The sequence below is a fragment of the Manihot esculenta genome, chromosome 6, assembly GCF_001659605.2.
Source record: "Manihot esculenta cultivar AM560-2 chromosome 6, M.esculenta_v8, whole genome shotgun sequence".
Classification (NCBI taxonomy): domain Eukaryota; kingdom Viridiplantae; phylum Streptophyta; class Magnoliopsida; order Malpighiales; family Euphorbiaceae; genus Manihot; species Manihot esculenta.
In genome coordinates, this window is record NC_035166.2 from 21,553,627 (window position 1) to 21,614,574 (window position 60,948).

The window sequence follows — 60,948 nt, forward strand, 5'->3', positions numbered from 1 at the left end:
GAAGATTCTGAAAAGAATTTGCATGAGGCAGATAATGAAGTCCCTTGATTTCCTGTGACTCCATGGCCATGGAGGTGGCTTGAGCAAAGGGAGAGAGGAAGCTTTAAGGAGAGAAAATGGGTTTTTAAATATGACCCTCCACCAGTTAGCAAGAATGAGAAAGAGTTTCTTGTTATGCAAGTATGATGATCTTTTTTACATATATAGTAAGCCTATGTGGATTTTGTGTGTATGAAGAATGAATGCAAAATGTTCATATTATTTATGTATTTGAGCTACCAATTCTTTCACTTTAGATATATAAACCTAACTCTCAATGTCAGCATCAGAATCTACAAATTGATGCTTTATAAATGTAGAAAAGAAACTTACACAATCAATCTAAAGTTCCAAAAATAAATTATTTTTGGTGAAAAAGACTCAGGAATTCTGTTGAGGAAAAAAAGTCGACGAATTATTACCAATTTACTTCTAACAATTTAATAGAAAATATTAAATTATTGTGAAATTAAACAACCATATATTTAAAAAATTATTTATTGTTTTAGTATATGAAATAATTACTATTTAATTCTTATAATATAAAATTCACTATTTGATATCTTAATTTCAAAAAATACACTATTATTTTAAAAAGTATATTAATTAGTTATTTTATTAATTTTAACCTTTAAATATTTTACTCAAATTTATTAAAAAAGTCTATTAATTAATTTCTCAATAGTATTTTAAATTTTTTTTATAATATTAAATGGTTAAAATTAATAGAAAAATATAAATATTAAATATTAACTTTTTCTTACTATATTGATTGATAGACGAGAACTCTAAATTAGAAGAGAAAGAAGAAAAGCACTTATATAAATATAATTTTTTTGGATTTACAAAAATACCCCTTGGTAATTAAATTTGTAGATGTCCCTCGTAATAGTATATTCTTTAATGTCTACGTTTGATTAGATAGAAAAATATTAATAAAAGAAATTGTGAAACACACAAAAACAAAAGGCAACATCATAGTATGCGTAAAGTATCTTAGTTTATAAAAATTTGAGAGTATTAATCATGCTTTTTGACAAAATATCCATAAGACATGGTTACAACAATCAAATGAAATGCACTCATACGTAATGTAGCTAGGATTATCATGACTAGGATGCTTTTCTGTAACTTGCAATAATGCATGCATAATCTCACTTTCTTCTTCTTCTTCTTTTTTATTCTCTAATTACATTTACTTGTCTGGTAACATCCATTTCAGTCAAATTCTAAAATTTGGTTAAAAATGGTGAAAACTACAACATATTTTAAAAATTTTTATTATAATTATTGATTATGATTGTTAATGTGTAAGAGTCTTATGAATAATAAATTTTGTTAATTTTCTATGAAAATATACGGTAATAATCTCCCAAGTGGTATAAGTAGAGTGAGAAAATCTCTAATGCATGCACTTTATGAGAAGTATTTAATTATGGACTTTATGCTTATAAATAGTAACTAAGGAATTATATATATTTTTTGGAAATTAGCAGAAAAGATGTTTAGGCTAATTAATAGCATTAAAACTATTATTAAACTAATTGATAATCCCACCAAATTAAATTTGTGGTAATGAAATCTAAACAACATGAGTGTTTGACCAATAACATTCTTATTCTCAATGCAAGTTTTATCTTAGACCATATGTATATCCTTGCTTACTATTAGCTCTCAATTTGATGTTATATTAGCATTATTTTCTAACTTGTAGCTTTATGTATGGAAATTACCAAAGTGTGGAGGGAAGATTTGAAGTTCTAGCAAGTCTAAGCACTCTTATAGATTTTCTTCATTAACTACTTAATAAAAGCCAATTAAATAATAATAATAATAATAATAATAATAATAATAATAATTTTAGTATTTAAATGATAATAAAAACTTTTTCTTTTTATATGTTGTGCCTAAAAGTCTAAACCATAAATTGGAGTACTTAAATTTTGAGAGGAAGGGCATAAAAAGAGCCATAATGGCAAAAGTGAATGGCAACAAATTCTTTCTTCTGCAAAAAGAAAGACTTGCATTCCCTTATTTTATTTAAAACTAGTATTACTTTTGATATGCTCCTCTTTTGATGCCGATAGAAAGCTACCTTCAAGCTGCACTACCACACAACACATGATCTTAATCAACAAATTGCACCGTGCTTTTACAAATTCTTGCACTTCCATCCTTTTTCTAAATTGCTCATCATATGATCAAGTCTGCTTGTGATGGTGCCAATCTTTCATTCATAATTTCATGCAAAAAGGCTTAATCATATGATAATAAAAATAATATTAAAATCCCCCATATGAACCAAATATGATACAATCATCCCTTTCCCAGCAACTGTGTTTGTGAAAGTGCATAATTCTTGCTCGCTTTTAAGCGGATTACAATGGGCTCGCTTGAGCTAGAAACGAAACAAGCTTTTGCTTTTTATGGTTTTAAGCTCCTTTTAATTATTTTGAAAAGAAGCAAAAGTTTTTAAAAACATTTAAACGTTTCAGGAAAAGAATTTTATCAAACCATCCATTTAGTGGGTTGAGAAATAGATATTCAAGAAAATTTTCAAAAATTTCTAAAAGAAAAAACCAGGAATTCTCGCAAACACAAATACACAGTTTTAAAAAATAGCAAAACTTTCTATTGTTTTATAAAACCTCCTCCAAAAAAAGTGAAAAAAGAAAGAGATTCTACAGCTTTGCACTGAGTTTTTCTTTGCCTCCTTTAGTTGTTAATCTCACATGATGACTAAGATGGTGACAGTATGCCTGCCCACTGTGCTTTACTTTTCTAGTTAGCAAATGCTTCTAAGCAACTTCATTTTCATTTCAACAGTCAACAACTCTTTATCGCTACAAATTTTACTTCCAGATGAAATTTTCCCCTTTTCTTCCGGCAAAGGGGGGAAAAAGAGACTCAAAGGCTTCCGAGTTCAACCACTAAGTCAACATCCACATTCCAGGTGACAGTGGGTAGACCTGAAGAGAAACTCGAAATACATGGGCTATGAAGATTCAAAACCATTACAACACAATTGCACACATACGATTAATTTTGTTCAAAATAATTGCGGATCTATTAGAACTCTAAATCAAGTAGTCCCCTCCTGCATGTCCAAGTAAATGTGTAAAAATACCTTTAATCTACGACAACGCCACTTGCCAACTGGTGTTACTACATAACTCTTACTAAACATTCAAGTAACCATCTCTAGGGGTGAGCATTCGGTCGGTTCGGTTCAAAACCGAACCGAACCGAAATAACCGAAAACCGAATTGCAGAATTTTACACAAACCGAACCGAACCGAATAAGAGGAATAACCGAATCGAACCGAACCGATTTGGTTCGGTTCGGTTCGGTTAGATCGGTTCGATTCGATTTTTAAAATTTTTTTTTTCACATTCATTCTAAAATCCAATTAAAATATTTTAATTTTAATTTTTATAAATAAAAAATCAATACTGGGACTGGGGACGGGGAGCGGGGACTGGGGACGGGGATGGGGGCGGGGGCGGGGAGCGGGGACTGGGGACGGGGGCGGGGGCGGGGGCGGGGAGCGGGAAGAGCGGGGAAGAGCTAAAACCGACGTAGTTTAGTGATTTCGGTTCGGTTCGGTCTGATCGAAATTTTTGAATCTAAAACCGAACCGAACCGAAATCACCGATTTTTCAAAAAATTAAACCCGAACCGAACCGAATTAAAAATAAAACCAAACTAAATTTTTAGTTCGATTCGGTTCGGTCGGTTATTTCGGTTTAAACCGAATAGTGCTCAGCCCTAACCATCTCTATTATGCCCACCCTTCAAGTTAAATGACACTGATGAAAGAAATTAATAGTTTGGAAACCATGCAAGGCTTCAACAAGGATGCACTGCTCTTTTCCTTTCCTTTTTCCATTCCAAAGCATAGTTACAGAAAGGAGAAACAATGTTAGTGAACAAAATTTAGGATATTAATAGCTTCAACTTTGCTATGAAAACACATTGCTACAACCATCTTAAGTTTCTAGCCCCACTCATTTGCTGAACTTTTTTTTTCACACCAAAATATTCAAATTTTACTGTGCTTTTTGGGGCCTAACGCATGATGGATCCGCATAATCCAGCAGTTATAACACAAATCTCTTACAAGTAAAATTATCTTCTGGTACCTTATAGTGAAAAAAAAAAATAAATTTACAAGTATCTGAAAGCCTGCAGCTCCAAATTATACCTCTGCTCTCAATAAATTAGTTAAAGAATGCATGTATCATGAACATTCAAACTCCAATCACAAAATAAAATAATATAACATACAGAAAAGCAGAATCAATACAAATCATAAACATTATTCAAATAACAATTTCCCAAGCGTACAGTGCTGCCAAAACAATATTCTTATACTCTCACCCAAATAGCATAGTAACTTGTGATGAATCAGTAGCCTCACGAAGGGAAACCAATGCACTCTAACAGAAATATCTACATTCTTAAAAGACCTAATGCTTTAAAATAAAAATAAAAAAGAGGGTGAAGGGGGGGGAGAAGAGAAAAAAGTTTAAAAGCATACAGGACCAAAATGTTATACCTATCAAAGGCGACGGCTGGCACTAGCAGCTCTTTGTGCTGCTTTCCTTCGCTCATAATCTGCATCATCTGTAGGCAACTCATATCGACATACTGGGCAAGTATTCCTTATTCCTAGCCATGGCACAATGCACTCCCCATGGTATCGATGTGTGCAAGGCAATTGCTTTGCACTCTCTCCAACATTAAGCTCATCTTTACAAACAGCACAAAATGCACTATTATTAACATCCTCTTTTGTCAAAACCACGGATGGAAGCTTCTCAACAACAAATTTTGCAGCTGGAGGCCGACCCATCAATGCATTTTCACTATCTGCAAATTGCCCAAACAACATCTCATACTCTGCAGTGTAAATATAATCATCATGATCCCCAAAATAAGGCTCAGCATTGTGGTCCTGTTCACGGTCCAAATTTGAGTCCATGTTGTTTGCATTCAGCAGAACTTCCCATTCTAAACTTCCCAATCCTCCTACCCTCTCTACGCTCACCATATCCTCAGGGGCAATAATAGGTGAAATAGAGAGAGAAACAGAGGCCTCATCATCATCAACAAACATGCTTAGAACCTCTCTCTCATCAACGCGGCCATCCACTTCCTCCCACTCAAAATCCTCATTATTTTCTCTGTGGTCCTCCAACTGAAGCGAATCCCAACAAAGAGGAATAGTAACGCTTGCATCTTCCTCATCATCGTCGCCAACATTATCATAATTATCATTTTCTATATTCAAACGATCTAAACCATACTCATCACCTGAATTCAAATCTATAGCTAACATGTTATCATTATCCTCTGAATCAGAATCCGACCCAAACCCAACAACCCTCATGGCACTTGTACGAACGCTAACGGTAGATTCAGCCTCACAAGATTGAATTCCGGAAAGCCTTCTCTCCACAAAGAAATCATCGTCATCATCATCGATAATGATGTTTCTGCTGTAATCATTATTATTATCACTGTGACTATGATTATGGCCTATATTTTGAAATCCACCATTCTCGTGACCGTCTAAACCAAACCCTAACCCTAACTCAAGCTCCAAATTATCCATGCCTAATTCACAATTCTCCTCTATAACACCGAAGTCCGATTCGTTGAGCGAATCGGAAACCAAATGGGAACTGCGACCCATTACCTGAGACTGCTCAACTCGCTGTTGAAACAGATCCATAACGAAACTAACCTGGTTCTGACGGTCGAGGATATCCGGGCCTCCGAGGATAACTGACTCGGGATCCGAGACGGCGTCGTCGTCAAGGGTCCGAATATTGAAATTGGTGTGATCAGAAAGTGAGTAGGGGTCATGGAGAGTGGCGTGCGGGGAGTGAGAATCAGAGGAAGAGAAGAGAGGGAAATAAGGGTCGACAGTTAGGTTGCGAGGGTGGCGTGGCCGGCGGTGGTGGTGATGACGATGGTGAGAATCGTCGTCGGCAGGGTCGTGTTGGAGGCGAGTGTGAAGGTAAGAAATATTTGCCATAATTTGAGATTAAAAGGAGAAAGGAGAGCTTTTTCGTGACTCAGAATTGGAGGCGAATGCATTTCTTTCATTTCAGGGCAGTGGAAAATAAAACGATGCCGCTGATTTTTGGTTGTATAACTACAAAATTACGTAACTGTCCTCTGTCCTTTTTTTTTAATAGATAAACTACTATTAAATCTTTATATTATGAAATTAATTTATTTATTTTTATTGCAAAATCGCTCTATTAACATTTTTTTAAAAAATTCAATTTTTTAGTTCTTTTTTAACAAATCATTGACTAACTTGAACGATTTATATTATTTAATTCTCTATAATTTTAATTATATTATTATTATTTAATTTTTATAATTTAAAATATTCATATTATTTAATTTTTTTATTAATATTAAAATAAATTAATTAATGACTTTTCCAACCTAATGACTAAAAATTTTTATTTTATATTTAATTAAGTAAATTTAAAATAAACATAAATTAGTAAATTTTAAAAAATTTAATAATAATTCTACTTTTTAATTTTTTTTGATAAATAAGTTTAAAAAGTAGTAAATTTATGTTTCCTAATAAATATTTTTCATTTATATTGTTTTTTGTAAAATTATTATTAAAATTAATGAATTTTATGTTAATTTAATAATATTAACTAGATGTATATAAATAAATTATCATAAATAAAAAATAATTTATAATTTAAAACGGGATAACATAAAGTAATAAATTCATATTTATAAAAATACTATTATTAATTTTTTATCTCTATCTTGAAAAACATTAAAATGCTCTTATAATTTAATTTCATTTGTGAAATGTGTCTTATGTCAATATAATATAGTAATTTTAAAAAGTTAATATTGCATTTAAATTTACATTCACAAATTTACGTATCTGAATAAATTTAAAAGGTTTATTCTATTTTTTTAATTTTTATTTTAAAAAAAATAATATTAAATTTTAATTTTAATATAAAAAAAATATTGTATTATTTAAAATTTTTTTATGTTTATATTTATTTTGAGCATTTTAAACAAGAATTTTAATCAAAATAAAATTTCATAAATTGAAATTCATAAAACCAACAAAGAATACATTATTAAATATTATTTTATTTCTATTAATAAATATTTGTATGAGAGTAATTCAATACTCTTTTTTTGTAGGCTGAAACTTTGTTTTGGTAGGTTATAGTTTCTTCCAAGCAAAGCAACTTCGACACATTGGTGGTTCCCAAGTGCTTCAATCCCTACTTCACTGTAAAAGCCATGGAATCTTCAGCCGCCCACGATTTGCTTTGTTTTAGCCAAAAAATATATAATTTAATATAGTTGCAAGAAAAGTTTTTAATTTTAATCATTTATTTTATTATTTAATTTAATTTTAGAGTTTAAATAAATTTAAAATTAATAATACTATTTATATTTAAGTTTTTTTTATTAATCAAAATTTATACAACTTTGGCCTCCCCTTTTCATAATTATTTCCTTCTCAAGAAATTGACAAAATTTATTAATATTTTGACATGTAAACCTCTTTAATTATGATTTTTTTATTTTTTATTCTTAATTTATTAATTTTAACTAATAATAATTTATTTTCATTTAATATTTTTAAAATTACTCGCTTTGTACTAGATTTATAAAATTAAAGAATGTATAAAAATTATAAAATAAAGGAGTAGTTATTATTAGATAAATTATAAAATACAAATAGATATTTATAAAATATTAAATTTAATTAATTATTTAAATTACGAAATAATTAAGAAAAATAATTTTAAAAATTATATATAAAAAAAAGGAGAAACAACCAAGCTTTAAATAATTATTATTATAATTAAAAGTTGATTATTAGATTTAAATGATAATAATGGGGCTTAAATCTGTTCTGATGGCTGCAACCATTACGCAACTAATATTATATGAATAAAATCTATTGCTTATTATATGCACTTAAGATTTAGTATGATGATAAATTGTATCTAAAAATATTTGAGAGATTTCGGTTTTATTCTGTAATTTTTAATTTTTATTTAAAAAAACAGATAAATTATATTTTTATAATTATAAATTATAATGTTATTCACTATTTTCACCCACTTTTAATAAAAAATAATATTTATATGATTAATTTTTTTAAAATTATATTTTTTGTGCATTGCACGAGCATCACCGTAGTATATATAATTAGAAAAGGAAAAGAAATAATAAAAAGATAATGAGGTATACGAGTGAATTTAATAGTTATACGTTGCTCTTTATTTTGATTGGATAAGAAAAACAAAATCTTATTTATTTAAAAGATAAATAAATTATTCATATATTATTAATCAATTAAATTTAACCATTTAATGCTTCTCCACTTAAATTATTTTTATAACTAATAAATGTTTTGTTGTAATCAAACCTCTATTATTTAGAATGAAATTTTTATCTAAATTGAGTTTATGTAAATTTATAATATAAAATTACAGTGAATTCTATATAAAATTTTATCTATTTACATAGTTCATATAAATTGGATTTAATCGTGTTATATGTGTGCAGTGTTAGATCATATTAATATTCATAATGATATCAACGTTTGGTTTGCATATGTTTTCTTTTGTGCCTAAGCTATAGGTATGTCGATCTAAGTGTAGTGGTTGGCATCAAACTCATTTTAGTTGAACCAAACATGACTTGCGTGTTCTTCAGCAACAATCGAAAGATATTTATGCTTGACCTTCTAATCCTCATAATGCAGCTACTGAGGCTCATTTGCATGCTAAGATTCATGAATTATGGCATTGTGATGAGTTGCTTTGGAAATAATACTCTAGAATACAGTGTTTGCAGGAAGTGGATAGAAATACCTGGTTCTTCCACTTATCTACCATTCAATGCCTTCAAACATCATCAGGTGATTAGATAGAGCAAACTGCTACTCTTTACTCTTTTATTAGAAATTACTTTCACCAACTCTACACTACTAGATCTCTTCAGGGTTGTGATAAGGTTTTAAATCATATTCCTTCCCTGGTTATTCCGGAGCTTAATGCAATCTTGTTATCTGTTGTCTCTGATGAGGAAGTACGTATGACTGTCTTCTAACTGGGAGGTAATAAAGCACCAGGTCCTGATGGTTTCTCTGACTGCAGCATAATTGGCATGTTGTTGGGCCGTCTCTTTGTCATGTTGTACATAGCTTTTATGATATGGGTTTTTTGCTTAAGGAGTTTAACAAAACTAATATATTTCTTATTTCAAATTGCCATAATCCTACTGGAATTCACCATTTTTGCCCTATTAGCCTGTGCAACTTTATTTATAAGGTTATTTCGAAGACCATTGTTAATAAGTTAAAACCATGGATGCATTCTCTCATCCCTGCAGATCAGACTACTTTTGTTCCTAGTAGGGCTATTCAGGATAATCTTGTATTGCTCATGAAGTGTTTCATTATCTAAAGACATTTAAAAGTCGATTGCATTCAATGGCTTTGAAACTTGACATGTATAAGGTTTATGACCAAGTGGACTGGCACTTTTTGCATATGGTACTTATCAAAATGGGTTTTGCTAAGCGATGGGTACATATGATTTTACCGTGCATATTTTTTCTATTTTAATTAATGGTGTTCCTTCTGCTCCTTTTGAACCTTTTCGAGGTATCAGGTAAGGAGATCCTCTGTCACCATTTTTATTTTTATTTGTTTTCTAGGTTCTTTTATACTTATTATCTTCATCATATGCTCGAGGTCTCCTTCATGGCATTCTGGTATCTCGATATGCTCCAGTAATCACTAATATACTGTTTTCAAATGATACTTTATTGTTTGCACGAGCATCTCGAGATGAGGCGAATACTTTATTACACATATTATAGTCTTGTACTGTTATTACTGGTTAGTGTATTAATTTTTAGAAGTCACATATCTTATTCAATAATCGTACACCATTGAATCTGCTGCAGGATATTTTATCGTGGTTTTCTATTCATGAGGTTGCTTCTTTTGATAGATATTTAGGCTTTCCATTGTTGTTGGGACGGTCGCGTCAACAAGCTTTGGCAGCAGTGGAGGATTGAATATGCACAAAGACTCAGTCATGGAAGCATAAGCTACTATCACATACTGGACATGTTGTGATGCTTCAATCGGTATTGGCTGCTATCCCTACTTATTCAATACCCACCTTTTTATATCCTAAGCAATTTTCTGCTAAACTTATCAGTTTGTTGTCCCAATTTTGGTGGGGTGATGGTCAGAACTATTCAAAAATTAGATGGATAAGTTGGCAACGCTCTTGTAGTCCGAAGTCTGTGGTGTTTTGGGCCTTAAGGATTTTAAAAACTTTAATTTGGCTTATTTGGCAAAACAGTATTGGAGACTCATTCAGAATCCATTTAGTTTATAGGCTATAGTTTTCAAAGGTTTGTATTTCCCACGTTCTTCATTTTGAGAGATTAGAGGTAAGCATAATAGCTCTTGGATTTGGCAAAGTCTTTTAGCCAATAGGGAAGTGTTGCGTCAGGGTGTATATATAAACATTGGTGATGGCAGAGCTACTCGCATTTGGTCTGACCCTTGGTTGCCCCCGTCTAACAGTTCTTTATTGCAGCGATTTCCTCAATGTCCATATGATGTTTGCGTAGTATCAGATTTAATTGATCATAATATCCTTGATTGGAACCATAAGTTTGTATTTTGCCTCTTTCTGGGGCAACAAGCTATATCAGTTTTATCAGTTCTAGTTGCACCTCTTGACACTTTGGATTTATTAGTTTGGTGTTACATGAGGGATGGTCAATATAGTGTTCATTTTGGATATAAACTTTTGATGCATAGTAGTCATATTTTAGGTTTGGGCAATCATGCGTCTTCTTCTGTGATTCCTCAGTCTTGGAAGAGTATTTGGTCTCTTCAGGTTATTCTGAAATTAAAATATTTTCTTTGGTACTCTTTTCATAATACTTTATCAATATTGACTAATTTAGTCAAAATAGATTATTCAGAGGACTCTCAGTATCTTATCTATCAGTCTGAACTTAAGACCTTAGAGCATATATTTTTTCATTGTTTCTATACTCGATTAATATGGTTTATTAGTCCCTGTGTCTATTGATTTTCCTAATTTTATCTTGTGGCGGGAGGCGTTGTTGGCACAATCTAATATAGAGTCTGAGAATTCCTTGTTGTTATCTCTTGTAACGCTTACACTATGATATATATGAAAAGAGTAGATTCGGTGTAATTTTTATAGAGTGACTTCTGATCCCATACTTGTTTTGTTCCGTATATTTCTTTATTATTTTTCACAGTTATAACATAATGGTGTTTTTGTTGTTCTTTTTCCTTATGTGCATGATCATTCAATTACTTGTGATATATAATTCTTCCTTCCTCATGAGATTTTTAAATTTACTTGCGATGTATTTTGGAAGAATCAATTTTTTCCTGCAGCAATAGTTGTAATAATTACTAATAGTACATGACATAGGATGCATGATATAGCGAGACGAGTTTGGTATTTGTCGGCTTTAGTAGAAGAAGTACGAGCAATATTGGAAGGTATCAAATTGGCTTTTATTTTTTATTTATTCGCTATTATCTGTAAAATAGATTCACAAATTTTATATAATGCTGTTACAGTATCTTTTAGATTTCTTACCATGGAAAATTAGAGCATTAGTGTTATCTATATTTCATATTAACTCATGTTTGCAGCAAATTATTTTATAAATATATTTGGTGACATCATAATATTTTGGTGGATATTGTTGCTAAATTTTGTTTAAATAGATCATTACTACATAATTGACTTTATCATCCTGTAATTCTTATCGTAATATTTTGTTGCATTTACAATTTTATGCTGATTAAAATAAAAAATATAAAAGCTTGTGAAAAATTAACAGTCTTGAAATTGGTGTTCTCAAATTTTATTTTCCAATTATTCAAACTCTCTACTTTGTCTTTACCCATTTTATTTTAATTTATTTTCACTAAACTAACATTAAGTATTTATTTTTTTCCTATAACAAGGACAAATAATGCCTCTTTTTTTATGCTTAAAATCTAGCAAATCTTATTCTCGACTCTTCTCCTTTTCTACCTAAGACAATAACAGATAGCACTTCCAAGTTTCAACATGATGTGTGGTTATTTTAAATTAGCACAGAACTACAATAATATTACAATTTCATAATTCCTTGATATTAAAATTACGTCATTATTATTGATTTTTTAATTGGAGACTTATTTTAATATATTTTTTAAGATTGCCGTACTAAATGCAACTATGATTTACCATGAATTTCTCTTTTAATTTTAATGATTTTATATAGAGAGAGCTCCTTGTTAGGTTTGACTAAGAGTGAAGTAAGCCTTGTGAATAATTTGAGACAACAATTGTGAGTTGTCAAAGACTTAGAACGAGGACGAGTTTTACGATGTTTAAGATTAAAAAATTTCGAGTTTAAATTTTAATAGTAATTAATTATAAAAAATAAAATAAAACAAAGCCTTACCTTGATGTTTTATGACTATTCAATTGGATCGGTTGAGATATGGCAGCGGAATTATTCCATTCATTAGGAAAACTTTACATTTAATCCATACTTTTTTCTTCAATTTTGTTCAAAAACTACTTTTATTTTTTTTATTGTGAGTTAATAATCAGGGAATATTTTTATTACTTTTTAGTTTTAATAATTAATTAGCACGAAAAATTTTCAAAAATTACATTAAAAAAATCACAAATATATACAAGTGTAAGGAACATTTTTAAAAAATGACAATAAAAAAACATACTAAACTAAAAGGGGAAAAAAAAAAAAAAATCTTTTTCTGGTATATAAAACAGAAACTATGGCTTGCTTTCTGTGTCCCTGAGTGATGTGCAACATGTTACTCAGCCAACGAAAATGAGGCATTTTAGTAGTCAGCTTGGACGAGTAATCCCAGCATTCCTTGGGCTATGGCATTCATTGTTGTTCCCTTCAAACCCCAGAGGACTGAGGACTCAGTTTTGCGGCTTTTTAAATGGATTAGCAGGGCGCTGACTGTTTACCTGATTTACATTTTCTTTCTTCTCAGTTTTTTGATTGTTTGCTGACTTTACAAATGGATTATAGGGGCGTTGAGATTGTACTTTTGAAACTTCTGCAATCTTCACCTGTCCCAAGCTGTTCATATTTCCACCATTCTTTAACTTCTCAGTATTCCCTACATCCAACTCCGTTTCCTGGTGTGCAGTTTGTTTCGGATCAGATTTTTCCGTTTCATCACGTTTATTCACTTTCTTGGTAAACAGAGGAGCTGACAGTTGTGGTGACGACGACGGAATACCAGGTTCCAGAGTTTCGCTTTTTCCTGATGAATAAAAGGTCTTGCTTCCATTAACATCAGCCCTCGTAGCCACAACACTGCTTGAGTTTAGCTGGGAGCGATTTAGGGTCTCCTTAGACTCATTCAGCAATCTTTCCTGCAATGGAGCAAACAAGTGTAAATTACCAAATAGAGAACAGGAAAATTTTCCAATCAGGTTGACTAACCTTATTCACATATCAGAAAGGCTTACCTCCAATATGCTGTTGAAACGCTCTGCCAAATTAGGAAGCTTCAATGCAGTAACAAGCTTTATTGCTCCTTTCACTGATTTTTCCAGGGATAAAAGCTTCACGAGTTCAGTAGCTCTTACAAGCTTGTCGCCTGAAACAACCAACAAAGAAGCATACTGCTAAGGCCTAGGAGTATATTTCATTTCATTTCATTTGGAATTATGCTATAAAGAAAAAAAAAAAACTAGCATTAAATCAGTTTGATTGTGCAAACTCACCATTACAGCAGGATGCAATCAGCCTGAGGATACATCTATCCTGAGCTGCTTCCATATTGAAAGACTCATCATCAAGTGCATTAGTATCCAAACCAGATCCTGCCATTTCTTCCATTCTTCTCTGTATCTGCAAGGCACATACATCCAACATGCTCAGCAACACAAGAGCATTAAAGAAGGAAAAATCATTATAACCTTCCAAAAGGAGGGAAGAAGCAAAATTAATCACCATAGAAATTTATAAGTTCTTTTATCAAATAATATAATGAAATGGAAATGAAATGATATCGATAACAAAAGTTTATAGAGAGAGAAGAAAGGAGTTCAGTTTTAGTGGAAGGAGAGAAGAACAGACCTGAGAGAGATGCATGTTATTGAGGATGAACTCATTTTCAAGGACATCAGCTCCCAGATCAGAAGAAGCAAGAGGAAATGAAAAATTCAGCAGTGTAAGCACTGGTTTGGGCATCACCTGTGCAGAGGAGCAAATCAGTAACAAAATTGTTGTCAGAAGATACAGCGGAAGAAAAGGTATCTATCTTACCTGTGGAAACAAGTCAGGACTATTACAAACAACACAAAACAATTTGCTGGCATTCAGTCCAACCATCCAGTAGTTTTCATTAGACTTCTTTTCTTTAGCAGCACTGCAGGACAGAGACTTTGTTATGGATGAGTGATAGAGAGTAAATCAATATTAGGAAAGGGTCAACTCAGAATCATTTAGTATCCTTAAAAAGAATAATCTTGTACCTGAAGAGTGGGAGCCAACTGCCACCATATTGACTTGTGAAAACCCTCAAGACACCCTACAAATTTTGCTCAGACTCAGGTGCACCATCAGGAAGATGTTTATGATTCAATTGTTGAAAAATTGATGAGACATACCTTAGAATCATATGAACTTAATTGGCCTTCTTCACTAAACCCAAACCATGTTAGATGCGAACCTGGACTTAATGGCAGACGTCCTCTAAATGGTTGGGTCCCATTGGATATGTCAAATACTCTGAATTCTAGCATCTGCATATTTGGGAATAAGACCTATTTTAGCCTTTTTCGGTGAAAGCAAATATTACAACAGATCAATTTACCAACAAAATGATCTCTATTTCATATCAGAGTGAACAAGTTGATTGAATAACCAAGACTTAGACTCTGATTATGAATCAAGAAAATTAGGCCCCCTGGCAATTTGTGTTCAGCCCCTTCTCTCCCTCTCCCTCTCCCTGAAAGTAGGAAGGCTAATAATAATTGAAGTTAGACCTGATCACTTGAGGGAAGACAATCAGAAACATGAGTGACAACTGCAAGTTGATTTTTGAAGCCTGATGCAGTCACTACTGGGCCATCAAGGGACAGAATATGCCTCTGCAATAATATGCAGATGAAAGTATAAGCACAAATGGGAAAACAAATCAGTAAGAACTATGAAAATTAAGCACAAAATTATTTATTAAAGCATGTGCATAATCATGTTTTCAAGCTCTACAAATCATTCAATGCATTCTTAGTTGTCACTTGCCTGCTCATGAATAGCTCCAAGAATCAACAAAATAAGACAAGCCGACTTTTTACTAGCATAAACAAGATAAAAACACATCACCAGACTGGAAAGAATTCCATTTTTCAAGGTTGACTGCTTTGGTTGTAGTTTCAGATTTGAAAAAAAATATTTTGCATGTCTTTATCCATATGTAGTTACAACCTTCCCATTTCTCTTTACACATTAAATGTGACGAACACTTCAACACCTGATAATTTCTACTTCCATCACCAATTTTGCATTTCATTCAACATTACACCTTCAGATGGATGCCATTTGAGAGCAGTTTCATCACAAAATAATTCTGTTCTTTAAGCTAGAAAATGAAATGACATAAATTCAGGAGTCTGCACTGCACAAAGATTAATTTGACTCTTGGTTAAATAGTTTTTAGTGAAGAAAGAAAAGAAAATCAGAACTTTTGCAGGAATCTTGTTTAGGAAACTATCATGGCCTGTCCAAGAACACAAATAAAGCAGAAACTGATTATGAGATTAATTGAACATGCAAGCTGTAAAAACTCAATCATAACATGATATGAAAGTAAAACCTGCAAACCACCCTCTGTGTAGATACGCAGAAAATTAAGGCTAGTAACTGCAGCAACCCAAGCAGTGCCAAGTGCCACAACCTTCACTTCTTCCCCTTCAAATCGCATAGACCACTGAGTTTGCATATTAAAACAGTGTCAGCAGGAAATAAAACATGTACAAAGGTAAGTCCATTCAATACTGAGCTAACACATAAAATCACAACATGAAGAACATAGTTTGGAAATTCATATCCTGACCTCACTGTTGTTTGCCCAGCTACCAAATGGGCGATACATGAGAGTACTCATGTTTTTCTCACCCTTGCAAGGATTTGCAAAAACACTTCCATTCTCATTAAGTGAAGCCATTGTGAAACCAAAGTAGTCAGTCATTGAAGGAACTCGCGGACCTCTGCTAGTATCATGGAAATCGATCTGTATGCAATGAATGACAAAACTATCAGTAAACTTTTGCAAGAAAACCATGTTGACCTCTTTAGATTGATGGAACGATTCCAGCTAACCATAGAATTTCTTATGCAATCGCACTCTCACAACCCCCTTGCCAGAGGGGGGGAACTTAGCATTAGATGCAAGCAATAGTGTATGTTACCTCTATATGGGAGTATCCATCATGTTCTATTGTAGTTATAGTTCCAAGCATATTGTAGCACAAAAAGCGCCTCTTCCCAGGCTGCACAGGAGTCCCCCCAGGCTGAAAAGCGTCCTGCATTTTTGGCCTAGCAGATGTCACTGTGATTCTTTGCCCCTCTTTTCCCTTATCCTTATTTTCCTTCCCAGCACAATGCACCTTTTTTCTGGGTTCAGCCTTTGGATACCAGTTAAACTCATCATTGATGTCTTCCTCTTGTTCCTCATTAACTTCAGATTGTTTCCGCAATCTTTTCCTGCTTGGCAGTTCAGATTCTCCAAGACTGTCTTCCCCAATATCACTTAAACTACCAGATACACTGGGTTCCTCCTCATCCTCCTCTTCAAACAAAAGGAGCCCGTTATTGTTCTTTGACAGCAAACTTGGAATATCTTCAGTTGGTGATTTCATTGAAGGAGGAACAACTGATTCCCACACACCATACTTTCCCATAACATCAATAACAGCCAATGCATTACCAATTGGCTTCCATGCCATACAACATATTCTATCATCAAACTTCTGCCTGTCAATGTCCTGCTTCTTATCAACATCCCATATCAGAACTTGCCTATCTAAACCTGAAGTAGCCATGTACTTGCCATTAGGTGACCAAGACAAGAAACATATAGGTTGCACATGATCACCCCTCAATGAGAATAGCTTTTCAGCTGTATCTCTATCATACATCACCACATCATTTCTCAAACCAGGGACTGCTAAAGTCTCCCCATCAGGGCTCCAGCTAACTATATTCATGAAGGAAGTATCTGAAACAGTATTAGGAGCAATGCCTTTAAGGGTATGCAACATTCCCCCAGACTGTAGTTCCCAGAATATGACTGTCCCAGTTGAATCAGCAGATGCCAAGTATTCACCATTAGGGTCAAAACCCAAGCCAGTAACAGGTCCTTTATGTCCTTTCAGAACCCTTGCAATTGAACCATCAATTGTATTAATGAGTTTAATGCCTTCATCATCACCAGCAGCAGCTAGCATGCTCCCTGACTTATTAAATGCAAGTGCACGTATTGGCAGTGTGAATCTGGTAATATTAGTCTCAAACTCCCCACCTGTAAAAGGAATAACAGAATTTATCAAACTAGAATTGATAAAGATAGTTAAACATATTAAAATACTAACTATACAGTAAAATGATCCTCCTACTTGTTTGGGACAACACAACGGAGTGTGCAGTATGACCCCATTGAGAACACATAGTCAACCAGATCAATTTCATAAAAAAGAAATTCTGCATTTGTGTTGTGATTTTACAAATGCTAATCTGGTTTAACTAATTTTCGAAGATACTCCAATTTGAAGTACATGCCAAAAATGCTTACATATTCATCAAGAATGTGGATGTACAGAGAGACAATCACAAAATGGCAGACATGAGAAGAAGAGCACTCAGAATCCCCTTTTTCCCTTCATACCAGATGCAACGAAAGCCTTAGATTTGTATAGCTATACCATAAGCCTAAATGTAACAGCAAAGCATACATCGGCAAATTATACATAATTTTTAAAATTTCACCAAAAAAACCATATACATCCAACCCAAATAATTCATTAAAAATGTAAATTGAATAATGACATTTCAAATGTCAACAGATGACATCATTCGGAAACCATTCGAAGATCCCAACATCTCATATATCGTATGAAACCATTCAAACCAATCTCAACTTTAGAAGGAACGATAAGCCCACTACTCCACACCTCAAATCCAACTTCAAAACAACAACACATTATTTCTACTGCACAAAAAAAGTTGTGAAAAAAAAATACCGGGAAACTTGTAGAGCTTGACGGAATGATCAATAGATCCGGAAGCGAGGCAGGTGGAGTTGGGGCTGAGGGCGAGAGCAGTAACGCCGTCACGGTGATGTCGGAGAATCCTGGGTACATCTGAAAGGAGGAGAGAATCGTGGATACAGATGGCTGGGTCAGAGGAGGAGGCGGTGACCAGGTGGGTGGCCTTTTGGTCCCACAAGATGGAGCAGAAGGAAGGCTGGGTGGCATTACTGGTGGAAGACTTGTGAGCTTCACGTAGCTTCAGCGTACGAATTTTCATAGTAAGAAATTTGCAAGAGAGGATCTGACTAGAATTGATCTGATTTGGGGGGTTAGGGATTTTGGATTTCTGTTGTGGGTTTTTCCTTTTTAAAATCATCTTGCCGGGAATTTGGGATTTTGGCGGGAGAGCAGTGCAAAAGATTTTTGAGCAGCGCGTAAAATAATGGAGTGGCCCAGTCCCAGTTGGTTAGCTGTGAAATGAACTAAGGCTTAAGGTATAGAGCCCATCTATACACTCGATGACTCGAAGCCCTTCTCTGGATTCGGACAGCCCATGTTCGAGCCTATGATTATGGTTTTGGACCCAAACTTCTTGCTTTGATTTGTATCTTAGGCTTGAGCCTTATTTCCTTTGCAATTGAGCTTCTTAGGGTTGAGCGTTATTTACTTTGTAATTTAGCTTTTTAGACCTTATCCTGCAATGAAATTTTACCTTATAAAAAAAAAACTCAAAGCATAATACTTATGATGAACAATCCATATAAATAAAAACAAAGTGTTATATCAACTATATATGTTATTTAGTGCCTAAACATCTTTTTTAATTATTAATATGCTGCACTGTTTTCCTAGCTATGACCGCTTGATGGCGATAAAAATCAAAGAATGAAGCTGCAAAGTGAAGTGGTCATTCTATAATATACATGATACGTTGATATAGTATGTTAATCGAATTCGAGTTAATAAATATATATATGTTTTTTTTTTAACATAATAAGGAGGGTATTAAACCCTTAAGCAAAGTCACGAGGTCATATAACTCCAACAGCATCAGCTTGTAAGTAGTAACGAGACTCCATATAAGGCATTTTTAAAATTTGCATCCCAAAAGGGCCTCCAACTGACGATTTCGCTAAGCAATCCGCCACAGAGTTAGCCTCGCGAAAGATATGCTTGCAATAAACTTTCCATGCATAACCCACCAAAGTCGTAATCTCAAAAACTAGATTCTTAATCCGGCCTGCTCCATCTAAGCTTTTCTCAATTAATTGCATGGCCACCTGTGAATCAGTTTGAACCTGCACAAATTTCCATCCTCTATCCCACGCTGTCTGAAGGCCCAAAAGAATGCCCCAAAGCTCAGTTTCAATTGCTGTACAAGTACCCAAGGTAGATTGATAGCCAAGAATTCAATCACCATTACTATCTCTAAAAACCCCAGCACAACCCGCAGGTCCTGGACAACCCTTAGCTGCACCATCTGTATTTATAGCAATCAATCCCATAGCAGGAGGGGACCAAGAAATAAAGGTGGTGGACGATCTAGAAATAGTATGGCCCATTCCTGAAGCACGTTTCCAAGTTTCAGTATTCTCAAGAGTCTGCTGTAAAATAAAATGTTTGGACATAGGCGGGTTCTGCGCAGGACTCTCAAAGATCACCTTATTTCTTCTTTTCCATAAGTACTAGATTCCCAAAGGAAAAATAATGTTTCATTGTTGTCCATCCATTTGGGTATAGTTAGACTTTAAATTAGCAAAAATCCATTCAGTAGAGTCGACAACGGTAAAAATTGAACTTAGAATCGAGAATTAGGATAATAAAAATTGAGATATTTTAGATTTACTTAAATATATTTACCACAGACTAAATCTTAATTTAATGTGCATATATATATGTTAATCAAACCAAACAAATTTAATCTATCAATAACTGTATTTAATTAAATTTTATAAAAACATAAATTCAACTCTCGTCCTTTATAAATGTAAATATACTAATATTAATCAAGGTTTTGTGTTATTTTAACTTATTAACAGTGTAATTATTATTTATTTATATTACTTTAGAAAATTTTGATATATTTATATAATATTTTTATTACCCTTAATTTTTAATTTTTAATGTTAATTTTATTTTATTGATCTTGGAATTATATATTAATTATTATTTTTAATAAAATATTTTTTATTAAATTAATTTGTTAAGAGTAATATTTTTTATATTTTTAAATAATAAATAAATTTAAAAATAACTATATTGTTACATATTATTTTGCTTTGTTGGAAAACTTTATTTATTAATGAAACAATTTATTGATTATAAAATTTAATATACTGGTTACCATTTATTATAGGAGAATATGTTATTATATGATTCTTTTTTAAAAAATAAATATTTTATTATAAAATTGTAAAAATAATTTTTGAACTTTTTAGTAAAATCTTCATTTTACATCATTAAAATTTTGAGTGATTTGAATAAAAAGTTAATATAAAAATAATTAAATATGATTATAATTTTAAATAGAACATAAAAGTGAGTTTAAGCTCAGCGGAAGTGAGTTTGGATCAATATAAAAAATTTCATAAACAGCTTGCATACTCATCCCATTAATTTTTATTTTCAATTAAAAGAATTATAACTTATTTAATAAATAAAAAATAAAAACAAATTTATAATTTTATTTTCTCTATATTATATTTTAAATTATCAATTTTTTTAAAATATTTAAAAAATTACAATAATATACTATTTAATAAGAGCAAATTTTTTATGAATATGAAAATAAACTGTATTAATTTCTTTAACTTTACCTTTAGTTATGATATAAATATTTTTTTTATCAAATGAATCTTAAAATATTTTAATAACATTATTAAATATGATGAATTTTTAATTTATTTTTAAAAAAATTATATGAACCATGATTTGAAAATTAAATATACAATGTTAAAAAAATTATTATAAAATGATGCAAATATTAATTATATTTTAATTTAGAATAAATTAGAATTAAACATTAGAAATAAAAATTTTTATATAAAAAATTCACAAAAAATCTTTTTAATATTTACTTTAAACAATAAATATTTAAAATGTGGTTTAGCATTATTTAGAAAATTTTCGCCATATCTAGACAATTTTCAATTGAATAGAAAATTTTTTTAATATTTATTTTTTGTTCTTTCTATATTAAATTAAATAAGGTATTAAATAAATTTAATTTTTATTTTTTTATATTAAATTAAATAAAAATAATAAATAATATAAAAAGAAAATAGCAATATAAGAAAATTTATTATTTCCCCTCCCCTTCCTACATTTATATATATTATAAATAAGTAAAATATACCTATTATCTTAGAGCCGTGTTGATCCTTGGTTTGGTTTCGTCAAATTGCAATAATTTACATTAAATAAGTTTATTTACTGCGATTTACTAGTGAAACTATAGACTTTCAGATTGTCACCACTATATCCAGCGAGACATGCAACATCCCAAAGCAAAGCAGTCACAATCTCTATTTTCTCCTCTTGATGTAGTGGGAAGGGTTGGCTGTTCTTTAACGGTTTGTTGTTCTATTTGAATGGTTTTCTGGTTGCTGATAGATTTGATTTATTGGATTTTGATTTGCTTTTAATTTGATTTTATGAGTTGTTTTCTAAAGAGAGTTTGATTTGTATGGTTGGACTTGCTCTTTAAAATCCAAATCTTTACCCATTATAGACTTCATTGCAATGATGCATGTTAAAAATCCGATAATCAATTGTTTTCCTCGGAGATGATTAATCAATTAGTGAAAGTCATCAGATCAGGTGGCCTGAGTGCTGAAATTGCATTCACATTAGATCAGAATTCGGATGAACTAGTTAATTAGCTATGATCACAATGCATTGCGAGGTTAACTTTTCCTCAAAGGCCATGTGACCATTTTCCTCAAAGGCCACGCCCGAGGTGAACTTTCTTCAAACCCAGTTTAACTTTTCAACAACTAATTACCTTTGTTTTCTTCATCTTTGAATTTTACACCTTAGCCTCTACAGATCCACGTTGCTTTAGAATCTCCATCCCTACCCAACAAACAAGGTTTCTAAAATGATTTTGTTGAGATTCTTAAAATCGAAAAGCTTTTATTTCCATTCATTATTAACTTTATTTTGTTAATTTCTCACACAACATAACCTAAATGTTGATGAAGGTAGAGAAGTAAGCATAAGATTTGGTTGCTTAATTAATTAATGGCCATCTGATTAAGCTGTGCGTGGCTTTGACTGAAGTTCTTTTTACAGAAGCCAATATATATCTAGGGTTTTGTAAATTAATTAATTATAATTTGCAGGCTAACATGCATGCTGCTATATTCAAACTATAACATCTCTTTGCTTTCATTTTCTTGGTCAAAGTAGCATTTTAAAATTAAGTTTTCCTAGGCTCCCTTTTTCTAATTCCAAAATAATTTATATTAATTTGAATAAATTAAGAGATCCAGTGATTTAAATTAATACCAATTGTCATCATATGATAATCATTAATCATTATGTTAATCATATTTAAATGATAATATTTCATCTTAGAAGGATAATATAATAAAAGTATATCTAGAAATTTCTTAAATATTATTAGCTATCACTCTTGGCCAAGCCCAAGAAAACTTTTGGTATTGGGAACAGAAAACCTTCCTCGTTGAATGAATGGCGGCAGACAAGCGCTGAACACTCGTATCTTCTATGTCACGCTATCATGAACCTTTTTCCAAACACTTGGAAGCAAGCCACAAAGACAACAATCTCAACCCAAAGCTTTGAAAAATCATTTGTGTTTTGAGTTTCCCTCAAATGTATGTATGCTTTATGGAATCACATGTCAAGTACTTTATCAAGAAAAATAGTACAAGCTGTTAGAATTTAGAACCCTACCTTTGACCTTTCTTTAGACTCTATAAAGACCCTCTTCTATCTTTCACATGATTCCGCTCTTTTGCTGTCTGATAACAAACATACCTAAAGAAGAAAGGGAACATAAAAATGGCGTTCACAAGGTTTAGTAGCTTTCTACTCATGTCCATTCTTCTGCTACATGTAGGAAACTCGAGTACTGTTGTTGTTCTTGCCCACCAAGGTACGTAGTTAACCTTTGTTTGCTAATTAGATTTTGTCATGAAATCTTGATTAACGAATGTTTTTAACTTTTTTTGCAGCGAAGAAGATACCGGTAGTTGCCGAAGGCGGTGAGCTTCCAGTTGCAGAAAGCACGCGCAGTTTGGTAAATATTTAAATCAAACACTTATTGAGCTGCACAATAATGAAGTTGTAATCCTGAAAGAATTGAACTTTTCTATTATCAGGAAATTTCTGATGGTGTACCTGCTCCCATGGATGAATTAATTAGCAACACAAGGCTTGGAGGAAGAAAAATGATGCCGATGAAAAGGGTTTTGACGAAAAAGATGAAAGAAGAACCATTAAATAAAGAAGACTCGGAGATTTCAGGTGCAGCTCATTTTGTAGGAAACTGTAAGAATAGAGCAGGGAAGGGAATTTGGGTTGAAAAGCGTAAATTGATGAGGGATAGGAGGTCTAAACCTTCGAAGGACAAAAGAGTTAGTTTTAAAGCTTTCAGCGCCGATTATCATGTGCCAAAATCCCACCCTCCCAAGAATAACTGAGAGCTAGCAAGGACAGTAGAGAAGAGAAGCACCCCCTAAAAGATAGCCATGTGTTATCTTTTTCAATTTTGGTTTCATATATGTTTCTTCCCTTTAATCTTTTTTTCTTGATAGGTGTTCTAGCGAATACAAGCTCATATTTGTATGTCTGAAAATACAGATCTAACATTGAATAGAATTCCATTATCCAAGATCATTTTCTTCTGTTTTTATTTACTGAATTGCTTTGGTTAAAGCCGCAAAAATCTGTCTATTGTTATTTTCTTTTTATTTGGATGTTAATTGATGCAGGAAAGAGTACATTTGCTTCAAAGAACCCCCGAAGCAGACTGTTGCATGCAAACTCAGAAAATCCCAGAAGCCAGCAAGCTCCTGCCAAGGGTCCATGCTTCCAATATTTGAAGCCTGTTTCAGCTACTACAGGCAGCAGCTTGGAATGTTCATCAAAGTCAATAAATCCAATTCCCCAAGAACTTGACGGTTCATCTCAGAATCTTGAATTCCAAAAGCTTCTTGACAAGGCTGCAATGGAAATTGTTAACTTGATGAATAAGGACTACACAGGAGGAGGAGGTCCTCGTCACAAGCCTCCAGTCAACAATGAACAACCTATGAGTATGAGTGATCAACAACATGATCTGATACCCTAAATAAATTGTTAGTTCAAAAAATTTTGACCCCATATGAAAGAAAATCCTCAACAGTACTAATTTTTGTCCTTTTCCTTTTTGCTAGCTTATTTTGCTTTCCCTCTTTCTTGTGGCTATTGTCGCAAATGCAGCAATATGTCCTGTGGAAATTGCCAACGCATTCTGAATCTTCTTAGTGAGATGAAATTTACTGGATATGATTATCTTAGCTATATATTAATTACTGGATATTTTTCTAAAAGAAATAATTGCTTAAATTTATCAAAATTTAAGCAATTATACGATTTAAACTTGATTTGATACACAGTTTTTGTGTCTAAACTTTAGAAATATGTATTTAATTTTAGCTCAATACATATTTACACACCATACGAGTTAAAGATTGAAGATGGCACTAGGGTTAATCGGAGTGGGCTGGGCTTGTTTTTGTTTGGTTGCATCTTTCAATGCTTTGCGCTTTGCTGGGCTTCATATGTAGGCCCTTAGTTTAGCTACGCTTGTACCTTAATAATTCTCCAATGAAGTTCTACTTCCTCAGAAAAATTATTATTTAATTTTTATAATATAAAAAAATTTATTGATTAATTTTTTAATTTTAAAATTAATTATTTTATTTTTATAATTTTAAAAATTTATTAATTTATTTTTTAAATTTTTAATAATTAAAATTAATCAATAAATTACTTTATAGACCTTTTAAAATGTTAAAAATATTTTAATATATTTTTTAAAAAATCAAATTAATAAATTTTTTAATAATATAAAAATTAAATAAAAAATTTTCAATTATATAATAAAATATTTATATTAAAATATTAAATAATATAATAAATAAATAGAACCGACACATTTATGTAAAAATAGTTATATTTTTCGTTAAAAAAATTTAATAGTTAATTATTATATTTTTTATGATTCATTTATCCTGTTTTATTTATCTATTTATTTTTATTTTTATTTTTATTGGTTTACGCATAGAGGGAAAACAATAAAGAAAAGACAGACAGCAGATTTGCAAAGCATTTCTGTAATAAAAATTTACACTTATCACCACCATCTGCAAAGCTCATTCGTTCACAAATATCTTTCAGGAAAGGCATCGGGCCAGGCGGAGGAAACCCCAAGCTCCGTAAAAGCTTCTTCTTGTTTTGCTTAGACAAATTTAATTCCGGCGAATGAAGTTTCGCTGGGAATTGAGGCATCACTCGCGGGTTCCGGTAGTAATAGGCTTTAATTTCAGGAACACGCTTGCTCGGAATTCCGCTACGACTCATCACCGCCAATTTCAATGGCGAGCCACTCACCGCCCAATCCACATAAGCGCCTCAAGTCCGTTCTTTCCAATTCCCGGTGCACAGTTAAAGAAGAAAACCACCCGTACGAATCCTCACCAGAGCAGGAGGGAGAAGAAAATCAATCACAGCGGAACCCATCAGTTTCAGTCTCAATGAACGGTGAGGATTCCTTGAGCTGTGGAATCTGTTTGTCTGATCATGGGAGCGCAATCAGGGGCCAAATCGACAGCTGCGAACACTTTTTCTGCTTCATTTGCATTATGGAGTGGGCAAAGGTCGAGTCTCGTTGCCCCATGTGCAAACGCCGGTTCACCACCATTCGCAGACCTCCAAAGGACGGTGTATTTCCCTCTGAACGCATCGTTAATATCCCCAAACGCGACCAAGTAAGAGTTCTTCTCAATTCTGTTCAAAAATTATATGCTTTTGTTTTCTCCATTTATTTTTCTTGAAGATGGTGATCACGTTTATTTGTGATAGTAATTAAGTGTCTGTGGACTGAAAATTGCTTCAAGGTTGCTACTCAGGCTCTGTTTAGAAATGGGGATAAACATTCTTTCTTTTTTAATGATTTTTTTTTTCATAGCAGCTAACCAATAAGATTCATATTCATATTAGTTCACATGAAAAGTCTAAGAGTAGTATGACACTAGTGTGTGTTTCAGTGTTCGGTAAGATGTAATAGAACGTAATAGAATGTGTTAAAATTCAACAGAAAAGTGAAATAAAAATTCATTTAATTTCATTACATTACATTATACTCGATTACTTTATAAGAAAAATTAAGTTTTAAGTGTACCATGTCGAGATATCTTATGGCCTTGTGTTGCAGGTAATGTGGATCAGGTATCATACTGTGATTTGTTTATCAATCAATTGTTAGTGTGGATATATGGGTTACTCCAGATGACTGTGTCATATACTAACATGTATTACTTTCTAGGTTTGCCATTTCTCAAGAAACACCACAATTGAGCCTTTTGATCCCTATGAACAAGTTCAATGTAGTATCTGCCGTCTAGTAGGAGATGAAAATCTTCTGCTACTTTGTGATCTTTGTGATTCTGCTTCCCATACTTATTGCGTTGGCCTGGGAGCCACTGTTCCTGAAGGTGATTGGTTTTGCCATGACTGTGCTGTTTCCAGGACTGAACATGACAATATTCAAAAAGATGATGACAATATGAATCAGGAATTATATGCAAAGTCCCTGGTAATGCTGACAGCTGAATCACATGTTTCCATGTACAATGATGTTGTTGACAATCAGAACACCTCAGGAAACTCCAATGTCTTGGCAGTGGATGAGATTGATGTTTCCATTTTTGATATTGTTCGTGAATCAGATGACCAATTGTTTCGCAGGCCACAAACAAGACGCTCACCTGTTTTTTTGGGCTGTGAGAGGCAATCTAGTCTTGCAAATGAATTGACTCAGCCAGATGAAATAGCTCCTCAATTTAGGTCAGTTGAAGGAGGGCCTCATAGTGATGCAGATAATGTAGCTCAAACTGGTGCCAGAACATTGAGTCGATGTCGCAATGTGCAAGGTTACATAAGAGCACTGCGTGAAAATTGGAATTACTTGCGAAGTGGGTCCTTGAGATTCTCTTCCAGTCCAAGCAAATCTAGTACTGGAAAACATAATGCTTGTGCAGTATCACATGACAATTCAGCTGTACCACAAAGTAAACATTCTCGTGATATTGACAAGGCCTGGAAAATGATGGACAAGGCAAAGTCAATACAACAAGTTTGTAGAAGAACTAAAAGTGTTCATGGGGTGTCACAAAATCCTCGCAATGAAGGCAATGCTTCTAGAAAAGCAATCGATGGAAGGTCAAGTCTGTATTTGCCAAGAATCCAACAATCTAGAACTACAGAGTTGGGGAATACTGGAACTAAGAAGCAGTATAATCTTTATTCTCCTGAAAAGAAAACCGACATGCATACATCCACTAATTTGGAAATGCAAAAGCACTCTAAGGTGGTGATGAAGGAAATTGTAGAATGTAATGACATTCTACCAACTATTTCTTTCCCACAATTTTCTGTATCTGAATCATCTTGGAAGGTGCAGACTAACAGTCCAAGCAATGTCTCTGATGAAAGTCGAGAAACAATCCAGCAGAAAAATCCTTGCAGACCCTTGTTAAATTTTTCTAGTCAGCAAAATATATCAGGTCATTTGATAACTTCAGTTAGCTCTGAGCCAGGAGCTTCTGAATCATTAAAAGCCAAAGAGGAGTATAGTGGATTGTCCCGCTGTAAAGTTGATATTCCCAAGGGAGATGTTAGAATGGAAAAAGCTTATGCTGAAAGCAAGCACAGAGAAGATGATGATGCTAAGAGTGAGATCCAATCTCTTGTCAAGCTCAACTTAAAGCTTCTAAGTAGGGATAAACAATTAGGTAAGCTAATATGCGTGCACCAGTTATTTTATGGGGTAAGAGGGGAGTCAATATATGTGGAGATTAGATTACAAGATTCATTTTTCTTTTCCTTCTCAATTTTTTTTTTCTTTTAGATTTTTGTTCTTGCCATGATTGATGAAGTGTAGATAAGTGAGCATTACCTTCTGTGTTAAAGAAAGTAGTTCTCTCCTTAATTTTTATTCTGCAGAAATTAAGGCATTCAAGGAAGTTGCAAGGCTTGCAACACATACCATTTTGGCTGCATGTGGCTTTGGGCACTCAAGGCATGTTATCCACTCTTTCCCAGGTTCTGTGTGCAAACATTCAGAACAGAGTCAGCAACTTCGTAAATCCACTCTAATGCGGAATTCATGCCGAGAATGCTTTTATGTCTTTGTGAAGGACGTTGTTAGCTCAATTCTGTCTGAGAAAGTATGTCCTGGCAACTCATGAGAAATTCTCTGATAAAGGATTGGCACTGCTATTTTACAGAGTGCTTTTCATTTCCTGTACTTTTCATTATGCTGAAAGCAGCTAAGTACCTTCTGTTGCCTTCTTTCTGTCTCAAGCTAGAGACATACTTGGCCGCAACCAATCTGTATTTTCCACTTTTCTTTTTTGTGTAGCATTGAATGTCTTCTGTAAAAAATAATGCTTTGTATAATACTTGTAACTTAACATTCTGCAGCAGCAATTTGCAAAATGAAAATCAGCTTATATCTAATAATGCACTCAGGAACTGAACTGCTGAACTACTATGAGTTGCTAATAGTTGGACTAACGTGCTTGAATCGCATGCACTAGTGTGTATAATAAAGGCAAGTTTAAATTTAAATATTTATAATATATTCTTATACGACCTTAATTTTCTTTTCCCCATAGGTTTGCTCTTTATTTTATTTAACAAAAAGGAGTTTATTTTCATAGGTTATAAAGTTCATTCTCATATGATTTTAATTTTTTTTTTTAAATGAAATATTTTTAAGTTAAAATAATTAAAATTTTCATTTTAATAAAAAAATTATTATAAAAGGAATCAATTGAATTAAAATTTTTAATTTTTTTTTAAATTAAGTGAAAATTAAGATAATTTTCATCCAAAATCACTCAACTTTTAGTATATTTTCAATTTAGTTACTCAATTTTATTTTTTTTTATAAAACTACTCAAACTTTAGTTTACTTTCATTAAATCTCTTTTTACTTATTACTATAGATTTTCATATCAACATAAATAAAAAATAATATTTTTCTCTCTTTCTTATTATCTATTTTTCCATTTTTATTCTCTTTCCAATTTCATTTTACTTTTCTTTTTTATTAGTCACATAATTTATTGATTATTTATTATTTAATTTTAATAATTTAATTAATATTTTTATATTTTATTTTTAATCACACTAAAAAATTTATTAATAATAAAAATATTAATTAGATACACTTTTCTTTTAAATATTAATGAATAATTTTTAAATATTAATTTAGATAATTTTATAGATGAATTTTAGTATTTAAGCAATTGTGTTGTGCATATTATTTATTAATTTATTTTAAATATATAATATTTTTGTATTTAAAATAATAACATAAAACTTTATTAAAAATAAATTATTTATTAATTATCATTTTATTTCAAAGGTTAATGAATAAGGTTTTTAAATAGTTATTAACATAATTTTATACTTATTTATAACAAAAATTAATCTTAGATAATTTTTATTTTATTTTTGTGAAATAAGATTTTAATATTTAAAATTTACAAATATTTTAAAATAATAATTTATAGAAAAAAAAAGAATAAAACAAAATTATATATTATATATATTCTTTTGACTTTATTAAAAAAAATAACTGATGATTATTAAAAATGTGATGTTACTTTTATTTTTTTTAATTAAAATATAAGGAATATTAGTTTAAGAAAAAAAAAAGAAATTATTTTATTTTTAATTTTGCTACTCTTTTGTTATGGTACTTACCTATAATAATTTTAACTAACTCTAAATTTTTGTATATATTCTAAAATAAAATTGTATATTTTTTTTTAAGAAAAGAAGAGAAAAGAGAAAATATTTAATTTTTTTCTTATAGATAGAGAATAAAAGTATAAAAATAAACAATAGAAGAAGGAGTTTCTTTTTTAATTTATGTTAACATTAAAACCTATAATTATATGGAAGAAGAAGTTTAATGAAAGTTTAATTGAAATTTAAGGAATTTTAAAAAATAAATTGAAGTGGAGTGATCAAAGTGGAAATAATTTTTAATGATTTTAGATGAAAATTACCCATAAAAATAGAAAGAAATAAAAGTGAAAATAAATAACACAAAAATTTTAACAAAGTACAAGTAAAATAAAAATGTAATATTCTTGGTGAGTAATTGAATTTACATATGCATTCAATCCATCTAAGATTGGATTTCATCCAAAATTATGATAAAACTTCCTTAAAATTTGAATTTCTATTAATTTTTTTACATATGCATATGAAAATCTTTAGCCGATGAAATCTAAATTCATCTCATGATCATACTTACTAGACTCTTAATGGGTACCCTAAATAAATTAGATAATTCTTTCTAAAGAATAAGTAGACTTGCTCTTGAAGGGAGGAAGAACATTTCTTCAGTTCATAAAGATATAATACGCAAACTTATAGATCTGTTGTGTTTCGAATCTATATAAACCAAATTTGGAAAAAAAATTTTTCCTGAATTTATAATCTTCTTATGTAATGATTAACTTTGGATTTTTGGTTTGAATGGACATGAGAGACCAGACATAGTGGATTGAAGATTTGGGGATTATTTTAAAGCATTTAGAAAGTGGGTGAGTGAGTGGTGAAATTTAGGGCGTGACCAGAAGTGAACATGCAGGAGGCTGCAACTTTTGAAACTAATTACTGTGCTTGTGCAATTCTCAAACCAAATCCAATTATCTAAAAGCATTCTTTGCTTAACTTCAACTCTAATCATTTACAACACTACTTGAGTATGGAATATACTTATTAATCCAACTTAATTATCTCTGCCCAATATAGCAATAATTTCCGGAATGAAATTCTTACTATATAGAAGGAAAAAAGAGAAGGGGAGCTATTTACAAGTGAGATGGGCCTTAGATGAAACCTAACATACCTTTATCCTTAAAGCCAGTAAGCTTCAACTTTATTTCCAACATGAAAGGCTCAAAGCAAATTCAAAAGCATGTGTCCTCAATTGGACGACACCTAACATACCTTTTATCAAGTAATGTCCTCAATGTGCTCTTGAAAATTGGAATCGAAGACTTAATCTAACAAAGAATTGGGAAGAAACAAAATAAAAAAGAGTTCGATTAACACACTTGTTGTACTAAGAGTAGGCCACGTTTGAGATGTCCTAACCAGGCAAAGCTAAAAGGGTGGAGGCACGCGAGGGGAGCACGTGAGAAAGGCCACGTCATCTTTCTCAAAATTGGAGAGACCCATGAATTGAAGAACAGGTGAGTCGGGTTCCCCACTCAGCGATATTTTTTTTTGCTTTGAGTGGTAACTCGTGGGTCCCCCTTCACCCCCACGTGACACCGTCACGAGAAAGAGAAATTAAAAGACGCACCGCCTCCTCCAATGTCTTCAAGCATGTGCTCTCTCTCACGTGCCACTTGGTTTGTCCAAAATCCCCATGCCCCTATTTTTTCTACCCAAACTACCCCTCTCGACACTAAACTTCACAGCCCCCGTCACTTTTTTTAAAAAGAAATTAAAGGAAAAACAAATGTATGGATTCTCAAATAGGAATGCGACATGACAAAGATTATATTTTAAAGATTTTATACGACACTAATTTATATAAAACATGTTCATTTGTGTCTTAATTTTATAATTATTTTAAATACTCTATTGAATTTTAATGCTTTATGTAATAGTAATTATTACTAAAAATATATAATAATTTCCTCTTATTTGATAATAACATTTTGATTTTTTTATTATAAAATAATGGAAACTTGAGATTTTCTCAAGCTTCTTATTTGTTGATGTGATATGAGAGGCCACGTGATATGGGAGGCGACGATGCGGTAGGCGGACAGGCATTTTTAATCACGTGATGCTTTGCGGATTCCACGGACAAACTGACACCTGCCCAATTAACTAAGTAGAGAAACACAAGTATTATCCAGGAAAGCGAGTGGGAGGAAAAAAAAATTTGCGAAAAATTATATGCACTCACTCTAATTTTATCTTCAATAATTTATATATATTCGTTGTATGATAATTTGCCATACCTTAATATATATTAACATATAAATAAAATTCATTATATAATTAATCTCCTGTTATAGTATTCAATTACAGGAAAAATTCTCCGTTATCATTATATAAAATTTTATGTGAATAATAATATTATGAGTGTATGTAATTTCCATTTAAATAAAATTTTCCGGTTAAACAGTGAGCGGCTGGTGTTGGGGTTGCGCTTTTTTCGCGATTGTATTGTGGTTTTTCCGGTTAAAATCAGCGTGATTGGGACCCAAAGCAGTGGGCATTTGGTCGGTAAGGCCTTCTCTCTGGGGGGAGGGAGAGCCAGAGGGGTGGAGATTGCATATGTCCTTTAGTAATTTTGCACGTGAGTTGCGGGGTCAACTCACGTGGCCCACCATTTTGTATCTGTGACGACAAGTCATGAAAATGACCACACATGACTTTTTCACGTTACAAATACAATACCCTATCTTGAATGCTCCACCACACGTACCTTTGTCACGTGCTTCCTCCCAAATTAAACCTTCCCGTTCATTTTTCTCCATTAAAATTTACCTTTCCCAATTAAAAATAAATAAAATTAATTTTCATAAATGTCGAAATCTCAAAAGAGAACCATATGTTGAGAATATTTACTATTATGATATAAAGATGCATTGGATAGCAAATTAGCATGAGGCCAAGATTCCAACAATTTTAGAAAATTACAACAACACATTCATGCCTCCTCCCTCTATCAAAACTATTAATACAATGGGCTATCCAACCCTAGGCATGTCTCTATAACGTGTACCACATCCAAACCATAAATAAATAGGGAAAAAGATGCCACTTCCCACTATTCCATATATACATGTTATTAATTAGGGATAACATTGGAAGGTGCATGAATCTTTGTACTAAAATTTTGTTTAATTACTCTTTGCTAAATAAGACTTAAAGAAAAAAAAAGAAAGCTCTGCAATTCGCGGCAGTACAAAGGGGAGGACAAGGCACGTGACATAAGCTCCTTCACCACCAACATCCCATTGGCGACAAAAAAAGAGTTAATTAAAAAGGTAAGTAATCAGATAATAGGGATCTGTGCACTAATCATAGGCTGTAATTAGCGGTTGTATTGTTAATCTTAGGGGGTCAACGGGTAACTGTGGTTAAGTCAACTAGTACTAGTAGTAATATTTAAGGGTCACGTGAGGCACGTGTCCTTAGAAACACAATAGTACATACATTGGTACTCGTTGATTCCAGTTTGAGTAGGATAAGGTACCCTACGTTTTCTCACCAATACATGTTACCTTTCTTTCCCCTTTAGAAATATATATATATTTTTTGCATTTTTGCTAAAGGTTACGTTACTGCAAGTTTAATTTTTTGTTATGTGAAATCTGATTACAAATTTAGTGCAATCTTTGATTCGTGGATATATTTATTTGGAATAAAACAATTAAAATTAAGGTCGATTATATTTATTTTAATAGGAAAATAATTATATAATATATATTTTTATTAATTATTTTACACATCGATAAAAGCTTTTATTTAAAATTTTATCACAAGTCAATATTATGATCCGGTTATCAAACTATTTTGTCGTTTTAACTGCACAATGTGAGCCTGCCTGAGAAGCCATAAAAGTCCACAAGTAAACAAATCTTATTTTTATAAGGAGTAAATACATAATTTTAAAAAACCTTATCGGGATTGCCAGAAACATTAAAATCAAACAAAGTAAATTATTGAGTTCCGTGCGTTAACCATTCCGTCACACACCTTGAAAAAAAAACCCCTAATATCTCACGTGCCGCTACCCAACCATTCTCAACCTCCGTGACACTAACGCCGTCAACCCGCCGCAACGACGTTAACTGAAACGCCGTTTTCGCGTGACGGAAAAACAGTGAAGCAAAGCGAGCAAGAAAACTGTATATAAATTAAACATGTGAGAGCGAGCAAACACCACAGATAGAGAGAGACTCTCCTACCTGTTGCCCTTTCTTTGACACTACTGTATGGTTAGAGGAAAATAATATTTATTTGGGAAGAAAAAAGGAAAAAAAGGAGAAATAATTTTAGTCGAAATTCGAAAAAGATTCTTTGAGCATTTTGTTTTCTGCCAATTTCATTGGATTTTCTCCAGAATTTGCCATCTGGTTTAGATCAATTTTCTCTGTATGTATTTGTGTTGAATTCTCTTTCGGTTATTGGAGCATATCCCAGCTGAAACTGCACGTAGATTTCCAAAATTCAGATCAAAGGTAAGCAGCCGTGTTCTTAGCTCTATTCCACCTTGTTTATTTGCTTAATTCAGATTGTTCTTCCAAGGTATTCCAGAATTGCTTATGTTCTTTGCAAGTTTTGACTTTAATTCGTGAGTGATTTTATTATAGCGCTCTATGATGCGTTAATGTTTTATAATTACCATTGTCTAATCCATAATTTTGTGGCAGATTTATATATCTGAGATTTGGAGTTGTGTTGGCGCTGAAGTCAATTCTGGAGTTGAACAGCGTTTTCAAACACAGCTGCTGGGAATCGGAAAGTTAACGTTCAAATCCAGACCTCAATTTGCGTAGAGAAGTAAATGCACCTCCGATCTCAGTCAATATTATGCTTTCTCTCGAGAAACGGATCTGACAAGAAGGAGAAGCATTTACATGAAACAGAAGAATCTCTTGAGTTTTCAAAATATGGAATTCAACCCAGCTTCTCCAAACAGTTTGCTAAAATAGATCATAATTGATCTCCGGAATTGTTCAGTGATTTTTTTTTTTTAAAGAAAAGCAACAAAGTTGGTGAATTTATCAAAACTATCTCAGTCGCGGATGGAGCTTCCTCAACAACAGCGTCTCTTCGAAGCCGAAGGTATTTTCACAAACAGATTTTGTTTCCTTTTTTGTTTTTTTTTTTTTTTTTGAAACAAAAGCTAAGTAAATATTTGGAAAAATCGTTGGTTAACTGTGGTTTAGAAGCCTATTTTCTACAGGAAGGAAACCAACACACGACTTTCTCTCACTGTACGGTCATTCAGCTGGCCAACAAGATCCAAGGCCACCTTCTCAAGGTAATCCCCTTTTTTTTTCCTTTTTTAAATTCGTTCGAGTTAAGATCCCAAAAAACTCTTGTAAGAAAGAGTCCCAAAAACCACTGATTTGTTCTTTAGTGTTTTCTTATTATTACTAATATTATTCTTCTTAAAAAAAAATTTAAGCTGATAAATGATAATAGTTTTGATTTAATGAGAGAAGAAATATGTAGTTTTATAGATTAATAGATTATATCTTCTGTTTGCGGATCACGATTTGTCTATGCACGTGATAAGTATTGAATATGGATATGGGCCATGAATTGAGGGTGGGCCAGCTCAGGAATAGCTTTGCCAAATCCGAAAAGAAAAGTGTTAGCATTTAGCAATTAACCCCATCAGATTGGGGTCACCCGGGTTTGATAATTTGTTGATGGGACCCATTCTGGACTTCGCCATGATCTTGATGTGTCACATGATTCATATCAGGCCCTCTTCCGCAGCTGCATGCCATTCATATTCATATGCTCTTCTCCACATGTGTTTTCCTTGGCCCAGACAACGTCCTAGGCGTAGGGGGGATCTGATGAAAATTGCATATGATTAGTTTACAAATTGTAGATTCAGTCTAAAGTAAATTAAATGATAACCCTCCATTAGAAATCTATTTATCCTCATAAATATGATATTGTAACAGCAATCCAAAAGTCATAAAGTACTTTTATTTTTTTTAATCTAAAGTATATTTAGATGTGTATATACTCTAGCATTTGCAATTACTGGTTTTCTTAATTATTTGAAACCAAATGTTGATCTGTGGTTGGTAATTAGCCACACGAATATTGCAGTCCCTTATTGCGCATTAAATTGTAGCAAGTATTATTTATATTTGGATGTATATTTACACTATGGATATAGACTCAATATAAATAAGAATTCACCAATACCAATTAATATTTTTGCTAAATTCATGGTAAGTCTCGCGAAAAATAGGTGTTGGGCGTTTTAAGTCATCGTTTCTAGTACTAAAAAAAAGTCATCGTTCCTATTGGATCCCGTTTTACACAAGCACTAGAATCTGCTCCGATTTCTTGTATGTATTTTCTTTTCTTTCTTTTTCTTGGAAGCCTGTTGTATGTATTTTTCGCGATTTCTGTACATTATTTTCTCTACTTTTTGATTTTATTTTCTGTAAAATATTAGCATATAGATTTCCTTAACAAGCATGAGATCAGCTTGTGTAAAACGGGCTCCAATAGTTTTATGTGCCATTACGGTTGTAAATTCTTCAAACTTCTTATTTTTATTCCTCGGAATAGCACCATTTACTGAGGTCTAGCTAATACAGTCTTCATGCATGGACAGGTGACCTCAAGACTCATGATTTTCTACAACCACTGGAACGGGTCGGGAAGATCACTGCTAAAGAAGAAACAACCCGTGAGATTTCATCCCTTGAAAGGGCGCCGCCTCATGCACCACCACCCTCAGTGGAGCACATCCTCCCTGGTGGCATTGGAACTTACAGTATTAGCCACATTTCTAACTATTTCTATCAAAGAATCCCAAAGCCAGAGGATAGCACAGTTTTCACCGTACCTCAAGCAAGTAGTACAGATAAAAATGAGGAGCATTCCAACTGCAGTTCTTATACCGGAAGTGGATTCACTCTGCAGGAAGAATCTGCATCGAAGAAGGGAAAGCTAGAGAAGGAGAATGACGGAGAAAGATCCGACTACGCAAGAGGTAACGTTTTTTTTTTCCTTAAAAAAAAATCTTACTCGTTCTATCTGTTTTGTTTTTTTTTTTGAGAAAGTTCTGTCTGCTTATTAAGTACCATGATAGCGTTTGCTTGGACATGCAAGTCCACTACCATGTAATCACACACACATATATATACGAGGCGTTTTTTATCATGAGTTAATGGATCGTGACATGCATATATGCTAGGAAGAAAAGTACAAAAGAAAATCATGACAGCATGACAGCATGACAGCATATATACCCAAGTAACAAATAAGGAAGAAAAACAGTACATTCATTTCTAGTTGATATGGATTTCGTTTAATTGATGGAAACACGTCCAATTCCTTAAACTGACATTGCCACTATTTTGAATTTTCAACACTTTAACCCCTGGTTTCGGACTTTTGAGAGTGCTGCAAAATTAATTTTTGAGGGACACAGGGACCCTGTCAAATTGTCAAATAAGACCAAGATATTGTCTTTTAGCTTCCTGGTGGATTGCTGAGCGAAAGAATAGGGTCCAAAATAGATTATCCAATTGGTTGGTTGCCTCTGTACATTGAAAAGAAAAATTATTGAAACGCAAGGTCGAAACGTGAGTTTAGATCAGAAAGAATGATTGCACAGTATTACGCACGGCACAAAAAATAAATTAAATAAAGAAGGTTATGAATAATTCAACCTGGGAAACAAAAAGCAAAAGCTGAAGTGAAAGCAGCAATTAATAGTTATACTGCGTCTCTCTCTCTTTTTTTTTTTTTTTTTTTTTTTTTCTGACTATTGAACCCGGGCATTGTCTTGGTAAGAGTTTTAGATTTGAGAACCAAAAATACTTGTTAACAATCTATCTTTATTTGTAATAATTGTCAACCCCTTCAGCACTGGGAAGTTGATTGCTCCTTTTGCAACTCCTCGCATTTGATGCACTAGACCGTTAGATCTTCCATAGAAGCAGCTCCAGGCCTCTAGCCTGCTTCTATTGAGTGAAAAGTGGGTCGGTCATCTTCCCCTTCAATTTTAAGACCTTCCTTAGAACTTGGAATATTAACCGAGTTTTGCTGACACTGTAGCTTTCTACTCTATTGGCAATGTTTCCAATAAGTGAATTAAAAATTTTCAACAGTAAACCAATTTAATCTGCATGGGAAAAAGAATGATAAATAAAGAAGGCAAAATAGAAGAGGAGTTGAAACGAGTTATTAGAACGGGAAAACGCGAACGCTTATAAAACATATTACCGTGATGTTTTTGTTTTTCTAGTGGTACTATAGTACTGATTTTCGACCTTTTTTTGGGCGGGCACACAGAGGCGGCGGCGATACGGGGGCATTGGACGTCGTCCGAGAGGCCATCAAGGTCATCAACGAACACCAATCACAATAGTTTCTGCTCTATCTCTTCCACTGAGTCGGTCCCTTGGTCCTTGCACTTCTTTGTTTTATCTTCATCATTTTTGCCTCCTGTTTGTTTTCTATTAACAGCTATGATAACGGAAAGTATAGCTTTTTAAACAGGCCATCCAGGCAGAAGGGCCAGAGCTTTATAGATATTATAAAATCAGGCAAAGGAAGTAATCAAGATGATAATTCAGATGACGAGGAGGAGTTCGATCCTAAGAAAGAAAGCTCTTCACCAATCCATAAAGGTCTGTTTCATATACTTGCTTCTATCGTTATAAAATAAACCCGCATAAACTTTTTTATTTGAGCTATGGTTTTTTACTGGCTAACCACCCATTTCATATTTTAGTGAGGTTAATTTTGGTTTGTTAGAGATGCTAAGACCGGCCTTCCCATGAAATTGATTCACTCTCCTTTTTAATTTACAGGGGAGTTGAGGGTAAAAGTGGATGCAAAGCATACCGACCAGAAAGCTAATACGCCGCGATCAAAACATTCTGCCACTGAGCAACGGAGGAGGAGCAAAATAAATGATAGGCATGTATCAACTGCTGCTCACTGCAAAATCTAATGATCTGTTTCTTTAATGAGCTCTCTATTGTTTCTGCTTTCTATTTGTTGGATGAGAATCTGGGATTCTGCTATTTAACCAATTGAATAATGGATAAAATGATAATGATACTGGTCTAAATAATCATTTACAACTCTCGTCTCAACGAACATATGATTATTTTCATATGGATTACGAAAAATATAATTAATGTTATTAAAACAATAAATTTCACATCGTCTTCTTTAATATGCCCAACTCATATTTGCCGTTTACTATATTATTCTTGAAATTAATAAAGTTTATTGTTTCACTTTAAATTAAATAAAATTATAATTGAAAGCTAATAAAATTACAATCTCAAAAAAGAAAGTGATCAATAATATGATCCATCTCTTCTTGTTGAATTAAATTCCTAACAATATATGTAAAGTAAGCAATATATGTGAAGTACTTGAGCTGTGGTGGCTTCTTGATTTTTCTTTGAGCTGGTTGTTTTGAAAGTTTTAGTTTGCTTGGTTTGTGGTGAGGTTATTGGTTGCTGCTCTTTATTTTTGAACTCTTCTTCTCTTGTATTTTGCTGATGGTTTCACCTAGGTTGGATTATGCTTGTTTGGGGGAATAGTTGTGTGTGCATGCTAAGTTTTTTCTTATTTTTATAGATCTTCCTTCTAAAATATATATATATATATATATAGTACTTACTTTTTCTTAGGAGTGCATAAGAGTTGATAGATATGGGCTAGTGCTGCTGTACTTGGCATTGTGGCCCCTCTTGAAATTGGTTCCAATTAAAGCAGTCTTTCAATGTAAATCTTTTGCCAACAGTGTGGCGTACTTAACCTGTGATGTTACTCGCGCAGATTTCAGATGTTGAGAGAACTCATTCCACACGTCGACCAAAAGAGAGACAAGGCGTCATTCCTTCTAGAGGTACAACAAGTGATAATAATTATTATTTCTTTCTTTACATTGTACAGTATAATGTATTTTTGAATGATGTGTGGTCTGAATACTTTTGTAGGTTATCGAGTATATTCAGTTTTTACAGGAGAAAGTACAAAAATATGAAGGGTCATACCAAGGATGGAAGAATGAACCTGCCAAATTGCTGCCATGGGTAAACTTCTAAATTTGCCTTTGTTTTTCTGTATGGTATGGGAACAAGCATCTACTGAACTACTGCTGGTTATCAGTCTAACTTAATCGTTGATCTGTCCTTTATTTAAACAGGGAAACGGCATCAGGCCTATAGAAAGTTATGTCGATCAATCTCGAGGCACTAGTAGTGGTGCTGGTCCTGCAGTACTTGTTGCTGCAAAGTTGGGCGAGGAAAACATCACCGTCTCTCCAACCATTCTGGCAAGTACACAGAACCCAGTACCAGTAGAATATGATATGAACTCGGCTACTACCTTAAAACCATTGGATCGCCGTCCTGAAATTAAAAATAAAGCCATGCCTTTTCCTTTGTCGCTGCAGCCAAACTTCTTCAATTCTGGTGCAAGTGGTAGAAATGGTGGTGCAATGGCTCAAATTCCACCTAGGCTGGTATCAGATGCCGAGAACAAGGCAAATCAACCTAAAACCCAATCACTTCATATTAGATCCTGTACTGGTGAAGAAGTTGTTGCCGGTGATAAGTTGAAAGAACAAGAGCTGAGCATCGAAGGTGGTACAATTAACATCTCAAGTGTGTACTCTCAAGGGTGAGTTTATGCTTACAGTTCACACTCATTTAGTTTGTGGATCCTCTTGCTGGGACTTTGACCCTCTCTGGGGCTTTTGCTTTATCGTGGCTTCTGAAAGCTGTGCTGTATGTGCAATAATTAGCACTGAAAGCTAGTATTGAGATCTCCTTAGGAAATCAACAAACTAAATTGCATCTTGTGGCTACTGTCTGTTAGGGGTCAGAAATATCTAGTCTTGGTTCAAATGCATGCCTGCTTATTGATCTGTTCTTTTGGTAGTTTATATCTGCCCGCATGCCTACAGAAATTAGACAATCCTAGTAAGGGCTAGAGATGACAAATGCTACTACCACATTCTATGATATTGATTCTTCATCTGTACAACTTACAATGCTGTTGCATTATCCTGCTAAGAAGGTTAGAAGACACTATACTTCTGGATTTTGGCAAGGCTACTTGTAGGACTTGTTTTTCATGTATCTTAAAGTTTTATTTGGTGGACAGCCTACTCCTTTGCCATAAGAATATGACATAATTCCAAATCTTTTAAAAAATGTTGTGCTAATTCTTACATTAGTTTTTTAAAAATCTTTATAGTTTACCAAAAAATTTTGATTGCTTTGCTTCTTTGTAATTTCACAATCCATCTGGATATAGGTTTGGCTGTCAACTCTAGACCGAGAGGTGTCTCGCACTCGTTTTTCCCATTATGCAAGCCTTTCTCTCTACCAAGGTTTTAGTTTGCATACTGAATTAAATAACAGACGTTATATGGTATTATGCAGGTTGCTAAACACTCTGACACAGGCACTGCAGAGTTCTGGAGTGGATTTGTCGCAGGCCAGTGTTTCAGTGCAAATTGAGCTGGGAAAGCAAGCAAATAGAAGACCAATCCTTCCTGAATCCATTGTTAAGGTTAGAAGACCATGCTGGGAAAGCCTTTGCGTTGCTTTCACATACCCTTTGTATTACTTCCAAATACACTTGGCATCCATAATAGTTCATGAACTTTAATATATAACAGAATTTCACTTCATATAACCATGAGCAGCGCCAGGAGAGCTAATTTTTTATATCCATGTTGCCACAGGATGTTGAAGTTCCCTCGAGCAACCAAGGGACAATACGGCGAAGAGTCTCAAGCGGTGAGGGATCGCACCAAGCCCCAAAGAAACTCAAGGCAAGTAAAAGTTAGCAGTTAGCACAAAGTAAAGTATCATAATATTCTTTTTTGTCTTTTCATCTTAATTTATTCATTACTTTTTGATACCAACGTGTCATCATGGGAGTTTATTCAAGTGTTTTCCTGGTTTATAAACTACCCAGTTTTACAACAAAGACTGTACATGTAGCTGTTTTCCGTTTGTTAGGATGCACAGAATTCCTAACAAACAAATTTGTATCATTCATTTTCTTTTTTGTGTATCCTCCATATAAGCTTTCCGTATTCTAACGCTGAGAAGCTGTTTTTCCACTAAACTTGCGTTCATGTGAAGTTTCTAAGCCATTAATTATTAATTTTCTTTTTTTACGTCATTTTGTGGAAGTTTTTCTCCGGAAGATACAATGCATTGCCAAACTGCAAAACTTGTGCATACAAGTGTTCAGGAAATAATAACAATGCTTTTAATTCCTGGATATTTTAGCAAAATGGGGAATCATGACACCATGTTTTGTCTGCAGAATTGCAATGCACATATAAATTGTAATCAAAAGCCATTTAAAAATAACAAAAAAAATCAGCAGACTTGAGTTTTAAGGGACTGGATTTACATAGAGAAGATAGAACAAAAAGGCATATATGTATCATGGTGATTCACAGCAAATGAGCAAGTGTTCGTGAAGGTATTTGTTGTCAACTTCATTGTGGTAGATAAAAAAAATAAATTAAGTGGAAAAGATTAAGCTTCTCCTTGTTTGTCTAATTAGAAAAGACATTTATGAATTCCCCACGTACAACTCATATCTCATAGGGACAACTCATATCTCATAGAGGCCAAACCAGGTATAAAGCATGTGTTTGTTTTAGCTGTGAGGGTAAGACTTAAGCGCCTGAAGTCTATATATTTTATATATTAAAATTATTGTAAATCTCGCTTGAAAAAATATATTAGTAATTTTTTAGTAAGAATTTTCCTAATTAAAGGGCCTCTCATTGGCAGTCTTTTAGTAAGAAGAAACATGAACACCAAATTCAAAATAAATATCTGCATCTCCATGAAATAAAATTGTCTTTTAATAAAAAAATAAGCAGAAGAAAAATAATAAAAATAAGGAAATAATATGAATTAAAAAAAAAAAAACTTTCGTGTATGCAAACTTTTTGCTTTTTGTTGCTTAGGCTTCACAAAAACGTAAAGACAAAACCAGCTGTAGAAACTAGAAAACAGCGTATAATCAACAAAGCAATAAATAAATAATCAGTAAATATTATAATGAAACCATGAGTCCATGACAACCATGTTAAAATTATTTTAGAATTTTCCAGTTGGCATCCGGAATCAATATTTGTATTCTTCTAAAAATTCTTCAAAATCTAATTCAATTGCGCTTACAAATAATGATTAAATGGTAAACATAATAAATTTCTAATAATAATGGTGGCAATAATTAATATAGTAATTAAGAAAAATGGATTAGAACTATGAATATTAGATCGGATGATCAATAATTTACTGTATTCACTTATCCACAGGTTTTAGCCATATTTGACACAAGAGAATATCCTTAATTATATATACTTCTGTTTTATTATGGCAAAAAACCCTGTAGTGAAAGCAACTTGTCAATTATTTGATTAGCGACTCACATTTCATATTAATTTATTTTTTGGGTTACGGGGGAATTATGAATTCTTTGAGCTGTATTAATTTAAAAAATATAAATCATAAGGAAGTCTTAAGTTTAGCTACTACAGACAAAAGATCTAGGTCCTCCACTCTAATCCTTGGTAGTCGGTATCACTAACTACCAATGGATCAACCAGGAACAAGTGTTGCGGCCCCCTCCCATGCAGTCGACTCTTTCTCTAACTTACACTTTATTCTTAAAAAACATCTCATTCTCCTTGGCAAACCACTTCAATCAAATTAACTTTAGGCCTTTGGCTTTTGCAAAAGCATCGAATATTTAATCAAATAATGAAGGCCTTTGGACCCATCGAAAGCAACCCTAACCTCTCCCTCTCACACAATTATAATGGCAAATTTAAGAAATGCAAGAAAGAAAAGTATATATCCTCTACGCAAGTAGAAGATTAGAAATTCAAAGCATTATTAAATGCAGACAAATTGCCAACTAGATGTGAGAGCGAGGGATCATTTGTAATCACATCCCATGTACTTGCAAAGATTAAATTAAATGAATCAAGCATAACACTTAAAAAAAACAATTTCTTGTGATTCCAAGGATCTTGTTTCACGAGGCATTTCAGAGCCTGCCATTTACGCAAGCAGTCAAAAAGAATACAAATTCAATGTTAAGAGACAGAGTTGAGGAGGCGGCAGAGGCAACCATCACAGTAATAAGGGGATAGAAACTTTTATAAAATATGATATTTGCTAGAAACTCAGAATATCATGAACGAACCAACCAAAAAACAACAAAAAAAAAAAAAGTAAAATGGCAGGATGAAGGAGTAACCTTCCTTTAGGCCACACTTCTGGTAGACCACGCCTATATTTGCAAACCTGTGTGTACAACCCCACTTTTGTTGTTGATTTGACATCACCCTGTAAATGGCAGGGTAGCTTCTATACATGAATTGGATTATTGGCACATACTAAAGATGATAATGTCCCACTACCGCTCCCATAGATCATCTCAGGCTTTCTTCAAGCTCACCAACTCATATTAACTTCTTGATCTCCTCTTCCATTCTCACTATACCTCGTGTTGAGAGCTGTCCCTTTGATCTGTGGTAAAATTACTAGGACTGTGGTGAACGATTTGACAAAACATCACAATCACCTAAATAATTGTCGCATGCTACTTGAAGGATCCAAGGGATTCTCTGAAGGCTGTAAACACTCTTCTGGATTGGAATAGAAGTAATCCTCCTCTTTCGGCCTGTCTGCAATCACCAACCTCTTTACTGGGTTCCCCATCCGGTTTGCATGTGATTCTTTCACAGCAGAAGAAAACTCATCCCAACTAAGCGATCCATTGTTCAACCTGTCTATCAGATCAACCAAAAGCCTTCTGTCCAGTAAAATTGTCTTCTTGTATCCCAGGAATCTGAAGAAGCATCACATGTAACAGAAAGGTAAGAGAAAGTTAAGAACAAGGATTACACACTAGTTTGGCAAAGTGCTAGCGACCGTCAGTTGGCATAACACTTGTTCAAAAAACAAACAAAAAAAAACTGATCAATTTAATTCTAATTTTAATATAGTTTCACAGCCAGAACAACTTGTCTGGATTTAGGGGCATACACAAATTTTAGTCCTCTGATCGAGACAGAAAATTGGGATCTTAAAACTGGAATGGATATGAATTCCAAAAAATTTATCTGAAGCCAAAGAAAACCACTAAATTAGTTTTAAAATCACAGAATAACCTATAATAAATAATATATGAGAAGATACAAGTGCCAACACGACCATACCGCCTATGACCTTCAACAACTTTAGCCATGTTTCCATCATATGTGGGGATAAAAATATCACTTTCCAGGGAAACAAGATAATCCAATGCTGCCATCTGGGATGAATGATTCTGAAAAAACCTAAGGTCTGATGACTCTAGCAGCGTTTCCTTTCTGACCTGCACAATTCAAAACCAAAAGCAACCCATTAATGAAGGAGAAAAACCAGTAGGACTAAAGATAGAGCAGTTCACACCATTTTCAATCTACCCACCAGCTTGGGATAAGCTGCTGCAAGACTTGCCATTCTCCTTGCTCCACCATATATCTCACCTGCTGCAATATAGATCTGTATGTTTGGATCAATGTCCAATGCCCTCAATATAAGGGCTGTTTCCTCTGGTGTCAAAGGGCACAACCCATCTTTCCTTTTCAAGTCAGAATTTATTATTTTCTCTTTCCACCAAGGATAAGCATATCTGTTTAGATAAGAAAATTACGTAACAGAGTGAGGATCAGAATAATAATCCAAGCTGCTAGTGCCATAGTTAAAATAAAGCACATTCAAGGTTCACCTCATTCTTGTTAATTCTTCTACCTCCTCATTGTTGCAACCTTGAGTACAACCAGAGAAGGCCAACATGTCCATTTCATATCTGAGGTGAAGTACTAAAAATGGACCATTTTGCCTGAGAAGATTTATAACTCTTTTACCCAACTCCTCTATCTGAGAAGTAAATCTCAAAGCACTAAAATTTACACGGCATCGCAACTTCTGAATCTCCAGAGGTTGATGATTATTTGCAAGTCGAGCATCAGTTCTATTAAGATGTAAAACTTTGTACTTCTGTATCAAAGGAAGAATCTGCAACAAAAAAGATTGCATAAAAATAATAACAAATAAAAATATAAATTGCCACATATTTCACCACAGCTTAGAGGTTTAAATGAAGCCAATTAACAGATTGGCTATAAGTATTTTCAAGAGTAATGAACTGCAAGAACCCTAGAAAAGGTAAAGGTCCAACCTGGTTATGATAATAAGATATATCAGACCAACTAACTGGGGCCATGGTATAAGTCATCCCTAGCTCCATCCTCCTCTTCAGCCTAGGAGGCAATTCTTTCAATATCCGAACCTCAGCTCTCAATGATGTAATAAAATGTTCTACATCAAATATATCTTGAAACTCACTGCAATAACGTAAATACCATCAGAAAGACAACGACAAATAAATGTTCTCGTTTGCTGGCACAAGTTGTAAACATTCTGATGAAATTAACATTCAGTAGCTTCAAGTTTGCAAGAAATGAGAATAGACTCACCTTGGATCTGCCCAAAAGGAAGTTTTATCAAGCTCGGGAACGATAAGCGTTACATTCAAATATCTTGCAATAGCAACCATATCACATATCTGATAAAGATTTTTTTTTTTTTTTCAAAAAAAAGATTAGTAACCAAACGCATGCAGATAAAGCATATTTAACACTAAAACAACTTATATGCACATGTCAAGTGCAATTTGTTATCCACTCACCGCTGCTCTCATTTGATTTAGACCTCCATTGCACGAAACCATGAGGTAGCCATTGTTCTTGTAAGCCCCTATGGGCAACGCAAAAATATTAAAATTTTCGAAGTTACTTTGCAACTTGTGAGTCACCAATAATTGTTTAGAAACAGGCTAGAAAAAGCACTCAATTGGGAATTCTATCAAATATTCAGAACATAAAAAAGCGCAACAACCAAAAACGAGTCATGCTCTTGCAGTTAGAAAGGCATCAGAAGCAAAGAAAACAAGGTCTTTTCACGAGGATGCAGAAGAAGAAGTAAGCAATAAATATAATCAGCCAAAATGCATTTCTATCTGCCCAAAGGAAATTATGAAACTTGTATGAGAAATCACTTTCATGAAGGTATTATAATGACGCAAAATCATACAATTAAACAATCACAACAGTATTGTAGACTCACTCTTCGGTGGAAGCACTCGAGCAGGAACAGCGAGAACCTTCTCCTCCAGGGCGGCGGCAGGTTCATGCGAGAAACAAGAGGGCCATCCTTTCAAAACCCTAGGTCCCCACATCTCGCCGATCGTCGTCAATTGAACGACACAAGTCCACAACAAGACCGACGTGGTGGCGCGTATCATCCACATCTTCATTTTTGACCTCGATATACTCTTCACCTTCTCCACTCCTTTTACTATTCCCATTTCCTTCTCTCTTTCTCTTCTCTCCCCACTTTCACCGCTCTTTCTCTCACTCCTTCCTATCATGCACATTTCTCTCCATACACTATCCTTTCAAACGACAAGTCGTTTACACTTCTTATCTCAAATTCTGAACAATGTAGGATCCGTAACGGCAACAGACACCCCTGATTTTGCGATGAATGAAATCGAATCAACCAGGAAAATTTAAAGCTTTGTTTATTCAGCTAATTTCCCTATCGGAATCTTCAAGATCCAAAATTGCCCAAGTAGAAACAAACCAGATCAAGAAAAATAAAAACCAAGAAAAAGATAAAACCTTATTTAATACACCAAATGACAACTCAATTTCCTCGTCCAATTCTCAAATTGCATCCTCAATTATCTCATGAAGTTTTGTTTACGCTCCCATTACACAAAAAGCCACCAGCTCCAAACTCCACTAAACCAAAACCTCGAAAATGAAGGGGGAGTGGAACAAATCTCAATCAAATCGACCTCAAACTCCTTCAGGATCTCATCAATATCCCGGCGAACTATGTTGTGAAAACTCGCCGGAAAATGCTGCCGGTGCGGAAAGCATACAGACAGAAAAAGAGAGCACGAGAGAAACAGAGTTATTACAAGAGCAACGAGTACGCGTGGGCGAGATAAAAGCGATGGGTGTGAACCGAACCGTACACCGCTTGATCACACACTTCTTCCCTCGTCTCGGTTCTTTTCATTCTCTTAATAAACCTTGGTTAGGGTTGACTGTGGGTTACGTGTTGACTATAGTTGAGTTGCTAGAATACCCAACCAATAAATGCTCGCCAGCTGAATTCGGATACGGAGGGACCCAATGGAATTATTTGTCTTCGACATGGCTGCTGATCTAGCCGTCAATATTTACCACGTGGCTGCTTGAGATACCGGGCTCATGAATCTCCGTACGATGGTTGGTTTGGGGTTCTTACTCGCCGTCCGATTGGGATCATTTTCTTTTTTTTCGATACGCCGACAATATATCGCGAGAATTTGCGAGAGTTCCGCCGTGGATTGGATATATAGTTAAAGTTATTGATATAGGAAAGTCCCATTCAATGTGTTTACTTGGATTTATTTTGGGATCTCACGAAGCAGTAAAACTTAGACACCTAATATTAATCTTTAGGGAGAAAATAAAATTAAATAGTGAAAAATAAAAATACTTTTTTTATTTATCTTTATTTTTATTTGAATCACATTAAAATAAAATAAAATAAATTTCTAGCATAAGCCAACCCTGCTGCTGTTTTTGTGGTTCACTTTTTAACACCCTTCTGTCATCTTTACTTTTTTTTATTATCTTCTTTAATTTTATTTTTTTTTAAATATCTCTCAATATTAAAATTTAATATTTTTAAAATTAATAATAATTTTTATTATTGTTGATAGCTATTTTTTTCAATGTAACTATATTTTTGTTTTTATAACAGTATTGTTTCAATAAATTTATTACAGCAAAATTTATACTTTTGGTAACAAGAAATTTGTTTTTAATTTTAACATTTATTATAGTATTATTTTAAGTTTAAATTTTAATTAAAATTAAAAAAAAAAAAAAAAAAAAAAAACAATATCGCTCTCAGTGTTCACCAAGCATAAGTAACGGGCTCACTCAACAATGATTCTTAACAACAATTCAACAAATTAACAAGATTCACAACTGATACATGACATTTTCAAATGACAAATCTTAAAATCAGTAAATCAAATTACGTGAAGAAATTAACCAGATTTGCAAATCAGCAAGAATTTGAAATTTACAAATTTTAAACTCATGAATCAATTTACATGCATGCCCCTACCAACAACGAAGTAATAAGATGACGAATTTCATACACCTTATAACAATTAACAAAATCTAACAAATCCGATTATAATCACATTAAAACTGAACCAGAAGATTATAAGTTTAATTTTTTCAATTTCTTATCCTTAATTCTAAAACAAAAAAAAAGATAATAGCAAATGAAATTATAAATTTAGATTAGAATAAAGTGATTTAATTATTTTAATTTTAAAAATATGTATCAAAAGAAATTAAATTGGTTTGAATTTTTTTAATGAATAGTGAGAACATGTGTTATAATTGTGTAAATATAGGTATTAATATTTTATTTGAAATTTTTACCATTCTTCGATTTTTCCGTTGGAATAGAACAGCTAGTGATTTGGCGCCATAGCAACAATGCCAACTGCCGACTGTTTTTTTTCGGCTTACGTACACACTTCCCTGACCTGGCCGTCAGTTTCCATCTTAGTGTTGATTTCTCCGTGAAGACGGATCACAACGGTCGAACAATACGAAGCGTTAGATCTTCTTGTAGGCCCATATGTCAGAATCTTGGCCCTTTCAATCACCTGGGTCCCAGGTTAAGTACATTAGGAGCGGAAGTGAAGGTATTTGTCACGCGCCAATCAGGCTATGGGAATGTGTGCTTCTTTGGGAGATAGAAGTGCACGCGCGGTAAAGGGAGGTGGGTTTGGAGGGCCAGCGGATCCAACTCCGGTGAGGTACGCTGCGCTGTTAGTTCCTCTGTACAACATCAAAATGTTCCTTTCAATGCTTTTTCTTGTTCTTATTTTTCCTGAAAAAGAAGATGGTTTTTTGTTTTTTACTAGCATGTGACAAAAAAATTCAGAATAATTAAATAAATTGCTGAAAAAAAATATATATATATATATATGTTTGATTCCACCAATGCACCTTGCGAAAATTTAATTTAACTTATTTTTAATTTTATAAATTAATTTAGAAATTTAGTTGAAAGTCAATTTAGTCTAAAAATAAAAAATTTATTGACTTTAATAAAAACTTATGAAAGTTCAATTTCATGATATTTTGACTATTTTTTAATTCTTTTATTTAGTTTAAAAATTGTGAAGTTTTTTTTTTTAATTTTCTTGATTGGGCTAAATTGAAATTAAATTTATATTTAGACTAGTTTTAATAAAATATTAAAATTGACTAAATTAAACTTTCTCGGTAAATAAAGAGATAAAATTGAAATATTTTTTAATTAAATTGCAATTACATTGTATATATTATTATTTTAATTAATTAAATTAGAAACTTGGTGCAATGAAAAGATTAATATAATAGTAATTATGTACATAAATATATGTAAATATAATTATTTATTTTGATTTATTTTTTTATATGCTTATTTTTGCAAAAGAGATATTCTACCTATTCTTGAAATACACACTTTATATTATAATTTTAATTAACAAATACACGTGTGAACAAGTTCATTCTTATTTATTAATTCTATATATTTAATTCTTTTGAAATACATATTTAATTATTGACATGCACATTATATAAATATAATAATAATAATAATAATAATAATAGTCCATTTAATTTCTGGTATAATTTGTATTTGTTTTCTTTGTCCTCCAAAAAATATTTAATAATAATAATCCTGTATGATTTGTGCAGCCAGCTGTCATTCCTCGTCAAGAAACACTCCGCAGAAGAAGCATTACTACTTAATTTTGAGATTTATATTTATATTTTTGGGAGGGCTGATGTGGTGAGTGATCATGTTTACGTTGGGGGTCTAATACTCTATAACTTATATTTAGAATATATTTTTTTTATAAAAAATTTGAAAATATTTTTTTAAATAAATTTATTTTTATTATTTAATTTTAATATAAATAATAAAATAGATTTGTTAAAGATTTTCCTTACAGAATAGAGGAATGATTTTATGGCAAGGGTTTGAAGACTCAGCCTCCTCTTGTAATCGATTGGCTCGTGGGTCCTTATGGGATTTTCTCTTTACATACCATCATAAAAAAATATTATTTGTGGGTAATGTGACTCGTTTTCTTTATTTCCCAATTTTATAGATGAAAGTGGTTGAAGTAATTTTGGTAAGTTTATAGTATTTTGAGAATAACAACTATAGAGGGAAAATTTTTAATTTGGATAAAATTAGTGCTAAAACTTGAAATTTGACGGCAACATTTCATCTTTTTCAAGAAGAAGTAAGATAATCACAAAAGATTTTTTTACATTTTAAAGCAATTTGTGTGCCAATTTTGGGCTTTAGCCTTGAAAGTCAACCTGTTATCAGGTTTGTGAAAGCAACTTCACCTTCAATTCATTGCTGAAAAAAGAAAATTTTCAATTGGGTCAGTTGTTTGCTGTGTACTTATCATAGGTCAGGAGGACTCTGTGAGAAATTATTATTATTATTAGGGAAAATTATTTTTTAGTTCATGAGATTTAAAATAATTAACACTTTTGTCCCTCTATTTTGGCGACCCAATACTTAAGTCCCTCACTTTCTCTTCCGTCCAAATTCGTAGTACTTCTGTCCATTTAAACCGTTTGGTCAAAGAGTCAAAAGTGAGATGTGATGATTTTTTCCAAAAATACCATTCTTTCAATGTGAAATTCCAGAAGAAGAAGAAGAAGAAGTTACAGAAATTATAGGAAGAAGAAGAAGAAGAAGAAAGAAGAAAGAAGAAGAAGAAGAAGAGGGTTAATTTTGTCAATTCACGTATCCCAAACGGCTATTTTGGGCGGAAGGATTATGAATTTGGACAGAAAAGAAAGTGAGGGACAGAAGTGTTAATTATGTTAAACCTCAGGGACTACAAAGTAATTTTCCCTTATTATTATTATTATTATTATTTAACAAAAACATCCCTCATATCTTTTGGTAGAAGAAAAGAAGAATTCAAATTACTGAAACAAGTTAAGAAAGAGATGAAACAACACGAAACTAAATTCATTAATTAATTGTCTGAAATAAACTATCCCATTTATGTTAAAAGTATAATAGATTATATTATGTGATTATTAATACATTACAATATGTATATTTTTATTATTATTATCAAATAAATTATCTAGTAAGCATTTGCAAGGGAATACAAGTAAATATAAAATTTGAAAATTGGAATATATGTCAAAGAATTTATAACAGAATAGAAAATTTTAAAATGGGAATGTCAAATTATGCTTTTTGACCTTATTATTGCAATTGAATTCAATTGGAAGAGCCAGATTAGAGACGTCCTTATTCTGATTATTTGAAATAATTTCAAATAAAGTTTATTAGCTAATTATTTTATTAATTAAAAAAATTGATGAAGAACATAATTGAAAGCTTTTATTATTATTATTATTATTATTATTAAAGATAAAGCTTATTAGTTAAGAGCTTAATTATTAGAATGGTTGGAGAATGGAAGGTTATGGGTGGCATAGGTCACGTAGCAGCTTAACTGTCTCCTGTCATCAACAGTGATAATAAGCTTATTTATAAAAATTGAATTTGAATTTTTTTTTTTAAATTTTAAAGACTAAAGTGTTAAATTTAAAAATTAGAGAGATAAATTTATTAATTATATAATATTTTAGGAATGAAAATAAAATTTTTTTCTTCAATTCTTTAAAAATAATATCTATAAATTTATAAAAATTAAATTTTAAAAATTAAAATATTAAATTTAAAAAAAAATAGTTGGATCATTTCTTCGGTTACTAACAATATTTTTTAAAAGAATAATTTTAATTTTAATAAATTTAATTTTAAATATTATATTTTGAAAATAGAGAACGTCATATTTTAAAAATAAAAAAATAATTTTCTCTATTTAAAAAGTACAGTCTAATTAATTAATTTAATCTACAAATTAAGTGTCGGTGAGTATGAAAATAAGATTTGTAAAATATCTTTATGGATATTGGTGCTACTGCTACCACCACGTGTGCATTTATAACAAATTTTAAATATTACATCTATATGCCTATGCATAATTTAAAAAAAAAAATTTCTTGCTTGATTTTCTCATCAATAAAATTATTTTTTATATTTTAAATTATTTATTAAATTATTATACATAAATTCATTTTTTTTTATTTTTAAATTAAAAATAAAAATAAAAATAAAAATCAATTATTTGTTAAAAGCATTTTCAAATTTTCTAAAAAAATGAGTATATTTTTTACTTCTTCCTAAATTGAATGTGGTCTTAAATCATCGTTTGCTAAGAGAATGCTAACAAGCCATGTTTGGCAATAATTAAATTAGATTAGATAAAGAAGGAATCAAGCAAAAGCAGAAAAAGTAACAAATCAAAGAAAAATAGATTGACAAAGTGATCAAGTAAAAGGCAAAGTTCACTCTTCCTTTAACCAACGCTCTATATTTAAGCTTTTGCGTACACAAATTTTATTATTTATTAATAAAAAAATCACAATAATATAAAATTGAAATTTGTAGTAGCAAGCAATTGTGAAATCGAATGAAAAAAACAGATTAATATATAATATAATATAATATAATATAGAGATTTAATAAAATACGCAATTTAATTTCTATTATTTTATTAAAAAATAATTTAATTTATAAAATTTTATTTCATTAATAAAATAGGTTTTATATTAATTATAGTACAATGACTAGACATTTGATATTTCTCTCTCTATTATCCCATCACATTATTCTCTATTTGATTTTAACTTTTTTAATGTCGGTAAAAAAATTTTATTAAACAAATTATAAAATTATTATTATTTATTTAAAAAATTTCATAATTATTATTTTATTTTTTTAATGTAACCTTATTGTTTCTTATTTTCAAGTTAATTAATATTATGGAAATATATATTATTTAATTATTTTTTTGTAATATTGAGTCATTTGTTGAAGTTTGTAAGAAAAAAAAATATATATCAAAAAATAAAAATAAAAATAAATACAAAGCAATAATATTTTGCAAAGGAAAAGTAAGGATGAGATTTTGCAAAGCGAAGGTTAAAGTGATTAAAGAACAAACACAAACCAGAAATGAGTGTCAAAATTGAAATCACATTTAAATTAATCATTTTGCTTAAAGTGTGTAATGGAGATGATGCTACGTAATTTATTTAACCTTAATATAATAGTCTTATTATATTTTATTATTTAAACAATCTGTTTATTTTAATTTTATTTGAATTTGTATTTGGCCATAATTTATCTTATAATTTTTAAAGTGTTGAGTTATGTTTTGAACTTATATTTTATCACTTGTGAGTTTGATATGTTATTTTAGTATGTAATTAGACTTTGATTTTGGGTGTAATTCAGGCAAATCTAAGAAGAGCATTTAAAAATTTTTTTTTTTCTGACTATATAAGGAAAATGAACACTTAAAAGAGAAAAATTTTAAATTAAAATTTTTAAAATTATTCTTCATACTTTTTGTATGTATTACTTAAAATGAGAGTGATGATTTATTTTTATTAATTGTATTAAGAATTTTGGCTAATTTATTAACTATTTATTGTGATGTTTGTTGAATTTTCATATAAATTCTTCTATTATTTGTGTTTCATTTTCTTTATTTGAGAAGTATTATTAACGTCAATTTATTAAATTTTTTATCTGCATCTGAGTTTAAAATTTGTGCCATAAAATTTCACATAAAAAATTTTCAAACAAATAAGCTTTAATATGTATGGCGTTTGTTGTTAAAACAGAATTAGTATCAGACATGAGCTGCTACAAGAAAAAATAAATAAATAAATTCAAGAGATGTCTGCTTGTATATAGTACGAAACACATTTCATTTAATCTGAATATGATTGGGTGTACATACAAAATAACTAATAAGATACTAATTAATTAATATTATAAAATATTATGTGAAAACAAAGAAATATTGTTTGATTCTCATGAGTCATTATTATGCATAATGCATCTAAATTTGTTTTTTTCAAGAAGCAAGTTTCCTATAGAGAATTTTCAACTTTATTTTATAAAGTACATGGAGAGATTTAGGGCATGAAGCTGAGAACTTAAATTTATAGAGAGGAGCAATGGCCAATAGAATTAGATAGACATTAGAAAGGTTTTCTATCTTTTTCACTAAGTTAGATTGGAGTAATCATCACAACCCTTACCTTAACTATATATGCAGTTGTGTTTAAGGTTAGAGACCCTCACACTCTGCCATCAAAATTTTGATGTAACATTGCATTCAATACCTGAAAGACTTAGCCATTAAAAGCAGTGTTCTCATCTTCTAGCTAACTTTCTTATGCAATTTATTTCTTTCTAACAACCCATTTAAATGAAAAGATCTTGCATACTCTGACTCCACATGAAGGCTCACCATTACCATTTACCAATGCTTATTGCTCCCCTTGTTTTGGTTCCTGAGCACAGAGGAAAGGTATCTATATTGAAAACCAGGACCACCCCAAAGTGACAATTCAATAATTATTTTCAAAAAAAACAAGAAAAAGAAAAGGAAAGTTTAAGTCAAATCAGACTAAAGTTTATTCGCGTAAATCTAAAATCGACATTAAGACTATTTCAATTTAGTTTGAGTTTATAAATTATCGACCAATTCAACTCTTAAATTTGATCAGTTTAATTATATAATTTGATTTAATCAACGATAATATAAAAATTATAAAAAATTTAATCAACGATAAATAAAAATCTACGCACTATTCAAATTTTTGCACGTCATGATCACATAAATATCAAAATAGAATACCAACATAGCCATTGTAGCCTGTTAAAAAGATTGCCACTATAACAACCCAAACAACCCCACCCCCTGTTTTTTTTTTGGCTTTTCCTCTTGCCATATTTATAATTGCCACTTGTGGTCACATTCCCTTATCTTGTATGACCAAAATTCACTCATGATAAGGATTTAAAGTTTACCTTATTACGAGTCTAGTATTGTAATAAAGAGATTCGAACTAGAGAGTTCTAAGTTCAACACTCAATTCTACCATTCTTATACCTTTGACGAAAATTAAAATCATTATTACTTGAGAAGAAATTTCACCCAGTGAATGTGTAATTTTGAGGCTATTATTAGAATTGTGGTAATCAAACCACATTTTAGAAATGCAATTGGCCCTCATAAAGGAGTTGGCCCAAAAGATCCATCCAATAGATAATTAAAACATATAAATTTTTCCAATAATTTTCACTTCAACTCTAAATTTGTTATATTTTCTTTGTTTGAAATAAAAAAAAATTCATTTTTTTTATATTTTTTAAAAAATAAAAATTTTAAATATTTTGTAAAAAATTATTATTATTATTTTTTTTTTACAATATGAACCATATCGTCCATATATCAAATGTAAACTTATGGGAGATTGGAAACGCCATGAGTTTGCAAGTCCAGTAAACAAGGACTGCAAAATATAGACAATTTAATTATACTTTAGACTTACATATATTTAGATTGTTAAGATTTAAGAATTCATTTTTATAAGTTTACGAGCTAATTTATAGATATATTTATTTAATTAAAATTATTTTAATTTTAAATTTATTAATTTTAAATAAAATATGTAAATAAATTAAATTATTTGTAAATTATTCGACATTGATCTCGATAAAAATTTAATTTATTTAAACTCGTTTACTAAATGAATCAAATTTAAACTTTTTAATACAAGTTCGAAATTGAAATTTTCCTCAATTTTTTAACGAATCAAAATTGAATTTTTCAAAACTCTAACTCCGTCTGTTCGTTTAGACCCAAAGAATCATATATATTACTTTATACTTTTCTGTTGGAAGAAAATATATGTGGTCGAGATATTTATGGGCCTAGGGCTAAACTATAAGCAAATTAAACACAAACACCAAAGCGTCTTAAAGGCCTAACAATGAAGCCCAAGCACTAGCTAGTGTAAGAAGCTCAATCCTGCTGGTGGAAAGGAGAATCTCATAAGATTCTACTATCTGCTGGTATTCGGGCAGTGTTTGTTTGAATTGGTCTGTTTGCTTTGGATTCAAACAAAGTCGGGTTTTTTAGAGTTACAGACTCTGAATTTTGGCTTTAATTGAGCCTGTAAGGCCGGTTTCTCTGAAAGTTTGTATTTAAGGCCTTGGGCTTTATATTTTCAATGTATGAAATTCTTTACTTTTAATAAAAAAATACTATTAAATCTATATATATTAGAATTAACTATTTAAATTTTATTTTTTATTGAATAATTAAAATATTTTTATATTTTATAAAATTAAATTATTTAGACATTTAATTTTTTTAAAAAAAGGCATTTGGAGTGATAAAAGATCAACTGAACTTATCCAGACATAATTCAACGGGTAGTTCTTTTCCTATTTTAATCAACCCAATACACTAGCATTTTAGGCCGGTGGTCGCCCACCATTTTTTAAAATTTACGGCGGCCACTCCCAACAGAGTTCCAGAACCTGTTGGCAATAATCATCATGACTTGCTTCTTACAATCTTCAACGTAACTAATTTTGTACAAACCAATCGTTCAAGTATCTCTTACGGCACTAATTTTTCTGCAGTGTCAAATTCCCATCAAACTCCCACAGGACTCAGAAAAGGGAGAAAACTGCTTAAAAATTGAGCCCATTGTCTCCAAGAAAGCATCTTTAATCCACTAGAGAATATATATATATATATTTTTTAAATCTCCAGTTCTCATTTATCTCATTACGCGTGGACTGAGTCTCTCTTTGGCCACATGTCGAACGTGTGGCGTGATAAGAAGTACACTCTGGAGTAATTTAAGTGTATCCAATATTTTCTCTGGTGGATTGCTCTGGAGGAGGATAACTTTCCAATTTGACTATTTTTTCTTTTCTTTTTTCAAAATCTGTCTCTGTCCATGTCCGGTGTCTAATCTAATTCTATGTTGCACACAGACAAGAAACAAAGCCTTCCTGTAGTTTTGCAACCAGAATGAAGCCAACCACACTTCGAGATAGTCAGACTCTGTAATTTTTACTAAAAAGCCTAATTCAACAAGGCTCTCCTCTTTGGGAAATAAGGAACAATTTTAGCTGTATTGGAGCTCCTTCTCTCTTACAAGGTTCCTAACTTGTCTATTCTGTTTTTTTCCCCTGTTTCTGGGTAGTGTTGATTTTTATTTTTATTTTCCCGTTTGTAATATATTTATGCTAAATATAGCTCTGGTTTGAATTTGTGATCATTCTTTGTCTATGCATTGGTGAAGTTTTTACGGGTAGCTTTTGATATATTCTATCTGAGTATCTGGGCTTTGTTGCTTTTTTTTTTTTCCTTTCTTTTTTTTCTGAAGTAATTAAGATTCGTATTTAATTGCATGGTTTTGTGTTTTGGGATTTCCTTCAGGTATTTGTGGGAAATGTTAGTTCTAAGTATGAATTCAAAAAGGCAGAGGCGCCCAAATGTTAGGCTAGGGGAAATAGGGGATGTTCCTGCAGCTTTTGCGTGTGGGTTCTATCAGAAAACCGAGGAAAATTTAGGGCACAAGAGTTATGAAATTGATGTGCTGAACCCTAATGATTCTGCACACAGTCACTTGTATGGGTTTGCGATGCAGAATTCTCCTGAATGTGTAGTTTTGGGACCTGGTGTTTCTCCAAGGATTCCAGTTGATTCGCCGCAGAACAGAGAGAATAAGAATCCGAACTCCTCAAAATCAGCTTTTGAATTAGTGAAGTCGGATGAAATTGATATGACCAACAATTTGAATTTTGGTACCATAACAAGGAAATGTAGGGTCATGAAGCGGCGAGGCCGTAGCATCAAAGGAACTAGTAATGTTTTTGGCAGTACTTGGAGTTCTAAACTTAACCCCCAACTTCGTAATGAAGATAGTAAGGAATGCAGTGTAAAGGAGTTTGTGACGTTCACTTCAGATGAATGCAGTAAGGAATGCAGTGTAAAGGAGTTTGTGAGGTTCACTTCAGATGAATGCAATGACTATTACCCTGATAATGGCTTTAAGGACTTGTCAGATCATGAAATACCAGCTACAAGCAAAGAGGTTTGTGAGTTCAATATGGATGAACCTGCTCACGATACGAGACAACATAGGAACTCCAATGAGTCCTGGCAGGGGGATACTTGTAATGAAGGGAATAATGTATCTCCTATATCTAATCATATGTGGGATGAGATGAAATTAGGTGGTGGTGATGTAAATACTGTTACAAGATGGTTGGAGGACCAAGGATTTGGTAAATATGCTGGTATATTTGAAGTGCATGAAGTGGATGAGGAAGTTTTGCCACTGCTTACACTTGAAGATCTCAAGGAGATTGGTGTATTTGCTGTTGGACCTCGAAGGAAGCTGTACACTGCAATACAGCAACTGAGAAAAGGAGGCATTTCTGCTTGTCAACATATTCAAATGAAGATGTAGGTAATCGTTCTTGGTATTACCAGCTCTTTTGTGCAGGAAAACATCACAAGTATATATGCAAGTGGTTTTTGGGATTCCTAACACGTTTCTGCTTTTGCTTTCCTTTGCTCTTTCTGTTGATAAGTTGATATTGCCTGGTTCATATTTATTTTTTGTCCTATGGTTGGTTGTTACTGAAACTTTTTGCTCCTAACGTGTCACCAACTCCTATGATATACTGACTTGTTATTATAAACTAAGCATGCAATTATCAGTGGTTTGCCGCGGCAGAGTTTTTCTTCTGGTAATAGCAAAAGCCTTTGTAAGAGTTAGGCTATGTATTTAGTTGCTGGTTATCAATAAAGAACACCGGAAGTTCTTCCATTTGTTAATTTTGTTGGTTTGAAATGATAAAAGAGCCTGCTAACGAGTCTCCTATAATTAAGTAATGGCTATATGTAGACATGTATTTCCTGGAGGCATATAGCATTGGACCGTGATCTGCAAGCTCTCATCCGATTTCTAGGTTGATACACATTATTAATGTTGTGGACTTAAACATATGTGATAGAAATTCTCCTCTTTATTGTGGTGACTTCTAACTTCAACTTTTAGTTGAAAAAGATTTGTCAGGATGTATACTTCAGAAAGTGTTATTTGTTTGTGTAACATAGGGGAGAAAAAGAATTCATTGTGTTCACCTAATGTTTAGAATTGAGATTTAGTAAAAATTCACATGAAGAGAACTGTGCTCGTCAATCTGGTTTAAATACCATTTCTGGTACTTGAATGCTAGTGATTTTTCAAATGAATGCACATTTCTACAGGAAAATGAGAGTTTTTTCTGGATTTATTTATTTGTTTTTTTGGGGGGGTGGGGG

General features: G+C 32.3%; 8 protein-coding genes across 14 annotated transcripts in view; 4 read left to right on the forward strand and 4 right to left on the reverse strand.

The window, feature by feature from the left end:
• LOC110616812 (bZIP transcription factor 11) overlaps nt 1-195 on the reverse strand; it is an 843-nt gene extending 648 nt beyond the window's left edge. Inside the window, exon 1 of the mRNA XM_021759307.2 lies at nt 1-195. This exon is cut by the window's left edge and continues 648 nt beyond it. Within this exon, the coding sequence (XP_021614999.1) occupies nt 1-70 (70 nt within the window). The 5' untranslated portion in view covers nt 71-195.
• A 4,144-nt stretch (nt 196-4,339) lies between these two features.
• Nucleotides 4,340-6,169, reverse strand: LOC110617706. Its single transcript, XM_021760669.2, has one exon. The coding sequence runs from the start codon at nt 6,081-6,083 to the stop codon at nt 4,602-4,604; it is 1,482 nt and encodes a 493-aa protein (XP_021616361.1). The 5' UTR covers nt 6,084-6,169; the 3' UTR covers nt 4,340-4,601.
• Nucleotides 6,170-12,803: 6,634 nt separating this feature from the next.
• Nucleotides 12,804-18,808, reverse strand: LOC110616855 (WD repeat and HMG-box DNA-binding protein 1). Of its 2 annotated transcripts, XM_021759357.2 has the most exons (12): nt 18,424-18,808; nt 16,594-17,705; nt 16,239-16,415; nt 15,999-16,112; nt 15,169-15,273; nt 14,791-14,925; nt 14,656-14,711; nt 14,447-14,549; nt 14,258-14,374; nt 13,903-14,029; nt 13,645-13,775; nt 12,804-13,548 (listed from the first exon to the last, which is right to left on the reverse strand). In XM_021759357.2, exons 1-12 carry the CDS (start codon nt 18,806-18,808, stop codon nt 13,087-13,089), a joined length of 3,024 nt encoding a protein of 1,007 aa, XP_021615049.2. In that variant the 3' UTR covers nt 12,804-13,086. The 2 variants fall into 2 exon arrangements, with proteins under 2 accessions (XP_021615049.2, XP_043813121.1); XM_043957186.1 differs by lacking the exon at nt 14,258-14,374.
• Nucleotides 18,809-23,199: 4,391 nt separating this feature from the next.
• LOC110618299 lies at nt 23,200-24,885 on the forward strand. Its single transcript, XM_021761458.2, has 3 exons — nt 23,200-23,698; nt 23,781-23,925; nt 24,393-24,885. The coding sequence occupies exons 1-3, from the start codon at nt 23,612-23,614 to the stop codon at nt 24,749-24,751; spliced, it is 591 nt and encodes a 196-aa protein (XP_021617150.2). The 5' UTR covers nt 23,200-23,611; the 3' UTR covers nt 24,752-24,885.
• Nucleotides 24,886-25,762: 877 nt separating this feature from the next.
• LOC110617761 lies at nt 25,763-29,184 on the forward strand. Its single transcript, XM_021760747.2, has 3 exons — nt 25,763-26,432; nt 26,990-28,457; nt 28,669-29,184. Exons 1-3 carry the CDS (start codon nt 26,040-26,042, stop codon nt 28,911-28,913), a joined length of 2,106 nt encoding a protein of 701 aa, XP_021616439.1. The 5' UTR covers nt 25,763-26,039; the 3' UTR covers nt 28,914-29,184.
• A 5,469-nt stretch (nt 29,185-34,653) lies between these two features.
• LOC110618014 (transcription factor BIM1) lies at nt 34,654-42,648 on the forward strand. Of its 5 annotated transcripts, none has more exons than XM_021761011.2 (13): nt 34,654-34,958; nt 35,151-35,565; nt 35,687-35,764; nt 37,091-37,471; nt 38,779-38,878; nt 38,974-39,116; nt 39,300-39,408; nt 40,285-40,354; nt 40,446-40,541; nt 40,655-40,783; nt 40,904-41,130; nt 41,898-42,027; nt 42,203-42,648. In XM_021761011.2, exons 2-13 carry the CDS (start codon nt 35,526-35,528, stop codon nt 42,305-42,307), a joined length of 1,608 nt encoding a protein of 535 aa, XP_021616703.1. In that variant the 5' UTR covers nt 34,654-34,958; nt 35,151-35,525; the 3' UTR covers nt 42,308-42,648. The 5 variants fall into 5 exon arrangements, with proteins under 5 accessions (XP_021616703.1, XP_021616704.1, XP_021616700.1 ...); XM_021761012.2 differs by having other exon boundaries at nt 38,986-39,116; XM_021761008.2 differs by having other exon boundaries at nt 40,655-41,130.
• Nucleotides 42,649-44,490: 1,842 nt separating this feature from the next.
• LOC110617399 (rhamnogalacturonan I rhamnosyltransferase 1) lies at nt 44,491-48,630 on the reverse strand. 2 transcript variants are annotated; one of them, XR_002488367.2, is made up of 9 exons: nt 47,673-48,630; nt 47,236-47,303; nt 47,024-47,112; nt 46,726-46,891; nt 46,273-46,562; nt 45,972-46,176; nt 45,719-45,876; nt 45,546-45,622; nt 45,072-45,348 (listed from the first exon to the last, which is right to left on the reverse strand). XR_002488367.2 is itself a non-coding variant. In XM_021760147.2 (8 exons), exons 1-8 carry the CDS (start codon nt 47,980-47,982, stop codon nt 45,078-45,080), a joined length of 1,557 nt encoding a protein of 518 aa, XP_021615839.1. In that variant the 5' UTR covers nt 47,983-48,628; the 3' UTR covers nt 44,491-45,077. The 2 variants fall into 2 exon arrangements, 1 of the variants encoding a protein (XP_021615839.1); XM_021760147.2 differs by lacking the exon at nt 45,546-45,622 and having other exon boundaries at nt 44,491-45,348; nt 47,673-48,628.
• Nucleotides 48,631-58,423: 9,793 nt separating this feature from the next.
• LOC110616765 lies at nt 58,424-60,456 on the forward strand. The gene is made up of 2 exons (XM_021759247.2): nt 58,424-58,771; nt 59,053-60,456. The coding sequence occupies exon 2, from the start codon at nt 59,066-59,068 to the stop codon at nt 60,086-60,088; it is 1,023 nt and encodes a 340-aa protein (XP_021614939.1). The 5' UTR covers nt 58,424-58,771; nt 59,053-59,065; the 3' UTR covers nt 60,089-60,456.
• The last annotated feature ends 492 nt before the right edge of the window (nt 60,457-60,948 follow it).

Coding starts and splice junctions, on each gene's coding strand:
- LOC110617706 (XM_021760669.2), bottom strand. CDS start 6,083: ATGGCAAATATTTCTTACCTTCACACTCGCCTCCAACACGACCCTGCC.
- LOC110616855 (XM_021759357.2), bottom strand. CDS start 18,808: ATGATTTTAAAAAGGAAAAACCCACAACAGAAATCCAAAATCCCTAAC. Junction 16,416..16,593: donor ATGGATACTCCCATATAGAG/GTAACATACACT, acceptor CATTGCATACAG/ATCGATTTCCATGATACTAG. Junction 13,776..13,902: donor GATTGCATCCTGCTGTAATG/GTGAGTTTGCAC, acceptor TGGTTGTTTCAG/GCGACAAGCTTGTAAGAGCT.
- LOC110618299 (XM_021761458.2), top strand. CDS start 23,612: ATGTTTTTAACTTTTTTTGCAGCGAAGAAGATACCGGTAGTTGCCGAA. Junction 23,699..23,780: donor CAGAAAGCACGCGCAGTTTG/GTAAATATTTAA, acceptor TTCTATTATCAG/GAAATTTCTGATGGTGTACC. Junction 23,926..24,392: donor AGAAGACTCGGAGATTTCAG/GTGCAGCTCATT, acceptor TAATTGATGCAG/GAAAGAGTACATTTGCTTCA.
- LOC110617761 (XM_021760747.2), top strand. CDS start 26,040: ATGGCGAGCCACTCACCGCCCAATCCACATAAGCGCCTCAAGTCCGTT. Junction 26,433..26,989: donor ATATCCCCAAACGCGACCAA/GTAAGAGTTCTT, acceptor ATTACTTTCTAG/GTTTGCCATTTCTCAAGAAA. Junction 28,458..28,668: donor AAGTAGGGATAAACAATTAG/GTAAGCTAATAT, acceptor TTTATTCTGCAG/AAATTAAGGCATTCAAGGAA.
- LOC110618014 (XM_021761008.2), top strand. CDS start 35,526: ATGGAGCTTCCTCAACAACAGCGTCTCTTCGAAGCCGAAG. Junction 35,765..37,090: donor TCCAAGGCCACCTTCTCAAG/GTAATCCCCTTT, acceptor ATGCATGGACAG/GTGACCTCAAGACTCATGAT. Junction 39,117..39,299: donor CTCTTCACCAATCCATAAAG/GTCTGTTTCATA, acceptor TTTAATTTACAG/GGGAGTTGAGGGTAAAAGTG.
- LOC110617399 (XM_021760147.2), bottom strand. CDS start 47,982: ATGTGCATGATAGGAAGGAGTGAGAGAAAGAGCGGTGAAAGTGGGGAG. Junction 46,177..46,272: donor GAAGAATTAACAAGAATGAG/GTGAACCTTGAA, acceptor TTATCTAAACAG/ATATGCTTATCCTTGGTGGA. Junction 45,349..45,718: donor GTTGTTGAAGGTCATAGGCG/GTATGGTCGTGT, acceptor ATGCTTCTTCAG/ATTCCTGGGATACAAGAAGA.
- LOC110616765 (XM_021759247.2), top strand. CDS start 59,066: ATGTTAGTTCTAAGTATGAATTCAAAAAGGCAGAGGCGCCCAAATGTT.